This window comes from Lolium perenne, chromosome 6 (genome assembly GCF_019359855.2).
Source record: "Lolium perenne isolate Kyuss_39 chromosome 6, Kyuss_2.0, whole genome shotgun sequence".
NCBI lineage: Eukaryota > Viridiplantae > Streptophyta > Magnoliopsida > Poales > Poaceae > Lolium > Lolium perenne.
In genome coordinates, this window is record NC_067249.2 from 263,921,721 (window position 1) to 263,992,047 (window position 70,327).

The 70,327-nt window shown below is 44.6% G+C and overlaps 4 protein-coding genes and 1 pseudogene across 7 annotated transcripts; all 5 read left to right on the plus strand.

The window, feature by feature from the left end:
- Positions 1-5,900: 5,900 nt before the first annotated feature.
- LOC127305445 (uncharacterized) lies at positions 5,901-9,811 on the plus strand. 4 transcript variants are annotated; one of them, XR_007853945.2, is made up of 7 exons: positions 5,901-6,402; positions 6,781-6,848; positions 6,981-7,714; positions 8,281-8,402; positions 8,664-8,765; positions 8,954-9,002; positions 9,581-9,811. XR_007853945.2 is itself a non-coding variant. In XM_071821251.1 (6 exons), exons 1-3 carry the CDS (start codon positions 6,114-6,116, stop codon positions 7,091-7,093), a joined length of 465 nt encoding a protein of 154 aa, XP_071677352.1. In that variant the 5' UTR covers positions 5,901-6,113; the 3' UTR covers positions 7,094-7,714; positions 8,281-8,402; positions 8,664-8,765; positions 9,581-9,811. The 4 variants fall into 4 exon arrangements, 1 of the variants encoding a protein (XP_071677352.1); XR_007853946.2 differs by lacking the exon at positions 8,954-9,002 and having other exon boundaries at positions 9,523-9,811; XR_007853943.2 differs by lacking the exon at positions 8,954-9,002.
- A 24,312-nt stretch (positions 9,812-34,123) lies between these two features.
- On the plus strand, positions 34,124-34,636 carry LOC127309855 (uncharacterized). Its single transcript, XM_051340573.1, has one exon. It carries the CDS (start codon positions 34,124-34,126, stop codon positions 34,634-34,636), a length of 513 nt encoding a protein of 170 aa, XP_051196533.1.
- A 2,872-nt stretch (positions 34,637-37,508) lies between these two features.
- Positions 37,509-41,109, plus strand: LOC127305446 (putative disease resistance RPP13-like protein 1). Its single transcript, XM_051335863.2, has 3 exons — positions 37,509-37,986; positions 38,347-40,766; positions 40,847-41,109. Exons 1-2 carry the CDS (start codon positions 37,579-37,581, stop codon positions 40,756-40,758), a joined length of 2,820 nt encoding a protein of 939 aa, XP_051191823.1. The 5' UTR covers positions 37,509-37,578; the 3' UTR covers positions 40,759-40,766; positions 40,847-41,109.
- A 5,024-nt stretch (positions 41,110-46,133) lies between these two features.
- Positions 46,134-49,794, plus strand: LOC127305447 (putative disease resistance protein RGA4). The gene is made up of 3 exons (XM_071821252.1): positions 46,134-46,600; positions 46,974-49,413; positions 49,494-49,794. The coding sequence occupies exons 1-2, from the start codon at positions 46,193-46,195 to the stop codon at positions 49,380-49,382; spliced, it is 2,817 nt and encodes a 938-aa protein (XP_071677353.1). The 5' UTR covers positions 46,134-46,192; the 3' UTR covers positions 49,383-49,413; positions 49,494-49,794.
- Positions 49,795-65,893: 16,099 nt separating this feature from the next.
- LOC127309857 (disease resistance protein RGA2-like) lies at positions 65,894-68,637 on the plus strand (annotated as a pseudogene).
- Positions 68,638-70,327: the final 1,690 nt, after the last annotated feature.

Sequence of the window (70,327 nt, forward strand, 5' to 3'; positions counted from 1 at the left end):
GAGGTGGGATCGATATCTTCACGATGACGATGAGGATGTTGTGGACGAGGAGGAGGAAGATGAGAAGGAGGAGGATGATGATGATGATAAATATCTTGAGGACGAGGACGAGGACGAGAATGAGGAAGAAGACGACAACAACAACGATTTCGATGAGATAATGGAATGGGTAATGGTGGCGAAGAGATAGAGGCGGAGGAGGACGAGGAGGAAATAGAATCAGTAGCGGAAGTGGTGAACAAGGATTGCGATGTTGCGATAGAAACAAAGGAGGAAGAAGTGTATAATGTAGATGTGCCAGTGGAAGAGAAGTGGGATGAAAAGGGGAGGAAGAGAAGTAGCGTGTGACAGCCAACTTTTGTGTCTACAAAATTGATTTTGTTGAACAGAAACTTGCCAGAGTAAACAACCTCCGAGATCACACGTTGTTTACAGGTTTCAACACTTCATTGTTGCTTCCGGCGAAGGACTTCCCTACCATACGGATGACTTGAATCTTAATACTTTCTCCAAGAGATTTTCAGATCGGCGGGTTTTGAATGATAAGGGCCTTCGGCAAGCTTTTATCTTTAACATGGAAGATAGTAGTTTCACTAATATATTGCCTCCTACTTCATCAAGATTGAATTGGCCCCCACCAGTTTGGATCCAGCCATCACAATCTTGAGTTCAGAGAATAAACTATGAATCTAAGATGTGGGGTTTCATCAATTTGGAATGTTCTAAAGTTAGTCAATCAGACCTTGCTATGCGTATAGTGAAATGAAGATTTCCTATTTCCCTTCTTGCGTGTCTGCTGTTATTTTGCATAGTTAATACGTACTGTATAGTTTGGTTGTAGTTATTTATTTTATCTCTACTTATGAACAAATATTTAGGATGCATAACCTTTGATTAAGTATGTTGAGAATGATCCACAAATGTCTGATATTCTCGTGTTCTTTAGACGGGCGTGCTTCACCAATAAATGTTAGTATATATTTTCTTTGGTGATATTTCATTTACCAGAAAGTATGCAATCTTGACTCATTAACCAATATATATGATTTCGTGTGACACTTCACTATCACCTGTGATCACTAGCTAATAAAGAATGTCGTATAAAAATGAATCAAGAGGGTACAATGTTATAACAAACACAGGTCCTACTCAAACTCACATGATCAAGTGGTCAAATGGTACATAGAAGGAGTTTGATTTGTTAGCCTAAAAAAATAACAGTATATCGAAGAACAATAAAACCTTTTGCTTTAGGCAGCACAAGTTGAGTGGGGTTTGAATCATCCTAATATTATTACTTTTCATGGAAAAAAATTGTTTATGTGTGTTAGAGCATCTCTAACAGAACCTGTAAAAATGTAAACCGAAAAACTCGATTTCAGTCTTCCGAAAACATGTTTATGGGTCGCAAAACGGCTGGCGCAGCAGAGCCGTAAACTAAAACCGAAAAACGGAATATTCGAAAAATCATCATCTTCTTTACCAGAACTGTCCGGCCGCTGCCTAGATCTTCCCGCGCAGGCCGACGGCCGCGCTCCCGGCTACAGTCACGAGCTTGGGATCAGACGAGGACGGTCGCGCACGGCTCGATGAGGCGTAGGTCCAGCCGGCCCGACCAGACGCGGCTAGACACGGCCGTAATTGCTGCTGCCGCTCCGCCTTGCTCCACAGATAAAATTGATGCTAGCTTTGGATTGACTGCTCCTGCTGCTGCTCGCTGCAGTTCTTGGCCGCGCGCGTATGTGCTAGTAGCTCTTGGCCGCGCGCGATGCAGCTAGCTGCTGCTCTTGGCCGTGCGTATGCAGCCACGCTGCGCAGCCTGTCCGCCATCACACCGCGCCATAGCCTGCTGTGTAGGCCCGCCGCACGTCTTGTCTGCAGCCATGAGCTTGGTCGTGGTCGCACAATTTTAGCAAAGCAGCCAGAAATCGGTGGCCGGAGGCGATTGTACGGACGGTAGCGCTGGAGAAGCCCGTTCAGTTTTTGGCCTGCAAACCACCCTTTGGTCTGTATTAGTAGGGGTCGAGTCTAAAAAAAAAAGTTTTTCGGGCCGAACAGCGAGTTAAGTCTCTGTTCTACGCCACTTTCGGCCCGAACCCGTAAATCGGCCGGAAAAATACGGTTCCGGCGTGGTTTACGGGCTCTGTTAGAGATGCTCTTAGAATATTAGTGATATAGATCCATTAGCTAGCACTTTTGAACTTTGGAGATGTGGGAGGGCCGAATGAGCCGAATGAGCCGCGCTGGCGATCCGGGAGATCCTGGCGACCCATCGCCGGCCGCGGCGGCATCGTCTAACCCTAGCGCTGATGGCACAGAATAGGTTCTCCTTGCTGCATGCGATGCCGGAGGTGGACGCTGTGGAGGTGGATGATGTGGAGGCGGCCGGCATGGAGGCTCATGTGGTTGTTCAGGTTGCGGAGGAGGCCATTGTGGATTACCCCTCACGGCCATGCTCGCCGGAGGTGCGGCGTCCCTTTAAATCGGACGAAGAGCTCCTTGCAGAGGGGCGGACGCGGGATTTCCATCTCCGTTTTCGCGCTTCTGCGAACGTTGCTCCACTCCGGGTTCGCTGGCGCCAGGTAAGGCTGCTAATGGTTCAAGTGTATGCAGGTCGCCATCCTCATTTTCTCCGGCCATGGCGCGGAGAGCGGCTCGAGGTGGAGGGAGCTCGGCGTCGGCCTCTCCGATAGGGCTTTGCATGTCTCGCCCTCCTCGGGTCGGTAGCTGGCGAGGGCCTCTTCCACACAGCCGTGTGAGACGCCTCTGTTGGTTCTAGGGTTCTTCCTCGATGAAGCAGGCGCCACGCATTCTCCGTCATCTTCCACCGCGGCGTCCTCTCCGCTGAGCCCCGCCGCGGCTGCCTTTTCAAGTTCGCCTACAGTTACGTGGCTTGGGAGACGAGCGCCAATCCGCTCGCGGATTCTGCCGCGCTTGCGGGATTGCATGCACGCGTTGAGCCCATCAGGGAGGACGTGGACCTGGCTGTGCCGGTTGGGGTGGGCCCACTTGAGGCAGAAGCAACGTAGGTTGCCTCGTTTCCTTCGCGTCCAGCCTCCACCCCGTACCCAGCCTCCTCTCTCGCTGCCACCGAGTCCATCGTCGTAGCGATCTTCTCCGTCTTCGTCCAAGGTCTCCACTGCACCGAATTCTTCATCAAGTGTTCGTCTGCCGTCGCCGCAGCCCATACATCCTCCGCCTTGGTCCCCGGATCGCCCCTCCTACCTGTCTGTGGATGTGCCGACGGGAGGTATGATAGACCCTCGGCATAGTCATTTCATGTGACGTCATCTGGCAGGAGAAGGAAGAAAAAAATGGGCGTGCGCTACGCCGACGGTGCCCCTCGGTGTAGACATGACGCCGTTACAGGGCAGGTAGGGCACGGAAGAGCTGGGCTGTCTACTCGTGTATACTCCGAGGGTCACTGTCGGCGTAGCCAGTCATACGCCGAGGGGCTAACTGAGGCTAGGAATTCTGTGTATCCAGAGATTCTCCATCTTGGCGGAGTAGTTGCGTTGCTTCCGCAAAGATTGATGTTGGGGCGGCGCCATGCCCCTCAGGTTCCCATGTCGACGTGGCTCTTTTGCACTCGCACCAAGGAAAGCGCATTTTGCACTCGGTGATTACGATATATACCTCTTCCTCCGGGATCTCACACGATTCTTGGCATGGTGCACCGATCTTACTAGTGGAGCATTCACGCATAGCGAAAGGCTGGAGGCCATGTGTGGCATGGCGATGTGAACGCTCGCCCACCCGAGCGCACCTTGTCGTGGGTACGTGCCCGGGAGTGTAGCTGTGTCCGTATGTACAACAATGCATGGTTGCTTTGCATATAAGAAGAGCACACGCATGCAAATTGAGCGCCAACACAATCAAAACTTGAAGGGAGTTGAGAGTGTTCATCATGCCCTGGTTACTTGTACGCTTGCTCGTGCGCTGAGAGAGGGCATGAGGGCACATTGGGACTTGCCGTCGGAAGAAGAGTTTAGCTTATCTGGTAAAGAATGGATTCTGAACCTCCTCCTTCACGCCCGGGCGAGGCGACACAGAGGGATCAAGTCATTTTCCTTCTTTGGCGTGTTTGGCATTATTGGAATAATGTGATACATGGTGACGGGAAGGCATCTATTGCAGCATCGATCTCATACCTTCGTAAATATCTTGAGTCCTTCAGAGATTCCACCGGTCCAGCCCCGGATCCAAAGGGTAAAACCCCTCTGCCTATATCGCATGTGGTTTCACATGTACCGAAAACCACTGCCCTCTCCCGGTGGTCAGCACCGCTGATGGGAGAGCTCAAGGTGAACATCGATGCAGGCTGGGATGAAGGGGCAAAATCAGCTGGTTTGGGAGTGGTAATCCGAGACAGTCACGGCCAGGTAATGCAATCATCCTGGTACCATGTTCCAAGATGCTCCAATCCTGAAGAGGCGGAAGCCCTGGCATGCCTGGAGGGTCTAAAAGCCATTCAGCTACATTAATGTGAAAGGGCAGTGCTGGAGAGTGATTGTCTGCGTGTGGTGCAAGCGCTGACAGGTGACGACTGACGAGCGAAACACATCACGTTTCTGGAGTATCATCCTGGATGCTAAAGGGCTGCTGCGGGCTTTTGATCATATTTCAGTTAGAAAGGTAGCTCGAGAGAGTAATGGTGTCTCTCATAGCTTAGCGCAGTTAGGAAGAGGTGGTTCTAGAGGTTCGCTTAATGGATCTGTCCCAATGGTTATGTTGGGGGCTCTCCAAAACGATTGTAAGAACACTTTGTAATGTCGCCGCAGCAGGTTTTTTACGCACTCTTTTCCTTACCAGGATACCTAAGGGGACTGGAAGATTTTTAATGAGACGGCCTGTTTGCTAATATACGTGATTCTTACTTCAAAAGAAAAAAAAAACTTGAAGGAAAAAAAGAGGCGGGAAGAGCTAAAGTAGACGGAAGAAAAGAAAAGGAAAACCCCAGAAAGGACCTACCGTGGGCCGTAGCCCACATGCCTGGAAGTTGGAAACCAGACGCGATCTCCTCCTCTCGCCGGCGTCGGCGCCGGGAGCTCCTATACGCCGAGCTGGTCGGTGCGGGGGAACGCACCGCACACCCCCGACGTGGCTTACTGGGCCCGGCCCAACAGAAACAGGTAGGCTTTTCTTTTTTCGTTTCTTTTCTGTTTGTTAAATTTTTACTATTTGAATATTTTTGGAAAATAAAAAATTATCAAAATCTAAATACTTTAAAAATTAAAATTGAGCATCTATGCTTTGAACAATTTTAAAAGATTTTCGCTTCTTAAAAAAAAAACTTTTGAATAATTTTCAAATTGGAACAAATTTTAAATTTGAATAATTTTAAGTTTCAACAATTTTCTAATCTGAACAATTTTAAGTTTAAACTATTTTCTAATTTAAACATTTTTTAATTTGAATAATTTCCTACTTTGAACAATTTTCGATGTGAACAAATTTTAAATTTGAACAAATTTTACATTTGAACATTTTAAAATTTGAACAAATTTTAAATTTGAACATTTTAAAATTTTAATCAATTTTTGAATTTGAACAAATTTCATATTTGAACGTTTCTAAATTTGAACGGTTTTTAGATTTGAACGGTTTTCAAATTTAAACATTTTTTAATTTAATTTTTTTTCAATTTGAATAACTTTTTAAAATAAAATTTTCGAATCTAAAAAAATATAAACAAAACCGAAAACAGAAAAAAAAGAAAAGAAGACAGAAAACAGAAAAAAAAAACCAGAAAAGAAAAAAAGAAAAAGCAAAAACAAACTGCACAGGCTAAACAGACCCAAATGGGCCTGGCCCATACCCGACCAGGGGTGTGCGGTGGCCGGTAGCCACCGATCTGGTGGGTGTATAGGTTTTGCCGTCGGCGCCGCCCCGTCTCCCCCCTGCTCCTCCGCCGTTCCCTCCTCCTTCCACCCCCAGTTCCACCTGCTTCCGAGCCAGAGCAAAGACTCGACGACGCGGAGCAAAGACTCCCAGACCCAACGCACCCAACGCGATCCCCTTCTCTCGCCGGCGCCGCCCCGTATCCACCCTGCTCCGGCCCGCATCTCCTCCGGCGACGCGGCCGGCTGGCTTGCCGACGCCCGCGTGCATCAATGCGCGCGGCGTCGTCGAGCTGGCCGGACCGGCTCGCACATCTCGGCCGTGGGCATTCGGAGGAGCTCCACGCGCTGCGGCGGCGTCGCGGAGCACGGAGAGACGTCGTCCACGACGCGCTCCGAGGAACCAGTGGAGGAGGTGGCGCCCGCCGATTCCGCCGCCGCTCCTCACCAGAATCCTCCGCTGCTCAAGTGCCCGGCGGCCGGCGTCTTTGCAAGAGGCCGTGGTCGCGCAGGATCTGCAGAGGACGTATGCAGGAGGCGTCCCCCGAGCTACCGTCCAAAGGTCGTTCTTTATCTGTTCGTCCGCACTAGACCTCCATTAGCCCTGTTTAGCACTAGGCTTAATTAGAGTTCTTTTAGCATTAAGAGTCCTATTAGCGTTACGGTTAATTAGCTTAATAATCATCATTAGGCTTCCATTAGAGTCGTGTTTAGCAGCACTAGGCCTCCATTAGGCCTCACTAGCTTATCTGTGCAATTAGCAAGCATGGTTTGATTTGCTACATAAAATTGCCTTTCATTTTCAGTAGCATATTCAAAATGTATTGGAACATTTCAAACATATGTCTGGGCTTAAACAGATCAACAAGAAAAATTCTTAATACCTCGCCAGACAGATCAACAATAATGGAGTCTTATTGCTTGCACTTCTTGTTCGCAGGACGTTGCCCCGAAGCCCCACCACTGCTACCTCGCTGCCGCTGGTCAGGACCTTGTCAACACCTAAAGGTCGTTCTTTTTTGTTGCTTTGTTTGTCAGCATAGGGCCTCCATTTGCAGTACTCTCTTGATTTTGATTCACTGTCAATTTTATTATGTTGCAATGTTCACTTATAATGTTTGCTATTGATTCTTTCTTCAGCACAGGGAGGACTGGATGTGTTGCACAAGTTCCTGGAGCATTACGTCCGCCGGTCCAGCGTCTTCTTGTACTCTGTCACCGCCGTCGTCTTCAAGGTCCTGCTCTTGTTCTGATTCCTCTTGCGTGGCTTTTGAACTCATGTTCGTCTTCTCTGCAGATTTTGTTTCAGGAATAAATAGCTCCCTGTTCTTGCTTATGTGTAAATCTAATGCTGGGTGAGAAACAAACAGAATATAGTTGTGTTTTGTCTACCATGTGTAAATTTAATGCGACAAACTGCAATAATGATTTCTAGAACTTGTTATCTGTTTGCTAGTTATTGTGTGTAGCGTGAGTTTTTTTCGAAACATTGGTAGCACATGTTGACATGTTGTGGATAGTCAGTCGATGAGAGCATTTGTTAGCAGATCCTTCTATATTTAGTGTCCATGTGTATTATTGGTTAATTGATTAAACTACTAGTGTCCAGCCTCTATAAGTAAATCTGTTGCTCCTTTTTTTTAATCAGTTCGGATTATCATACATATGAATGTAATGTTCTTGTTAAAAATCCTCTACTGCAGATTTCTAATATTTTTTGTACTTCACTTTTTATGTCACCCTATCGCCATGAATATGTATTGATTTATGCTTCTGTGCATATTTGTATGTATGCGGCCCTGGAAGTGGCCACAACTTGCTGGAGATGTAGCTGCTCGCCCACATGGCAAACCGTAGCGACCTTGTGATCAAAGGTTGATTTTTTCCCTTGGTCCAGCATGAATCTGGATTATCATTTTTGTAAGCCTGTTGCCAACTTCAAATGTGTGCCATGTTCACTGGATGCTCAAGTTTTAATGGTACCAGGGCCATTTTTCTTTTGCCAACTTGAATGTTCAGTATTGTTCACCTATGCTTATTACTGGGTAGTGTTTGCTGTGTGCATCGAGTAACAATGCACCAAACAGTAGGGTTGTAGCATGTAAAGTCTCTTTCCATTTATTTGCGCACTATCATTTTACCCAAAACTGTTTATTTGTTTTGCTGTGCAATGCTTGCTTACTGTTTTCCATGAACTTGTACTTAATGGCATGAGCTCGACTATCTCTGCACCCTTTATGTCTTACACAGGGTACATGTCTAGCTAATCTTTAATTTTGAAGAATACATATCCTTTTTTCCTTTTTGAATAAGTTGATCCCAGTACATTTATCTATGCCAGCATTGGTTATTCCTTATTACGCTGTTACAGTTTAACTTCTGGCTCCCCATTAAGAGCAACTTTATTGATGAATTTTGTCGTTTTCTTAAATCTGTGAAGGTTCAGATTGATGGTGAACAGAGTGGTTAAATGACTGAATGCTCAAACGTTTGTTGAGGCTTGAAAGCTTTTATTCTAGATTAGATATTGAGGTCCTTGATCAACTTGGGAGCTATCATTTGGTATGTACGAAGCTTTACTTCATCTTATTCTTCTTCCTGTGGTACCTCCCTAGCTAGCTGTCTATCCACACATCACAAACTTGCTACCTTGACTCATGGTCTCCTGCTGCACTACATTTGCACTCTTTGAGAATATTTGCCCATCTCATCTCTCATTTGCATTTGAATGTGTCGAGAATTTCTTGTGACATACGGTCTGTTTCAAGTTGCGTGGCTTGTATTTTCGTTTTGATTCATTTGCTTTTGTTTTTGTTGATGCAGACGCAATCATGCGCAGACGCAGATGATTACATGTCCAGGAGCTTAACTCCGTGGCTACCTCGCCGCCACCGTCCAGTAGTTCATCAATATTAGCACCAAAAGGTTGGATTTCTTTCTTTGGTCGAGCTGGAATACATTGCTGCCATGTTATCCAAGAGTGTTTGTGTGGTAGGATCTGCCCTGGTTTTATCGCCGATGACCCCCATATTGGTCTGTGGTGGCTGTTTAGTTGGTAGGTTTTAACTTACTAAGATGTTGATCTATGGTCATGTGCATCTTTGGATACACAGGTTGCTGGGGTCAATTCCATTATGTAAAACAAGAAAACTATGTTGCCAAGTATGTTTTATTCTCATATGAAAAGATGTATAAATGTGTCAGCATCATTTCCTCTAGATTGCCATTATTTGTAATTTAGTCAAATATGTTGTCCCAGGCTTGTAGTATGAAGAATTTGCCCTCCAGATTGTTATATACTGCTATTTTAGTTTAAGCAGACTGAATGTTTTACTGGAGAATCATCGAGTTCTTACTCTGAGGGTCCCAGTAGTAGTTTTTTGATTGTTGTTTTTTTATTTTAAGTATCTCAAGTATAGTTATTAAATTGGAATAACCTTGTTTAGTATTTGTGACTTGTTTGTTTAGTTATGGAAGGTGTGGATGATCTTCTCAACACTAAAAATATTAGCGACGTGCATTTGATTTTGAAATCTGGTTAGTTGGGTCATTTTCGGTCAGTTTGATTGGTAGATCAATAAAGTTTTTCGTAATTCAGGCTTTGTGTCTTGGTTGAAATATTTCACTTTTATTATTATGTATATAATGCATAGAGAAACTTGATATTGTTGTCTCTTTTAAGACATGTAGGTACTACTGAAACTTACCCCTTGTAGCAGTAATAACATGGTAGATTACAGGGAGCTCGTGAAACCTGGCTTCCGAGTTATCGCCAGGAGCAAGGAGATGGTGCCATTGAGTGTGTGTATGGTCCCCAGCTGATGAGGAATTTGTGATGCTGCAATATTTTGCTTTGTAATCTTGTGATGGAGCTGATTTGTGTATTTTGCTGATCTAAGGATCGATGCGTTTGTGGTATTCATTATTATTACTCACTTTGTCTGTAAAAGCATGTCTTGACTTTGTCTAAATTTGGATGTATGTAACGTAGACACAAAATAGATAGCGTTTAGATACGTCCAAAGTTGGACAAATCTGGGGCATCCTTTTATGGATGTATATGGAGGGAAATAGTATTTGGTTTTTGATGTGCAAGTAGAGAAAATACAGCGAGGGGCATGCCAGAAGTTCGAAATGATAAATGAACGTTTCCTTGGTATTTTACGCGAGTAAGTGGCATTTTTTTGGGACGAAAAGAAAGAGAGAGAAGTTGATGGATTACGTGTTTGTTGTTTTCCTTTTTTGAACGGGCCGGTGATGCGGAGGTAGGAGCAAGAGGTAGTGTTTTTTGTTCCGAGTTAGCGCGCGCGGGTCAGCATTTAGCAATTTGTGCCAGAAGAGCCAAGGTGTCCGCGTTGATCGAGGAGCGAAAAGAAAAAGAGAGAGAAAAGACGGCCGAAACCGATCGTGGCCGCCTGTTCGCGGAGGCCATGGATCGATGGCGAGAGATTGCTGCTACGGGAAAGCGAACGGGATGCGCGCGGACCGTGATCGGAAATGCGTTTGGGGTCTGTTCCAGTGGGGCGACACAAAGTGACTGGACCGTTTGCGGAGACGTAAATCTGGCCCAAATATGCGCCTCAGATGCGTCTCTGCGGACGTCCGGAAACGTCCGCTCGCGTCTGGTGGATGTTTGGGCGGGCCCGCCTGGCAGCGACCCTGCGTCGATGCGTCTTCTCAAACGCGGCAGCCGATCGCAGTCAGAGCCGCTTCGGCGCTCTGCGCCACGTTAATGGCGACGATGCCTCGGCTGCCGAGCGGCCGCCCACCTCCGCCAACCACGTTAATGGCGACGCCACGCGTCCCGCGGCCACCGCATGCCGCCGGCCTATATAAAGGGCCCGCACGTTCTTCTTCCTCATCCACTCCTCCAAAGAAACCCTAGCCGCCACAAAGCTCGAGCGTAGCGCCGCCTAGGTGTTCCTGCGATGCAGCCAAGCCCGCGAGGAAGTCCATGGCCGGTCCTGGTGGCCGGCGAGGCGGTCGAGGCCGCGGCCCTGGGCGCCCCCGTGGCTGGGGCAGGGGCCGCCGTGGTGGAGCAGCTACAGCCCCACGCTCGCCGTCGCCTGCGCCCTCCTCGTCCTCACAGGAGGAGCGCGCCGAGTTCCTCCTCCGCATCGACGACGACCCACTCGCCATCAAGCGGCTACCGGACAAGTTCGCCGAGTTCGTCGACGGCGTCGAGCCGGCGCACTTGCAGCTACGGGAGGCCAGCTGCAACTTCTGCCGCTGGACCGTGGAGGTCCTGTTCGACGGGAAGGGCAAGATGTAACTGCACACGGGGTGGGATAAGTTCGCCCGTGACCTCGACCTCGAGCCCGGCTGCCAGCTCACCTTCCTCTACGAGGGGGACGACGAGATGATCGTCAAGGTGTTCGACGACATAGCCTGCCGCAGGCACTACCACGCCGACGACTCCGGCTCCGACACCGATAGTTAGAACGTTGAGTGTTCTTTCTTTGCAGCGAATCTGGCTACGGGCCAGACGAAACCAGTAGTCGAGGTTTCTGGATGTTCGCTTCATCGGTAGAACCAACAAGGGCACCATCTCCTCCCGCTGGATATTCCAGTTTGGGTGACTGGGTGCCCTTGAATGTTCTTTCTTGGCAGCGAACATACGGAAGTCAACACAACTGGCTTCTTTTTAAAAAAAATTATATTTGTGTCAATCATGGTTCAAACTATGTGTTAGTTTGTGTAAACCATGTTCCAAACTATGTGTTAGTTTGTGTAAAATCATGTTTCAAAATTTTATATTTGAAACTATGTTTAAATGGAGAAGAGGGAAAAAGGGAAAAAAAAATGCGTCGCCCCGCTGGAGCAGACCCCAGACGCAAACGGACGCGCGGACAAAAACGGTCATTTTTGCGTCCCAGCGCGACGCAAACGGACGCTCGCGGACATTAAAATGCGTCGCGCCGCTGGAGATGCCCTCACACGCGCGCTCATCATTGCCGCCGCGCCTCATGACAAGACATCTCCGCGTAGCTTTTCCTCATGCTGCCACCGTCGGCTGGACAGGCTTCGTCCTTCGTACCCCTAAATCCTCAAATCTGTAAAAATAACCGCTCTTTTTACAGTTTTCGGCGAGGAAAAAGCGTTGACTAGAACCCCTAAACCCCTAAATCTAAAAAAAATTAGAGGTCCAACCTCTACTCCCCATTCCAACCTGTAGAAGTGAGAGTTGGGGAGGCCAAACTGCCCCAACCCGCACTCCTCTTCCAACTCGCGCGGGACGGATTTTTCACCGGTCCAACCTCCCGCGTCCGCGCCACCGCCCGCCGCCCGCTGCCATTCCGGCCGCCCCCCCGCCTCCCCTCGACGCGCGCCGGCCGCCGCGAGCTCCCCGCCCGCGGATCTGCGCCTCCCCGCCGCCCGCCGCCTCGCGTCATCCCCGCCGCCCGCGGATCCGCGCCCGCCTCCCCGTGGCCCAAGCCGCCGTGCCCGCCTACCCGCCGCGGCCGCCCCGAGCCCGCCCTGCCGCCCCGAACCCGCCCGGTATGCCCCTTGTTGTTTATTTTTTGCTATTTTTTTCCTTTTAGCTTCATTGTTGGAAACTCATATATTAGTTTTTGTTGTATTATGTATATGGACACCGATGATACGGCGTCGTTGTCCGATGATTCCGGTTGGTCATTGATACGTCCAAAACGTATCTACTTTCCCGAACACTTTTGCTATCGTTTTGCGTCTAATTTGTGTATTTTGGATACAACTAACACGGACTAACGCTGTTTTCAGCAGAATTGCTCTGGTGTCTCGTTTTTGTGCAGAAATTCAACTTTCAGGAAACCGGAAATTGTGTCGAAGGGCCTATTTTTCCAGAAGAATCACAGAGCCAGAAGGGCAGACCTGGGGGAGGCCCAGGCCCCCCCCAGACAACAGGCCGTCGCGGCCTGGAGGGGGGGGCGCGCCGCCCTAGCGTGTGACCCCCTCGGCCAGCCTCTGACGCCCCCCTCTGGACTACTTAAGGGTTTCGACCTAAAAACGCGAGACGGGAAGTCGAAGTCGCCAGAAACCATCCAGTACGCCGCCACCGTCGCGAAACTCCGTCTCGGGACCAGAAACTCCGTTCTAGCACTCCGCCGGGACGGGGAATTGGAGGAGATCATCATCATCACCACCGACGCCTCTCCATCGACCAGCAATGTTTCCCCCATCCATGTGTGAGTAATTCCCCCGCTGTAGGCTGAAGGGGATGGTAGGGATTGGATGAGATTGGTCATGTAATAGCATAAGATTGTTAGGGTATAGTGCCTAGTGTCCGTAATTGGTACTTTGATGATATTGTTGCAACTTGTTATGCTTAATGCTTGTCACTAGGGCCCTAGTGCCATGATCTCAGATCTGAACATGTTATTGTTTCATGATGATATGCATTGTTTTATGATCTTACCTGCAAGTTGTATACACATGTCGCTGTCCGGAACCCGAGGCCCCAAAGTGACAGAAATTGGGACAACCGGAGGGGAAGACAGTGATGTGAGGATCACATGTGTTCACGGAGTGTTAATGCTTTGCTCCGGTACTCTATTAAAAGGAGTACCTTAATTTCCAGTAGATTCCCTAGAGGCCCGGCTGCCACCGGCTGGTAGGACAAAAGATGTTGTGCAAGTTTCTCATTGCGAGCACGTACGACTAAATATGGAACACATGCCTATGGATTGCTTAGTACTTGGATACCGTTTTATTACTATCTGCAAATGCCCTGCTTTGATTGTTACATGCGTTTCTCTCATCCATGCAACGCCCGTCATCCATCCCTGTGCCTACAGTATTTTAATCCTGTTGTTTACTATAATCACTACTGCTGTCTTTGTTACAATGCTGCTGTTATTTCACTACTGCTCATCGCTATAAACTGTTACTACTGATAAACTCTTGCGAGCAAGTCTATTTCCAGGTGCAGCTGAATTGACAACTCCGCTGTTAAGGCTTTCAAGTATTCTTTGTCTCCCCTTGTGTCGAATCAATAAATTGGGTTTTACTTCCCGCGAAGACTGTTGCGATCCCCTATACTTGTGGGTCATCAAGACTATTTTCTGGCGCCGTTGCCGGGGAGCATAGCTTTTTTTGGAAGTTCACTTGGATTGATATTGTTCGCTGCAAATTCTCCATCATGGGTAAATCTCGCGATCCTAAAGTCGCCATATTACCATCCACTACAAGAAAAGGTACAACTCTGAGTACCTCTGCTGCTCTTGATTCACCATCTGTGATAAGTTAACTTGTTTCACCACCACAAGCTTCACTTGCTGGTACTTCTGCTGAATCTGAAAATTCTTATAATATTGATAATGTTTCTGCTGTGCTTGATTATAGTGGTTCATTGGGATCTTTTCTAGATGCTACAATTGCTAGGTCTAGACAAATTGAAAACACTGAAACTCCTAATGAAAATACTGCTACACCTGTTAATTCACCTGAGTCCGTTGAATACTCTAGTGATGATCCTGATGAGGATTATGTGGAACTTGATGATGATTTTATTGATAAATGCCATGCTACTGCCGATGCAAGAAAAATTAAAAAGTTTCTTGCACAACATACTATTAGATATAAGCTATCTCCTGGTCCTAAATTTGCCACATCTCCTATAAGCATTAAGGATAAAGATTATGATTTTTCTCTTGATTTATCTCATATAGCTATTGTTGAGAAAACACCCTTTTGTGGTATTGAAAAAGAAAGTGCTGTAGAACACATGAATGAACTTTCTACTTTGAGTGGCTTGTTTTCTGATGATGTCAAGTTGCGTACTTATTTTGTTGCTAAATTTTTTCCTTTCTCATTGAAGGATGATGCTAAAACTTGGTATAATAGTTTGCCTCCTGGTTCTATTGATAGTCCAAGTTGTTTGCTTGATGTTTTCTTTTGGAAATACTTTCCTGCTAGTGCTCAACATATTGCTTTGGAGAAAATTTATAGCTTTGACCAGGAAGATGGAGAGAAATTGCCTGAAGCATGGGCAAGATTTTGCTCTCTTATCAGAGCTCGACCTGGACATGATCTGGAAAAGCATGATTTACTTGATATATTTTATAGTGGACTAACCGTTGAGTCTAGAGCATATTTGGATAGTTGTGTTGGTTGTGTTTTCAGGAAAAGAACTCCGGAAGAAGCTGAAAAATTATTTGCTAAAATAGGCCGGAATCATGATGATTGGACTACACCTGAACCAACTCCGACGCCGATATTGAAGAAGAGGGGTTTGATTAACTTAAATGATGAAGACATGAGGGAAGCCAAGAAATCTCTTAAGGAGAAAGGTATTAAATCCGAAGATGTGAAGAATTTACCTCCCATAGAAGATTTATGTAAGATAATTCCCCCCTTCATCCATGATTGAGGTAAACTCTCTTCAACGCTTTACTAGGGAAGATATTCCGTATTCAAAACCTCCTGCTCAATGCTTAGATGAGTTTGATAATTATATTGTTAAGAAGAAAATTTTAATATGAGGGTAGAGAATCATCTAATGGAAAATTCTCAAGCTATTAGTAATTTGCATGATATTGTGAAGAGAACCTCCAATGATGTTAAGATGCTTGTTAAACATTTTCATATGATTCAAACTCAAATTGATCAACTCACTAAAGTGCAAAATGACCTGTTAAAAAATAGTTCTAAAGAAAAACATGCTTATGAAGTAACAACTAGAGGCGGTGTTTCCACTCAGGATCCTCTATATCCTGAAGGGCATCCCAAAAGAGTTGAACAAGATTCTCAACGAATTGAACCTAGTGCTCCTTCTAAGAAAAAGAAGAAGAAACATAAAAATCTTGTAGAATCCTCTGAACCTGTTAATGATCCTAATATTATTTCTATTTCTGATACTGAAACTGAAAGTGGTAATGAACATGATAAAGATAATGATAAGAATGATGCTTCTGATAAAGAAGAAGTTGAAGATGAACCTGAAAAGCATGCTAAAAATAAAAAGTATATTAAAGAAGATTTTATTGCTAAGAACATGGTAATGAAAGGGAACCTTGGGTTCAAAAGCAAATGCCTTTTCCTGCTAAGAAACTAAAATCAAAGGAAGAAAAACACTATAATAAATTCTGCGATTGGATGAAACCTTTATTCTTGCAAATCCCTTTGACTGATGCTATTAAATTGCCTCCTTATTCAAAGTATATGAAAGATATTGTCTCTAACAAAAGGAAAATTCCTAATGAGGAGATTTCCACTATGCTTGCTAATTACTCTTTCAATGGCAAAGTTCCAAAGAAATTGGGCGACCCAGGTATACCGACTATTCCTTGTTCTATTAAGAATAATTATGTTAGAACTGCTCTATGTGATTTGGGAGCGGGTGTTAGTGTTATGCCTTTTTCTCTCTATAAGAGACTTTATTTAGACAAGTTGATACCAACTGATATATCTTTGCAAATGGCTGATAAATCTACTGCTATTCCTGTTGGTATATGTGAGGAGGTTCCTGTTCAAGTTACTTATAACTGCTTGATATTAACTGATTTTGTTGTGTTGGAAATGCCTGAAGATGACAATATGTCTATTATTCTTGGGAGACCTTTTCTTAACACCGCAGGGGCTGTTATTGATTGCAATAAAGGAAAAGTTACTTTCAATGTTGATGACAAGGAGCATACCGTTTATTTCCCCAAGAGGATTGATAAAGTATGTGGAGTTAATACCATTTCTAATGTGAGAACTATCAAAGTTGGAGCTATTGATTGTCCTATATATGAGCCTAAAGAAGGATATCAAAATATTATGATTGGATCCATATCAATACAATTCAAGGTAACATGATTGATTTGAGGTTTAATTCTTCTTATGCTATGTAAAATTTATTTGGTGGCAAGACTTGATCAACCTTGTTAACAAATACTTTTTATATGCATAGAGGAGCTAAACAACATTTCTTTCTTCCTCCACTTGTTCTACTTACTGTAGCACTTTTGTTTTGCAAAGTTATTTAGTCAATTAGAGATTTCAAAATCTTTTTCTGCCCAGTAATAATAAATTTAATACACAGAACAGGATCCATCTTCGTCGTACTACGGAGGTGCCACTTCATGGGCACCATGGGATTGAACTCCACTTAGGCCAAAAGCCTAAGCTTGGGGGGGGGGGGGGTATACCGGCATCACTCATTCTTTGCATATTATAGTTGCTGGATACTTGTTTATACTTGTTTAGCTTATTGAAGTGGTTTTCTAATAAGAGAGAGATGATATTTGGGGAAGTGCTGCCTGAAAACAGATTCTGGACTGATACCAAACAAATTCTCAAAAACAGCCAGAACGTTATTTTGCGAAGCCAATTTTTGTGCATGTTCCCCAGGTTGTTATCTAACTTTCATTAGTTGAACACTTTTCGAGCTGGGCAGTGGAAGAATTTCTTAAAAATCGATTACTGTACTGCTGTCAAGTTTGACGAATTCCTGCTGCTTTGTGTTTATGTGACTCTTCTAGTTTTCATTTTATTGTTTTTTGCTTTGTTTCTTTCCTAAAACACAAAAAGACCAAAAATATTTCTGTTGTTTCTCTTCACCATTTATTTATTTTGGTTTCTTGATTTTATTTTGCTTTATTTGCTATCGTTGGTTTGCTATAAGAAAATCCAAAAAGATTTTGCTTTGTTTGCTTGTTTCCTTTTGTTCTTGTTTCCAATTCGAAAACACCAAAAATATTTGCTGTTCTTCTTTGGTTTTGTAAAGTTCATTTTGGAGTTCAATGGTCTTAGGTGGCTGGAGCGTGGTTTTCATTTCATATTATTCAAGCTACACAAGTGAAAGGCAATAATGACGATCTACGACAATTCGACTGTGGTAAGAGGCTGGTATGAACTCTATTTGTTTTCATTTTTGTACATATACTCATCCATGTGAGCATGCTTAGTTGGTTCATGTGAGGTATATGTCATTTAAGAAATTCTAGTAGTTCATGATCTCTCATGTTTAGCTCCAGTTTATTAATATGGGTAGCATGTCATGGATGTTTGCTTGCATTGTTTTATTCATAAATAGGTATGACATTGTGGTATCCTCCTCTGAATAATTCATTCGAATCGACTTGGCACATGCTCACGCATGCATATGACTGAACAAAAGTCAATTAAGCCTCGATGATTTACTTTGCCTCAGAGTTCTTGTATCACTTTTATGCCTCCGTTAATTTATTTTGCCGCAAGCATGATTATGACAGTGACTGCTCTCTTGATTGTCGCTCCCCAGTCTATTGCTAGCCTTCACTTGTACTGAGCGGGAACGCTGCTCGTGCTTCCAAACCCTTGAAAACCAAGTTATTCCAAAGTGTCCACCATAAATACCTATGCATGGCATTTCAAACCATTCCAAGTAAATTCTCATGCGCTACCTTTAAACCTTCAAAATGATTCTCAATTTGTGTTAATGTTTTATAGCTCATGAGGAAGTATGTGGTGTTTATCTTTCGACCTTGTCATTTACTTTTGACAGACTTTCATAATAAGAGCTAGCAACGGGGTGTCCAGCCCCAACTAATAACTTCATTAATAATTCTCTTCACATGTTTTGCCCTGATTCATCAGTAAGCAACTTAATTTTGCAAATAGACACTCCTCCATGGTATGAGATTGATGGAAGGCACCCGAGGATTCGGTTAGCCATGGCTTGTGTGAGCAAAGGTTGGGGGGAGTGTCACCCATAATAAAACTAAAGTACGTGTGTAAACAAAAGAGAAGAGGGATGATCTACCTTGCTGGTAGAAATAACGTCCTTCATGGGAGCCACTCTTGGAAGTCTGGTTGGCGAGGTAGTTGGTGTACCCATTACCATTCGTTGACAACAACAAACACCTCTCAAAATAGTTTTACTCCTGTTTTAAAAATGAAAAGCTCTAGCGCATGTTAATCCCTGCTTCCCTCTGCGAAGGGTCAATCTTTTACTTTTACATTGAGTCACCATCCTTTCTTTGAGCACTTTCTTGAGAGCACAACTGTCATTCTTAGTATAATATGCTTGTCCCAAAATGTGATTGACTGTGGTATAACTTTGATGCTTTTATCTTTGACAATCTCTACTTCTAGTCTTTCCATGAACTTCAGAGGTGCCTGAGCATTTATGTTTTGATGTACAAATACGGGCAAGCGAGATACCACTTTATCATATCCTTTTATGAACATTGCAATCCTGCTGATAGACATAATTCATGATGCTTATTATTAATTTGTTGGTACCTTTCCATGATTGACATAGCTATTAGATGATCTTATTTGCATGTATCTTATTATGAATTGCCTAAGTACTTGTCCATATCATGAGAATATTTACATCATATGAGCAAATGTGTTCGTGAAAGTTCTTTTATCGCACTCAGTTGTTAACTGAATTGCTTGAGGACAAGCAATAAGCTAAGCTTGGGGGGGTTGATACGTCCAAAACGTATCTACTTTCCCGAACACTTTTGCTATTGTTTTGCCTCTAATTTGTGTATTTTGGATACAACTAACACGGAATAACGCTGTTTTCAGCAGAATTGCTCTGGTGTCTCGTTTTGGTGCAGAAATTCAACTTTCAGGAAAATCCCCGGAAATTATGTCGAAGGGCCTATTTTTCCAGAAGAATCACGGAGCCAGAAGGGCAGACCTGGGGGAGGCCCAGGCCCCCCAGACAACAGGCCGGCGCGGCCTGGAAGGGGGGCGCGCCGCCCTAGCGTGTGGCCCCCTCGGCCAGCCTCTGACGCCCCCCTCTGGACTACTTAAGGGTTTCGATCTAAAAACGCGAGACGGGAAGTTAAAGTCACCAGAAACCATCCAGTACGTCGTCACCGTCGCGAAACTCCGTCTCGGGACCAGAAACTCCGTTCTGGCACTCCGCCGGGACGGGGAATTGGAGGAGATCATCGCCATCATCACCACCGACGCCTCTCCATCGACCAGCAATGTTTCCCCCATCCATGTGTGAGTAATTCCCCCGCTGTAGGCTGAAGGGGATGGTAGGGATTGGATGAGATTGGTCATGTAATAGCATAAGATTGTTAGGGCATAGTGCCTAGTGTTGTAATTGGTACTTTGATGATATTGTTGCAACTTGTTATGCTTAATGCTTGTCACTAGGGCCTGAGTGCCATGATCTCAGATCTGAACATGTTATTGTTTCATGATGATATGCATTGTTTTATGATCTTACCTGCAAGTTGTATACACATGTCGCTGTCCGGAACCCAAGGCCCCAAAGTGATAGAAATTGGGACAACCGGAGGGGAAGGCAGTGATGTGAGGATCGCATGTGTTCACGGAGTGTTAATGCTTTGCTCCGGTACTCTATTAAAAGGAGTACCTTAATTTCCAGTAGATTCCCTAGAGGCCCGGCTGCCACCGGCTGGTAGGACAAAAGATGTTGTGCAAGTTTCTCATTGCGAGCACGTACGACTAAATATGGAACACATGCCTATGGATTGCTTAGTACTTGGATACCGTTTTATTACTATCTGCAAATGCCCCGCTTTGATTGTTACATGAGTTTCTCTCATCCATGTAACGCCCGTCATCCATCCCTGTGCCTACAGTATTTTAATTTTGCTGTTTACTATAATCACTACTGCTGTCTTTGTTACACTGCTGCTGTTATTTCACTACTGCTACTGCTATAAATTGTTACTACTGATAAACTCTTGCGAGCAAGTCTGTTTCCAGGTGCAGCTGAATTGACAACTTCGCTGTTAAGGATTTCAAGTATTCTTTGTCTCCCCTTGTGTCGAATCAATAAATTGGGTTTTACTTCCCGCGAAGACTGTTGCGATCCCCTATACTTGTGGGTCATCAGTCATCGTCGGATGATTCAGATATTGAGGAGTTGCTTCAAGACGACGATGTCGAGATGGTGAGCCTGCTCATTGACGTGCAAGAGTTTGAAGACCGCAAGAAACTGATGGATCAGAGGAGAGGGTTGATAGGTCTCAAACGTATCTATAATTTCTTATGTTCCATGCTAGTTTTATGATAATACTCACATGTTTTATATACACTTTATATCATTTTTATGCATTTTCCGGCACTAACCTATTAAAAAGATGCCGAAGCGCCAGTTCCTGTTTTCTGCTGTTTTTGGTTTCAGAAATCCTACACAGGAAATATTCTCGGAATTGGACGAAACAAAAGCCCACGGTCTTATTTTCCACGGAGTCATCCAGAACACCGAAGAGGGGCCACGAGGCGGCCACACCATAGGGGGCGCAGCCCCACCCCTGGCCGCGCCGCCATATAGGGTGGACCCCTCGGGCGTCCCCCGAATCTGCCTCTTCGCCTATATATTCTTCCAGATGCGAAAACCCTAAAGCGATCGGCCTTCCTCCACGAAAAGTTACGTAGCCGCCGCCATCGCGAAGACAAGTTTCGGGGGACCGAATCTCTGTTCCGGCACGCCGCCGGGACGGGGAATTGCCCCCGGAGTCATCTCCATCGACACCACCGCCATCTTCAGCCCCGTTGCTGTCTCCCATGATGAGGAGGGAGTAGTACTCCCCCGAGGCTGAGAGCTCTACCGGTAGCTATGTGGTTCATCTCTCTCTCCCATGGTGTGATCTTTATGTGATGATGAGCTTTGTATCACTATTAATCTATGTGCTACTCTAGTGATGTTATTAAAGTAGTCTATTCCTACTCCACGATGTAAAGAGGACAACGTGTGCATCATGTAGTACTTGGCGTAGGCTATGATTGTAATCTCTTGTGGATTATGAAGTTAACTATTACTATGATAGTATTGATGTGATCGATTCCCCCTTTCATAGCTATTGTTGACAGTGTGTATGGTATGTTAGTACTCGGTCTAAATTGCAACGATATTATCTTGGATTATGATTTGATGAGGATATCCCTATGAGTGGTGTTTGTCAAGTAGTTGATGAACTTTGAGTGGAGCTTTTGTAGCCACTACGTGATGATTAGTGATTCCAATAGGAGAGTAATTCAGAGTCGCACAAGTGAAGAGAAGTTATCTAATTGTTCAATTATGTGATCATTGTTGAGAGTATCCACTAGTGAAAGTATGATCCCTAGGCCTTGTTTCTAAGCATTGAAACACCGTTTCCAACAAGTTCTGCTACATGTTCGCTTGCTGCCATCTTTATTTCAGATTGCAATTACTACTTATAATCATCCATATTACTTGTATTTCACTATCTCTTCGCCGAACTAGTGCACCTATACATCTGACAAGTGTATTAGGTGTGTTGGGGACACAAGAGACTTCATGTATCTTAATTGCAGGGTTGCTTGAGAGGGATATCTTTGACCTCTACCTCCCTGAGTTCGATAAACCTTGGGTGATTCACTTAAGGGAAACTTGCTGTTGTTCTACAAACCTTTCTCTGTTCTTGGAGGCCCAACACTGTCTACAGGAATAGAAGCGTGCGTAGACATCAAGCTATTTTCTGGCGCCGTTGCCGGGGAGGTAAGGTAAAAGGTATTCACATCCTCCGACTACTAAGCTATTTCCTAGCATTGTTGCCGGTGTGTGAGTGCTCGAAGCTATTTTCTTTAGATTCTGCAATTATATCTTTTTGTTTCTTGTTTTTATTTCACTAGTTAGGCTTAATGGAAAACAACAAAAAAATTAGAGATCTTTATAGTATTTATCTTGAGTTAGGACATGAGGTGTTTGAAGAGAAAATTAAAAAACCTATGGAACTTTATATGCATGCTAATGACAATGTTATTAGTATGAATGCTTTGAACACCATTGTTGCTAATGCTATGGAAAATTCTAAGCTTGGGGAAGCTGATTTTGATGAGCATGATATTTTTAGTCCCCCAAGCATGGAGGAGAAAATTTACTTTGATGATACTTTACCTCCTATATATGATGATTACAACGATGACTATCATATTATCAGTCCACCTACTATTGAGGAGAAAATTAATTATGATTACAATATGCCTCCTATATATGATGATTATGGTGATGAGAATAATAATGATAGCTATTTTATTGAATTTGCTCCCAATATAATTAATAGTAATGACTATACTTATGTCGAGAGTAATAATTTTATGCATGTAGCTCATGATAAGAATGTTTCATGTGATAGTTATATTGTTGAGTTTGTTCATGATGCTACTGAAAATCTTTATGAGAGAGGACAATATGGTTGTAGGGATTTTCATGTTCTAAAACACCTCTCTTTTTGCTGAAAATTTTGAAGTTGCGCTTGTCTTGTTTTCCTATGCTTATTGCATTATGCTTACATGATTTTTTTGTTTACAAGATTCCTTTTCATAGGAAGTAGGTTAGACTTAAAAGTGTTTCTTATTTGCTTTTGATGCTCTCTTTTGCTTCAACTCTTATTTCTTGCGAGAGCATCATTAAAATTACTGAGCCCATCTTAATTGCTATAAAGAAAGCACTTCTTGGGAGATAACCCATGTTTTTATTTTGCTACTGTTTTGTTGTGGCTTGGAAGTTGTTACTACTTTAGCAACCTCTTCTTATCATGTTTATTTCGTTTTTGTGCCAAGTAGAGTCTTTGATAGAAAGTTGATACTTGATTTGGATTTCTGCGCAGAAACAGATTTCTATCTGTCACGGTTTCGCGTTTTTCTCTCTGTGGAAAATTCTTAAAATCTTGAAAAAAATCATGAGTAATCCTCAGATATGTACGCAACTTTCATTCAATTTGAGGTTTTTCATCTGAGTATGTTAAATGCCTCGAAAAAATTTGTCTTTACGGACTGTTCTGTTTTGACAGATTCTGCCTTTTATTTCGGATGGCCTCTTTTACTGTGTTTGAGTGGATTTCTTTGCTCCATTAAATTTCAGTAACCTTGGGTAATGTCCAGACGTGTTGGGAATGATTGTGTCCTTGCTGAATATGTGAATTTTTGATTATGCACTAACCCTCTAATGAGATTGTTTTGAGTTTGGTGTGAAGGAAGTTTTCAAGGATCAAGAGAGGAGGATGATATAATATGATAAAGAAGACTGAAAAGTCTAAGCTTGGGGATGCCCCCGTGGTTCATCCCTGCATATTTCAAGAAGACTCAAGCATCTAAGCTTGGGGATGCCCAAGGCATCCCCTTCTTCATCAATAACTTATCAGGTCACTGATACGTCTCAGACGTATCGATAATTTCTTATGTTCCATGCCACATTATTGATGATATCTACATGTTTTATGCATGCTTTATGTCATATTTATGCATTTTCCGGCACTAACCTATTAACAAGATGCCGAAGAGCCAGTTGATGTTTTCTGCTGTTTTTGGTTTCAGAAATCCTAGTAAGGAAATATTCTCGGAATTGGACGAAATCAACGCCCAGGGGCCTATTTTCACACGAAGCTTCCAGAAGACCGAAGGGAAGACGAAGTGGGGCCACGGGGCGCCGCCACACTAGGGCGGCGCGGCCCAAGGGGGGCCCGCGCGGCCCTAGCGTGTGGGGGCCCCGTGACGCCTCCTGACCTGCCCTTCCGCCTACATATAGTCTTCGTCGCGAAACCCCCAGTACCGAGAGCCACGATACGGAAAACCATCCAGAGCCGCCGCCATCGCGAAGCCAAGATCTGGGGGACAGGAGTCTCTGTTCCGGCACGCCGCCGGGACGGGGAAGTGCCCCCGGAAGGCTTCTCCATCGACACCGCTGCCATCTCCACCGCCATCTTCATCAACGCTGTTGTCTCCCATGAGGAGGGAGTAGTTCTCCATCGAGGCTCGGGGCTGTACCGGTAGCTATGTGGTTAATCTCTCTCCTATGTACTTCAATACAATAATCTCATGAGCTGCCTTACATGATTGAGATTCATATGATGATGCTTGTAATCTAGATGTCATTATGCTAGTCAAGTGGATTTTACTTATGTGATCTCCGGAGACTCCTTGTCCCACGTGTGTAAAGGTGACAGTGTGTGCACCGTGTGGGTCTCTTAGGCTATATTTCACAGAATACTTATTCACTGTTATGAATGGCATAGTGAAGTGCTTATTTATATCTCTTTATGATTGCAATGTGTTTTGTATCACAATTTATCTGTGTGCTACTCTAGTGATGTTATTAAAGTAGTTTATTCCTCCTGCACGGTGTAATAGTGACAGTGTGTGCATCGTGTAGTACTTGGCGTAGGCTATGATTGTGATCTCTTGTAGATTATGAAGTTAACTATTGCTATGATAGTATTGATGTGATCTGTGCCTCCTTCATAGTGTGATGGTGACAGTGTGCATGCTATGTTAGTACTTGGTTTGGTTATGTTGATCTGTCGTGCACTCTAAGGTTATTTAAATATGAATATCGAATATTGTGGAGCTTGTTAACTCCGGCATTGAGGGTTCGTGTAATCCTACACAGTTGGTAGTGTTCATCATCCAACAAGAGAGTGTAGAGTCTAGCATCTATCTATTTATTCTGTTATGTGATCAATGTTGAGAGTGTCCACTAGTGAAAGTATGATCCCTAGGCCTTGTTCCTAAATACTGCTATCGCTGCTTGTTTACTGTTCTACTGCATCTGTACTGTTTGCAATATTACCACCAACAACCACACGCCAGTCTTGGACAGCAAAGCACTTTTCTGGCACCGTTGCTACTGCTCATATACATTCATACCACTTGTATTTCACTATCTCTTCGCCGAACTAGTGCACCTATTAGGTGTGTTGGGGACACAAGAGACTTCTTGCTTTGTGATTGCAGGGTTGCATGAGAGGGATATCTTTGACCTCTTCCTCCCTGAGTTCGATAAACCTTGGGTGATTCACTTAAGGGAAACTTACTGCTGTTCTACAAACCTCTGCTCTTGGAGGCCCAACACTGTCTACAAGAATAGAAGCACCCGTAGACATCAAGCACTTTTCTGGCGCCGTTGCCGGGGAGGAAAGGTAAAAGGTACTCACACTCCGGATCTCGGCTACTAAGCTATTTTCGCCGTTGTAAGTACTCGAAGCTATTTCCTTTAGATCCTGCAATTGCATCTTTTTGTTTCTTGTTTACACTAGTTAGGCATAATGGAAAACAACAAAAATATGAGAGATCTTTATGAACTTTATCTTGAATTAGGACATGATGTGTTTGAAGAGAGAATTAAAAACCCATGGAACTTTATATGCATGCTAATGGGAATGTTATTAATATGAATGCTTTGAACACTATTGTTGCTAATGCTATGGAAAATTCTAAGCTTGGGGAGGTCGGTTTTGATGAAAATGATCTCTTTAGCCCTCCGGGTATTGAGGAGAAAGTTTATGTTGATTATGATATGCCTCCCATATATGATGATTATAATGATAGTGGTCTTTTGGTGCCGCCTACTATGGAGAGTGAATTTGATTATGATTACAATATGCCTCCTGTATTTGATGATGAGAATAATAATGATAGCTACTTTGTTGAATTTGCTCCCACTATTACTAATAAAATTGATTATGCTTATGTGGGTAGTAATAATTTTATGCATGAGACTCATGATAAGAATGCTTTATGTGATAGTTATATTGTTGAGTTTGCTCATGATGCTACTGGATATTATTATGAGAGAGGAAAATATGGTTGTAGAAATTTTCATGTTACTAAAACACCTCTCTATGTGCTGAAATTTTTGAAGCTACACTTGTTTTATCTTCCTATGCTTGTCACTTTGCTCTTCATGAACTTGTTTATTTACAAGATTCCTATGCATAGGAAGCATGTTAGACTTAAATGTGTTTTGAATTTGCTTCTTGATGCTCTCTTTTTCTTCAAATATTATTTCTTGCGAGTGCATCATTAAAACTGCTGAGCCCATCTTAATGGCTATAAAGAAAGAACTTCTTGGGAGATAACCCATGTGTTTATTTTACTACAGTAATTTTGTTTTATATTTGTGTCTTGGAAGTTGTTACTACTGTAGCAACCTCTCCTTATCTTAGTTTTGTTGCATTGTTGTGCCAAGTAAAGTCTTTGATAGTAAGGTTCATACTAGATTTGGATTACTGCGCAGAAACAGATTTCTTGCTGTAACGAATCTGGGCCTAATTCTCTGTAGGTAACTCAGAAAATTATGCCAATTTACGTGAGTGATCCTCAGATATGTACGCAAATTTCATTCAATTTGAGAATTTTCATTAGAGCAAGTCTGGTGCCTCAATAAAATTCGTCTTTACGGACTATTCTGTTTTGACAGATTCTGCCTTTTATTTCGCATTGCCTCTTTTGCTATGTGGGATGGATTTCTTTGTTCCATTGATTTCCAGTAGCTTTGAGCAATGTCCAGAAGTGTTAAGAATGATTGTGTCACCTCTGAACATGTGAGTTTTTGATTATGCACTAACCCTCTAATGAGTTTGTTTCGAGTTTGGTGTGGAGGAAGTTTTCAAGGGTCAAGAGAGGAGGATGATACAATATGATCAAGAAGATTGAAAGCTCTAAGCTTGGGGATGCCCCGGTGGTTCATCCCTGCATATTTCAAGAAGACTCAAGCATCTAAGCTTGGGGATGCCCAAGGCATCCCCTTCTTCATCGACAAATTATCAGGTTCCTTCTCTTGAAACTATATTTTTATTCGGTCACATCTTATGTACTTTACTTGGAGCGTCTGTGTGCTTTTATTTTTGTTTTGTTATTTTCATTCTGTGAATAAATTCTTGCGTGGGAGAGAGACACGCTCCGCTGGTTCATATGAACACATGTGTTCTTAGCCTTTAATTTTCATGGCGAAGGTTGAAACTGCTTCGTTAATTGTTATATGGTTGGAAACGGGAAATGCTACATGTGGTAATTGGTATGATGTCTTGAGTAATGTGATACTTGGCAATTGTTGTGCTCATGTTTAAGCTCTTGCATCATATACTTTGCACCCATTAATGAAGAAATACATAGATCTTGCTAAAATTTGGTTTGCATAATTGGTCTCTCTAAGGTCTAGATAATTTCTAGTATTGAGTTTGAACAACAAGGAAGACGGTGTAGAGTCTTATAATGTTTACAATATGTCTTTTATGTGAGTTTTGCTGCACCGGTTCATCCTTGTGTTTGTTTCAAATAACCTTGCTAGCCTAAACCTTGTATCGAGAGGTAATACTTCTCATGCATCCAAAATCCTTGAGCCAAACACTATGCCACTTGTGTCCACCATACCTACCTACTACATGGTATTTCTCCGCCATTCCAAAGTAAATTGCTTGAGTGCTACCTTTAAATTTCTATCCTTTACCTTTGCAATATATAGCTCATGGGACAAATAGCCTAAAAACTATTGCGGTATTGAATATGTACTTATGCACTTTATCTCTTATTAAGTTGCTTGTTGTGCGATAACCATGTTCCTGGGGACGCCATCAACTACTCCTTGTTGAATATCATGTGAGTTGCTATGCATGTCCGTCTTGTCTGAAGTAAGGGAGATTTACCGCTAGAATGGTTAGAGCATGCATAATGTTAGAGAAGAACATTGGGCCGCTAACTAAAGCCATGAATCATGGTGGAAGTTTCAGTTTTGGACAAATATCCTCAATCTCATATGAGAACATTAATTGTTGTTAAATGCTTATGCATTAAAGAGGAGTCCATTATCTGTTGTCTATGTTGTCCCGGTATGGATGTCTAAGTTGAGAATAATCAAAAGCGAGAAATCTAATGCGAGCTTTCTCCTTAGACCTTTGTACAGGCGGCATAGAGGTACCCCTTTGTGACACTTGGTTAAAACATATGTATTGCGATGATAATCCAGGTAATCCGAGCTAATTAGGACAAGGTGCGGGCACTATTAGTATACTATGCATGAGGCTTGCAACTTGTAGGATATAGTTTACATAACACATATGTTTTATTACTACCGTTGACAAAATTGTTTCTTGTTTTCAAAACCAAAGCTCTAGCACAAATATAGCAATCAATGCTTCCCTCTGCGAAGGGCCCTTTCTTTTACTTTTATGTTGAGTCAGTTCACCTATTTCTCTCCACCTCAAGAAGCAAACACTTGTGTGAACTGTGCATTGATTCCTACATACTTGCATATTGCACTTGTTATATTACTTTGCATTGACAAATATCCATGAGATATACATGTTATAAGTTGAAAGCAACCGCTGAAACTTAATCTTCCTTTGTGTTGCTTCAATACATTTACTTTGATTTATTGCTTTATGAGTTAACTCTTATGCAAGACTTATTGATGCTTGTCTTGAAAGTACTATTCATGAAAAGTCTTTGCTATATGATTCATTTGTTTACTCATGTCATTACCATTGTTTTGATCGCTGCATTCATTACATGTGCTTACAATAGTATGATCAAGGTTATGATGGCATGTCACTCCAGAAATTATCTTTGTTATCGTTTACCTGCTCGGGACGAGCAGAAACTAAGCTTGGGGATGCTGATACGTCTCAGACGTATCGATAATTTCTTATGTTCCATGCCACATTATTGATGATATCTACATGTTTTATGCATGCTTTATGTCATATTTATGCATTTTCCGGCACTAACCTTTTAACGAGATGCCGAAGAGCCAGTTGCTGTTTTCTGCTGTTTTTGGTTTCAAAAATCCTAGTAAGGAAATATTCTCGGAATTGGACGAAATCAACGCCCAGGGGCCTATTTTCATACGAAGCTTCCAGAAGACCGAATGGAAGACGAAGTGGGGCCACGGGGCGCCGCCACACTAGGGCGGCGCGGCCCAAGGGGGGCCCGCACGGCCCTAGCGTGTGGGGCCCCCGTGACGCCTCCTCACCTGCCCTTCCGCCTACATATAGTCTTCATCGCGAAACCCCCAGTACCGAGAGCCATGATACGGAAAACCATCCAGAGCCGCCGCCATCGCGAAGCCAAGATCTGGGGGACATGAGTCTCTGTTCCGGCACGCCGCCGAGACGGGGAAGTGCCCCCGGAAGGCTTCTCCATCGACACCGCTGCCATCTCCACCGCCATCTTCATCAACGCTGCTGTCTCCCATGAGGAGGGAGTAGTTCTCCATCGAGGCTCGGGGCTGTACCGGTAGCTATGTGGTTAATCTCTCTCCTATGTACTTCAATACAATAATCTCATGAGCTGCCTTACATGATTGAGATTCATATGATGATGCTTGTAATCTAGATGTCATTATGCTAGTCAAGTGGATTTTACTTATGTGATCTCCGGAGACTCCTTGTCCCACGTGTGTAAAGGTGACAGTGTGTGCACCGTGTGGGTCTCTTAGGCTATATTTCACAGAATACTTATTCACTGTTATGAATGGCATAGTGAAGTGCTTATTTATATCTCTTTATGATTGCAATGTGTTTTGTATCACAATTTATATGTTTGCTACTCTAGTGATGTTATTAAAATAGTTTATTCCTCCTGCACGGTGTAATGGTGACACTGTGTGCATCGTGTAGTACTTGGCGTAGGCTATGATTGTGATCTCTTGTAGATTATGAAGTTAACTATTGCTATGATAGTATTGATGTGATCTATTCCTCCTTCATAGTGTGATGGTGACAGTGTGCATGCTATGTTAGTACTTGGTTTGGTTATGTTGATCTGTCGTGCACTCTAAGGTTATTTAAATATGAATATCGAATATTGTGGAGCTTGTTAACTCCGGCATTGAGGGTTCGTGTAATCCTACACAGTTAGTGGTGTTCATCATCCAACAAGAGAGTGTAGAGTCTAGCATCTATCTATTTATTCTGTTATGTGATCAATGTTGAGAGTGTCCACTAGTGAAAGTATGATCCCTAGGCCTTGTTCCTAAATACTGCTATCGCTGCTTGTTTACTGTTCTACTGCATCTGTACTGTTTGCAATATTACCACCAACAACCACACGCCAGTCTTGGACAGCAAAGCACTTTTCTGGCACCGTTGCTACTGCTCATTTACATTCATACCACTTGTATTTCACTATCTCTTCGCCGAACTAGTGCACCTATTAGGTGTGTTGGGGACACAAGAGACTTCTTGCTTTGTGATTGCAGGGTTGCATGAGAGGGATATCTTTGACCTCTTCCTCCCTGAGTTCGTTAAACCTTGGGTGATCCACTTAAGGGAAACTTGCTGCTGTTCTACAAACCTCTGCTCTTGGAGGCCCAACACTGTCTACAAGAATAGAAGCACCCGTAGACATCAATCACCTCTAGCGAAACTATATTTTTATTCGGTCACATCTTATGTGCTTTACTTGGAGCGTCTGTGTTATTTTATTTTCGTTTTGTTATTTTCATTCTCTGAATAAATTCGGATCCTAGCAATCCTTGTGTGGGAGAGAGACACGCTCCGCTTTTTCATATGAACAACGGTGTTCTTCGTTTTACTTTTAATGTTCATGGCAAAGTTGAAAGCTGCTGCATTTATTGCTATTTGGTTGGAAACAGAAAATGCTTCATGTGGTAATTGGTATATTGTCTTGAATAATTTGATACTTGGCAATTTTTTTGGGCTCTCAAGTAGATCATGTTTAAGCTCTTGCATCATGTAGTTTAAACCTATTAGTGGAAAACTACCGTAGAGCTTGTTGAAATTTGGTTTGCATGATTGGTCTCTCTAAGGTCTAGATATTTTCTGGTAAAAGTGTTTGAACAACAAAGAAGACAGTGTAGAGTCTTATAATGCTTGCAATATGTTCTTATATGTAAGTTTTGCTGTACTGGTTCATACTTGTGTTTGCTTCAAACAACCTTGCTAGCCAAAGCCTTGTACTGAGAGGGAATGCTTCTCGTGCATCCAAAACCTTGAGCCAAAACCTATGCCATGTGTGTCCACCATAACTACCTACTATGTGGTATTTTTTTGCCATTCCAAGTAAATACTTCATGTGCTACCTTTAAACAATTCAAAAGTTATTATCTCTTATTTGTGTCAATATTTTATAGCTCATGAGGAAGTATGTGGTGTTTTATCTTTCAATCTTGTTGGGTAGACTTTCACCAATGGACTAGTGGCTTCATCCTCTTATCCAATAATTTTGCAAAAAGAGCTGGCAACGGGGTTCCCAGCCCCAATTAATTAACTTTCATTAATAATTCTCTTCACATGTTTTGCCCTAATTCATCAGTAAGCAACTTAATTTTGCAAATAGACACTCCTCCATGGTATGTGAAATGTTGGAAGGCACCCGAGGATTCGGTTAGCCATGGCTTGTGAAAGAAAAAGGTTGGGAGGAGTGTCATCCATAAATAAAACTAAAGTATATGTGTAAACAAAAGAGAAGAGGGATGATAACGTCCTTCATGGGAGCCGCTCTTTGAAAGTCTGTTTGACAAGGGGGTAGAGTGCCCACTACCATTCGTTGACAACAACAAACACCTCTCAAAACTTTACTTTTATGCTCTCTATATGATTTCAAAACTTGAAAAGCTCTAGCACATGATTTAATCCCTGCTTCCCTCTACGAAGGGCCTTTCTTTTACTTTATGTTGAGTCAGTTTACCTACTTCTTTATATCTTAGAAGCAAACACTTGTGTCAACTGTGTGCATTGATTCTTACATACTTGCTTATTTGCACTCATCATATTACTTTGTGTTGACAATTATCCATGAAATATGCATGTTGAAAGTTGAAAGCAACAACTGAAACTTAAATCTTCCTTTGTGTTGCTTCAAAACCTTCTATTAAGAATCTATTGCTTTATGAGTTAACTCTTATGCAAGACTTGTTGATGCTCGTCTTGAAAGTACTATTCATGAAAAGTCTTTGATATATGATTCAGTTGTTTAGTCATTATCTATTTGTTAACAAACTATAGACCATTGCTTTGAATCATTTCATTCATCTCATATGCTTTACAATATTATTGATCAAGATTATGATAGTAGCATGTCACTTCAGAAATTATCCTTTTTTATCGTTTACCTACTCGAGGGCGAGTAGGAACTAAGCTTGGGGATGCTTGATACGTCTCAAACGTATCTATAATTTCTTATGTTCCATGCTAGTTTTATGACAATACTCACATGTTTTATATACACTTTATATCATTTTTATGCATTTTCCGGCACTAACCTATTAACAAGATGCCGAAGCGCCAGTTCCTGTTTTCTGCTGTTTTTGGTTTCAGAAATCCTACACAGGAAATATTCTCGGAATTGGACGAAACAAAAGCCCACGGTCTTATTTTCCACGGAGTCTTCCAGAACATCGAAGAGGAGACGAAGAGGGGCCACGAGGCGGCCACACCATAGGGGGGAGGCCCCACCCCTGGCCGCGCCGACATATGGGGTGGGCCCCTCGGGCGTCCCCCGACTCTGCCTCTTCGCCTATATATTCTTTCAGATGCGAAAACCCTAAAGCGATCGGCCTTCCTCCATGAAAAGTTACGTAGCCGCCATCATCGCGAAGACAAGTTTCGGGGGACAAAATCTCTGTTCCGGCACGCCGCCGGGACGGGGAATTGCCCCCGGAGTCATCTCCATCGACACCACCGCCATCTTTATCGTTGTTGCTGTGTCCCATGATGAGGAGGGAGTAGTTCTCCCCCGAGGCTGAGGGCTCTACCGGTAGCTATGTGGTTCATCTCTCTCCCATGGTGTGATCTTTATGTGATCATGAGCTTTGTATCACTATTAATCTATGTGCTACTCTAGTGATGTTATTAAAGTAGTCTATTCCTCCCCCATGATGTAAAGAGGACAGCGTGTGCATCATGTAGTACTTGGCGTAGGCTATGATTGTAATCTCTTGTGGATTATGAAGTTAACTATTACTATGATAGTATTGTTGTGATCTATTCCCCCTTTCATAGCTATTGTTGACAGTGTGTATGCTATGTTAGTACTCGGTCTAAATTGCAACGGTATTATCTTGGATTATGATTTGATGAGGATATCCCTATGAGTGGTGTTTGTCAAGTAGTTGATGAACTTTGAGTGGAGCTTTTGTAGCCACTACGTGATGATTAGTGATTCCAATAGGAGTGTAATTCAGAGTAGCACAAGTGAAGAGAAGTTATCTAATTGTCCAATTATGTGATCATTGTTGAGAGTGTCCACTAGTGAAAGTATGATCCCTAGGCCTTGTTTCTAAGCATTGAAACACCGTTTCCAACAAGTTCTGCTACATGTTCGCTTGCTGTCATCTTTATTTCAGATTGCAATTACTACTTATAATCATCCATATTACTTGTATTTCACTATCTCTTCGCCGAACTAGTGCACCTATACATCTGACAAGTGTATTAGGTGTGTTGGGGACACAAGAGACTTCTTGTATCTTAATTGCAGGGTTGCTTGAGAGGGATATCTTTGACCTCTACCTCCCTGAGTTCGATAAACCTTGGGTGATTCACTTAAGGGAAACTTGATGCTGTTCTATAAACCTCTGCTCTTGGAGGCCCAACACTGTCTACAGGAATAGAAGCGTGCGTAGACATCAAGGGTCGAAGATGGGGCGAGTCACCATCTACCGGAACCGCGCTCTCGGCCACGAGCAATTGATGCACGACTACTTCGCGGAGGTACCGACATACCCACCACGCCTCTTCCGGACAAGGTACCGAATGCGCCGTAGTTTGTTCGTGAAGATTGTCAACGATTGTGCGGTCGCCTCAGATTACTTCAAGCGTCGTAGATCCGCCGCCGGTATCATGGGGTTTAGTGGGTACCAAAAGATATCGGCGGCAATGCGGGTGCTCGCCTATGGCATACCCGCGGACTACACTGACGAGTATCTTCGCATTGGACAAGATACAACCACGGAGTCCGTCCGTAGGTTTGCAAAATTGGTCATCCGGTTGTATGGTGATGTGTATCTTCGAGCACCCAACGAAGAAGATACAAAGAGATTGATGGAGATGAATGAAAAAAGGGGATGGCCGGGGATGCTTGGTAGTCTTGATTGCATGCATTGGACATGGAAAAATTGTCCAAAAGGCATGGCAAGGCATGTATTGCGGTAAAAGCTGTGATGCAACCATTGTGCTTGAGGCCGTGGCATCAGAGGACACATGGATTTGGCATGCATTTTTTGGTTTGCCGGGCACACTCAATGATATCAATGTGCTCAATAGGTCTCCTTTGTTTGCAAGATTAGTTTCCGGGGATGCTCCTACTTGCAACTACAAGGTCATGAACAATGAGTACTCAATGGAATACTATCTCACCGATGGCATTTATCCCGAGTGGGCAACTCTTGTGAAGTCCATCAAAGAGAAAAATGGGGTGCCATTAACAAAAAAAGAGGCTCTTTTCACCAAGGCATAAGAGGCAGCCCGCAAGGATATTGAGAGAGCTTTCGGTGTTTTGCAAGCAAGGTTTGCCATAGTTCGCGGTCCAGCTCGTTTTTGGGACAAAAAAACCTTGGAGAACATCATGAAATGTTGTGTGATTCTACACAACATGATCCTCGAGGATGAGAGAGGGTTAAACCTGCCTTGTTTCTATGACAATGTTGGTACCCATGTGCAACCGGAAAGAAACAGTTCTCGCGTACAAGCTTTTCTTGAAGCACATCGTCAGATTCAGAATGAAAAGACTCATGCCCAGCTCCGGGATGATCTAGTAGAGAACCACTGGCAGTTGGATGGCCGGCGGCAAGGCCAATGATCTACCATTGTTTTACTTTTCTATGTCCTATTTGATTCGAAATATTATTGTCATTTGCAAAAACATTGTTGTAATAACTTGAATGATTTTATTATGTGCTTGAAACTACTATTCGGTGTTGTAATAATAATTAGAATGATTATTGTTTCTTTCAAACTGTTGTTGAGATGATGAAATTTGTGATATGTCATATGACAGTTTCAAGGGTTGGGGCTAGGGCAAAGACTAGAACCTATAAGGGTTGGGTTTGAGGGTTCTAGTCTTTTCCCCAGTTTTTCAACTTCTAACCGTGCCAAAAAATGCCCATTCTCAACCCTTAAAACGGTTTGAGGGTTTGAGGGTTTAGGGGTACTACTAGTGATGCTCTAAGAGCATGTCTAACATGACCCTCAAGAACCCAACCTTCAAACCCAGTTTGAGGGTTGAGAAATTGTCGTTTTGAGGGCCGAAAATCTCTGGCGCAGATCAGTGCCCTCAAACCAACCCTCAAAACAGAAAATTCTGTTTTGAGGGTTGGTTTGAGGGCACTGATCTGCGCCCCGGCCTTCAAACCCTCAAAACTGGACAACATGTATTTCAACCAACTTTCATACAACAAACATAACAATAATCAACAACAAATGCGAAGATACTCGTCACAGTAGTCCGCGGGTATGCCATAGGCGAGCACCCGCATTGCAGCCGATATCTTCTGGTATGCACTAAATCCCATGGCACCGGCAGCATTTCTACGGCGCGTGAAATAATGCGAGTTGGCCTCACAATCTTTCACAATTCTCTCAAACAAAGTACGGCGCATGCGGTACCTTCTACGGAAGAGGCGAGGTGGGTATGTCGGTACCTCGGCAAAGTAGTCTTGCATGAGTTGCTCGTGGCCGAGTGCACGGTTCCTCTCGATGAAAATGCGCCCTATCTGCGACCCCCTCCTCTGGTCCAGCAACTTCTTGCGATCCTCAAGATCTTTCACGGCGAGAATGGCGACCATCATCTCCGTGTCATCGTCTTCTATCATCTCCTCAATGTCCGAATCGTCCGAAGACGACGAATCGGAAAAATCCGACAACTCCATCTATTGTCAAAACATCAAACAACAATTAAACAACATTAAGGAAACAAAAAAAGAAAAAAACAACTTACCAAGGCCGACGGCGGGGCGAGGTCGGGCGGAGGCGGCGGACGGCGATGCGGCGGGGAGGGACTCGGGGACGGGCTTGAGGCGGGGAGGGCAGCGGCGGGGCGGCAACGGGAGGCAGAGACGGGCCGGAGGCGGGGACGCGGGGACGGGCTCGAGGCGGGGCGGTGGACGGCGAGCTCGGGAGGCGGGGACGGGCTCGGGAGGCGGGGCGGACGGGGAGCTCCGGAGGCGGCGCGGTGGGGAGGCGGGGCGGAGGCGAGCTCGGGCGGCGTGCAGCGGGCAGAGGGGCGGAGGAGGAGGTCGGCGACGCGGCGGGGAGGCGGGCCGGCGGCGGTGGCGATCGAATCGGGCGGCCGGCGCCGGCGGATCGAGGGGCGGAGGAGGAGGGAGGAGGAGGCGGGAGGAAATTTCCTCCCCGTGCGTGCGTTGACCGTGTGAGGGCTTCGGCCTGGGAAATTGCCTGCAACCCTCACTGCTGCAGGTTGGCATCGGACTTGAGGGTTTGGCCTGCAAAATTTTTTGAGGGTTTACAGTTTTGAGGGCTCTGATCTGCGCCCGTTTTTCTACTCAGTCCTCAAAGTGGCAGTTATTTTGAGGGTTTGACCAGTTTGAGGACTCTGGTAGATATGCTCTAACATGGCAGCACAGGGAGCGCGAACGGAGGAAGATCAGATTGCCGCCTGTGTCGCCCTTGCGGATGACTAGGGGTGAGCAAACACGGTTTCACGGTTTGGCCGGTTTTAGCCTAGTTCATTTTTTTTTACACTGTGTCAGCTTTGCCCACCCATGCGAGGGCCCTTCTTTTTAGATGTCTGCAGAAAACAAATACCGGTTGCAAATAAAATTCTGATGCATGCATGTAAAAGATGGATCTGAGGAACTTAAATTGTTATTTTTGTTGCAGATCGATATATTCTGTAATATACTACATTGAAGTGCGGTTTGTCACATGGGTACAACCACCATTCGCACTGACCGAGTGACCTGTGTCCATAGACATGTTGTCAAAGTTTAATAAAACCTTTCCATGTTTTAGTGCAACTTTCCAAGTCTTCAACTCCATTAGTAGTGGTTTTGTTTGCGGTAGTTGCTTACCTTTCTTCTGCTATGTGAAACACCTCCAGCAAATCTCTAAGGACTGCCAAGAGCTTGCTGCTTTCAATGGCGGATCCAGTTACCGCTGTTGTTGCAGTAGGGTGGGGCCTGAAAGCCGTAGGATGGATCGCCTCCCCCATCATGTCTGAGATCTTCAAGAAAGGCTCCTCCTTCCTCGGCTTTGACGCAAAGGAGAAGCTCAAGGAACTTGAGCCGAAGGTTTTATTGCTGGAGCGGGTGATGGAAGCCGTGGAGGAGAGCCCTGACAGGCCTCGTTTGGAGCAGCTGTTTAAGGATCTTAAATCGGCTTTCTATGAGGCGGAAGACATCTTGGATGATGTTGAGTATCACCGTCTCGAAAAGCAGATCCAAGATGGAAAGCTGAAATCAGACGGTGATGTGCCTATACGCAAGAGGGATTGGGTGAAGAAGAAGCTCCGTTCTGCCATTCCAAGTTCCCCCTTAAAAGATCAGGTTTTTTTCTTGCCCACAGAACTTGAATGTGTTTTAATTTCTGTTAAGCCAACGACGTTCTTGTGCCATCAAGGGTCTCCGGAGTTTATGCTCTACAGGCCATATATAGTCGGTTAGGCGGACAGCTCATAGCAAACAAGTAGTTTATCTCACTGCACGGGCATAACAATTGCGATGAATAACATTTTCCAAGTCTTTGCAATATTTAGCTAGATTGTGAAAGTTATGGTCAATAGTAATTTTTTTTGTCGACAGTATGTTAATTTCTACAACTTCGTATATTTTTAAAAAAAGGGGGTATTAGTATATGAAATACACTTCATTCTTAATCAGATTAATCATTGTTGTTTGGATTTGTAGGAGAGTGGCATGTCAAGACATCAATTGAAAAGTAGCTTTGAAAAGATAGAAAAGGTTATAAATGATGCATGCGAAATTTTGGAACGGCTGAACTTGCGTCCCGTAACTGATTATAATTGGAGACAAGTGGTTCCTCCCAATTCCCGTAGTGCAGTCACTACTGCAGCTCCTCCGCTAAAAGTAATTGGTCGAGATGAGGATCGTGACAAGATCATAGCAATGCTTCATGACAAGGAATCCAATGGTCACGAAAGCACCAACATTGGTGTATGTTATTCTGTAATTGGCATTCATGGCATCGCTGGGTCTGGGAAATCAACTCTTGCACAGTATATTTGTGACCGTGAGAAGAAAGACAAGGAAGAGGAGAAGGTTGGCCATTTTGACCTGGTAATATGGATTCATGTTTCTCAGAAGTTTGATTTGCAAGCCATTTTCACAGAGGTGCTTGAGGGGGCTACAGGGAGGCCATCCTCTGAATTCAAGAACCGTAACACTCTAAGAGAGAATCTGGTGAAGGAACTGCGTGGAAAACTGATTTTATTGGTACTAGATGATGTCTGGTATAATATTCGGGATGCAGGGCACCATGGCGAACTAGAACAGGTCCTTTCTCCGCTGGAGGTTGCGAAGACTGGAACCAAGATACTGGTGACTAGTCGAAGCAAAGATGCATTGGTAGCTCTGGGTGCTGTGGGAGAGAGATGTATTCCAATATCTGATCTGACTGATGATGTCTTTGTTCAAATGTTCATGCATTATGCACTTCGAGGTGCAGTGGTACCTGGGCATGATGGAATAGATCTCCAAATGCTTGGGGTTGAGATTGCAAAAAAGCTGAACAGATCGCCTCTGGCAGCCAGAACAGTGGGTGCACAGCTATGCCTAAGACCGAATGTAGAGTTTTGGAGAAGAACTAGAGATCGAGATCTTTTAAATGAGACAATGGGAGCTTTGTGGTGGAGCTACCAGCATCTTGATGAGCAGGTCAGGCGATGCTTTGCTTACTGTAGTATTTACCCCAGAAGACGTCGTTTCAAACGCCATGAGTTAGTACAGTTGTGGATGGCTGAAGGGTTTATAAAGACAACCAATGCTGAAGAAGAACCGGATGGTGTTGGTCAGGATTACTTTGATGAATTACTGTCAGCCTCATTTCTGCAGCTAGGGGAGAGACGACTGGAACATGGATGTGAAGTTGATTACTTCACTGTTCATGACCTGCTGCGTGATTTAGCAGAGGAGGCCGCCATTGGAGATTGCTTCAAACTCGAGGAAGGTTTCAGAGGAGAAGTTCCTCCAGATGTTCGTCATATATTTGTGGGGAGTTGTGATAGAAAGATGCTTACTGAGAAAATATTTCAATTGCAGAATTTGCGCACACTTATCATGGATTATCCCTTGCATATTGAATTAAGTGATGAAAAATTCTTGGAGAGCATGTTCACGAGGTTACAGAACTTGCGTGTGCTGGTTTTACGTTTCAATGGACTACTTGGTGGTCGTACCTTCTCACTCCCGGCATCTATTGGACTGTTAAAGCATCTACGGTATTTCTATTTTGATATGCACGTACAAATGAAGCTTATTTTACCAGACAGTATTACCAAGCTTTACCACATTCAGCAGCTAGATGTTTTAGGAGCCAGTCATATGGATTTTTCCGGAGCTAAACATATGAGTCACCTCATCAACTTGCGGCGTGTAAGCTCTGGTTTAGATTTTCCAAATATTGGTAGGCTTAAATGGCTCCAAATATTATATGGCTTCACTGTCAAGAATAAACTTGGATACGAGATACGACAATTGAAGCGACTAAACAAGCTTCAAGGCAAGCTGTGTATCATGGGTCTTGAGAACGTTAGAGGCAAGGAAGAGGCTACTGAAGCCAGTGTTGCACAGAAGGAACGGGTGATAGAACTTGCATTTGTCTGGGGCGATAGGAGTTGCAGCCCAGAGGTTGAAGCGGAGGTGCTTGAGGGTCTTTGTCCGTCGAAGTATCTTCAGAGACTCGAAATTATAAATTACCATGGTTCGACGTACCCAAATTGGATGGTGAGTAAGGAGAACGGTGGCCCAGGGCATTTGCGTAATCTATGGCTCCTCAACTGTAGCCGCCTGGAACCTGCTCCAGAACTTTTTGAGGTCTTTGTTCATCTTCGTTGGTTTAGGCTTTGGGACAGCAATTGGGACGCCTTGCCACATAACATGGAGCAGCTGACGTTGCTCCAGGTACTAGACATCAATGGTTGCCCGAACATTCTTTTGCTTCCAGCATTACCCCAATCACTTGAGAGGTTTTGTCTGAAGGGCTGCAACGAGGAGTTCACAAGATCGTGCGAAACAACTGGTGACCCAAACTGGCAAAAGATTCAACACATTCCCAAAAAAACCATTAGGTTGCAGCAATAGATTGGAAGGTATGTATGCGCAAATCTTTTAAGAGGTTACTTAGGAGCCGTTACAATTCATCCTTACGTTCTTTTGTCAATTTTTATAGTACACGTCAGATAAATGCTGAAGAGTGAGGACGGGAACCGAAGAAGCTGTCTCACAGTCTAATCCGTCAGCCTTCCTGTCAATCCACATGCTTGACTGTACTGCGTTTTCTGGGTTTAAATTTCTTTGTTCTGTACGGTGGAATGATGAACTGTTAACTTCTTTATTTCCCCCGCAAAGAAAAACTTCTTTATTTACTGTTGGTTTGTAATAACATGGAAGGATGGACACTGAATTTATGTATGTCCTCTGGTTTGTAATCTTGTGAGAATATTTGCTTCATTTGATTAATTTCGGTTTAATTTCAGTTGGTGTTTCGTAAGAGCGCACCTCAATATATTTCTTCATCTCCAGGAGTAAGCCGCTCGGTTCAAACAAATGTCAGGTTCAGGGCACTTTCTTCATCTCCATGAGTAATTTTCATGTGCTTGGGTCAGTACGCACTAATAAGCACTCTCTCAGTTTTTTTTAATTAACTCAAATGCAGTATAAATTTGTACTAAATCCGAGTTAATTAAAAGAGACCGGACACATCTTTTGCAAAACAAGCTGAACAATAAGTACGAAGATATGCATGAAAAGTTACCGGTGCAGATGCGCTTAAGAGCATCTCCAGCCGCGTCCCCCAAATCGCGTCGGATTGAGCGTTTGGGAGTCGTTTTTTATTTGTGCCGCGTTTTGGATGTCGTTTCCCAGTGGTGTCCCAAACAGAAATTTAGAATTTGTAAATTTAATTGAAAACAGTCGAATTTATTCAAACTTGTTACATATTACATGGATTTAAACGAAATTCGATGAAATTTAAACCTAAACCTAATCCAGTAGTACTTGCGTCCTTCAGTGTGCCGCTAGGCCCAGCTTCGTCGTCATTGGTGAGATCGACGAGCGGCATCCCCTCGTCGCGGATGGACATGGCGATGGCCGCGTCGACGTTGCCCCTCCAAGTGTCCTTGTCATTCATGGAGGCCATGAATGCCGCGTGCAACCTTGGGCAGTCCTCGGGATCGTCGCTGCTGGCGATGAGGAGCTGCCACCACTCGTACTCCGGTATCTGTGCGGCCTTCACTGCATCATCGCCGTCCTGCTGCCCCTTCACCTCCGGCTTCGGAACGATGAGGGCGCCGCCGGCATGCCTCAGCTGCTGCCGCGCCGGCTCACCGATGGTGATGCTGCTGCCGCGCCTCCGAAGCGCGGGCGGCATCATGTACTCGGGCTCCTCCTTCACCTCACACTTCGGCACGGTGTATTGTTATGTGACGACATGATCGACGCACCTGCCCTGGCCCCCGTGCCACCCATGCACACTGGGCCGCGTCCGCCCGTTGGAACACGCCGGTCTGCTGGACCGCCCCCAGCCTCCCCTGCGCCTGCTGCCTCGATGCCCCGGACGCCGGCCTTCTCGGCCGGCTACTCGTCGGCCCTCGCGTCAGCCCCCTCAGCCTGCTCCTCGCCGGACAACACGTCGGCCTCCTCGGACCGCTCGACCGCCTCTCAGGCCTAGCAAACGTCGGACCACGCTTCTGCGCCCTTCTGCGACGACATCGATGACGCGGCCTCTAGCTCCGCGTCTCCCTCGTCGAGATCACCTACAACACCTTCTCCTTTGCTGTCCCCACCACCTGCCCACCAGATGATCGCCCATCGTCAGGCTGGCAAGGTCATCGGTCCACGCCTGCGCCTCAACTTCCACGTTGCTCCGGTCGCCGCACCATCACCAGTACCTAAGTCTTTTTGGGGTGCTCTCAAAGACCTGAACTGGCTGGCGGCTATGACTATTGAGTATGGCGCCCTCCTCGCATACGACACGTGGGATCTTGTGCGTCCTCCTGCCAACGCCAACTTCGTCTCCGGCGAGTTCAAACCGGAAGGTAGCCTCAATCCCTACAAAGCACGCTGGGTGTGGCGTGGTTTCTCCCAAGAGGAGGACATCGACTTCGATGAGACCTTTACCCGATGGTTAAACCAGATACCATCCGGGTTATCCTATCCGTCGCTCTCTCCTCCAACTGGAAGATTCGCCAGCTTGATGTCAAGAACGCATTCCTCCATGGATGTTTCGACGAGGTGGTCTTCTACCACCAACCCACTGGCTTCGTCGAGTCCGCTCGTCCTGACCATGTGTGCCGCCTCAACCGCGCCTTCTACGGTCTGAAGCAAGACCCTCGCATGTGGGATCATAGCTTCGCAACCTTCATCACCACTCTCGGCTTCACTTGCTCGAGGTCTGATACCTTGCTCTTCATTCTCCATGGTACACTCGGCATGACTTACTTGCACCTCTACGTCGTCGACATCATCCTCACGGCTTCTACATTGACCTTACTCGAGCAAGTCATCACCGCCCTCATCACCGAGTTCGCCATGACTGACTTGGGCGAGGTTCATCACTTCCTCGGCCTTGCCATCCGATGTGACTCTCAGTGGATGTTACTCTCTCAGACTCAGTACGCTCTTGAGATACTCGAGTGTGATGGCATCAGCTCCTGCCACTCTGCATCGACTCCCGTGCACACTTCACCCAAGCTCGCTACTTAGGTTGGCCCTCCTGTCGCTGATCCTTCGGAGTACCGGAGTCTTGGTGGTGCCCTCCAGTATTTGACGTTCACTCGCTTATGCCATGTAACAGATATGCCTCCACATGCACGACCCGCGTGATCAACACTTATTGTTAATAAAACGAGCGCTTTGATATGGACTGCAGCTCACTCCTCCATCCACGGTTCACCTCGTCGCCTATACGGATGCCAAATGGGCAAGCTTTCCAGACACTCGTTGCTCCACTTCCGGCTAACACAGGGAGCGCGAACGGAGGAAGATCAGATTGCCGCCCGTGTCGCCCTTGCGGATGAGTCCTAGGGGTGGGCAAACACGGTTTCACGGTTTGGCCGGTTTTAGCCTAGTTCGTTTTTTTTACGTACACTGTCTCAGTTTTGTTGCCCACCCATGCGCGAGAGGGCCTGTTAGAGATATATTAGGTAGTATTAGATGTCACGGGATTTGTATAGGATTTGTCATTCATCTCCTGCCTTATCTCTAGGAGAGCTTCTTAGTCTCCAAGTCTTGTACCCTATATATACTCGCCCATGAGGCGCAATACAACATCCAACATATTTCGCATATCTCTCTCCCTCTCTATCGTTCAACATGGTATCAGAGCGGCACGCTCCTTGACCTAGCCGCCGCAAAACTTCCGCGCCGCGCCGCCCCCGGGGAGGTCGATCTCCATGATCTACCCGGGGGCCGCGCAATCCGTATGAGGGTTCGTTCGCCGATCTGTTGATCCGCTGCCCTCGAGTCCTTTTTTTTCCAATCTGTAGATTGGTTTTCTTTTTGCTCCGCCGGTCGCTCGACCGGCGCTTTCTTTTTGGTTTTACCGATCATAGATCGGATCACTCTCCTCGCACACCACCTCGCATGCGGCTACATCGCCCGGGACATCACCGACAACGTCGCGAACGACTCCAATCTGCGGCACGTCGTCCACGCCATGGCGCGTACAGCGCCGCCGTCAGTCTGATCAACCGACCGCGCGCACGTCTCCGCCAAGCACGTCCCCAAGCACGCGCCTACCACCGATCGAGCTACGGGCTGCCGCTGCGTCGCCCCGTCGGGCCGCAGCGCCGCCGCCTTTGGTCCACGCTGCTAGCCAACGACGCGCCTTCTGAGGCACGTACGTCGCTGGTGGCGTCCCGCCGCTGCACCGACTCGCGCCCTGCAGCTAAGCCGGCCCCTCAGGCCGTGGCGTCGCCGCACGCGGTCGCCTTCGCCATCCCCCGCGCGTCGATGTCTGAGGCCACCACAGCGCCGCCCCTTCGGCGCGGGTCGCCTCCATCCGCGCATGGTCTTCGTCACGCCGCTGGGTCTTCCTCGCCTACTTCGTGTACCGCCGCCACGCCCCCACCCCAGGTCGCCGCTGGGCTAGCCAACCACTTCAGGTCGCGCTGAGCTCGCCGACCACCGCAACGCCCGTCTAGGCGTCCAGCATGACCACCCCTGGTCACCGCTGGGTTCGCCGCCTTCTACGTCTTCGTACACTACAACTTCGCCGCCAGCGTCCTCGCCTCTTCCCCGACTACGTCACCTGCTACTCTACTCCGACACCCGTCGTCGAGACTCGCCTCTTCCCCGACTACACCACCTGCTCCTCTTCTCCGGCACCCGTCGTCGAGACCTCCTCTACTAGTCTACTCCGACATGGCGCGCACTTTGTAATGTTCCCTACCCTCGCATGCCCGGTACTGGCAACACCGGAAGTGCCTTCGTCCCCGAGACGTTCCCGAGTCTGGCAAACTCGCGCCGGACGTCTCGTCTTCATCGGCTTCGACAACGTCTTCTTCGGCATCGCATGTACGACTGCCTCGACCGCGTCACCGACTTCTTCTAATGTACTCGGTTCTGGCAAAACCGAAGTATGCCTTCGTCCCCGACGTGCGCCTGGTTCTGGCAAAACTAGGGCCGCACCTCGTCCTCGACGGCTCGGACTGCATCGACTTCGGCATCGACAACCTCCACGACTGCCTCGACGCGTCTCCGTCACTCTCCTCGCGCACTACGCGCTTGCGGCTACATCGACACCGGCACCCGCCCACGACATCGACCACGGCAATCCCTCGCGCGGCTCCCTCGACCAAGGTTGCAGCACCCACGCTCTCGGCTACCTCGACATCGGCACAAAGGGCTACCACCTCGCCTGCGCCTCACCAGCTTCTTCTCCAGTCTGACCGTCCGCGACGCTACTCTTGTTCGCGTCGCTACCGCTACGACTGCGGGGGGGTGTTAGAGATATATTAGGTAGTATTAGATGTCACGGGATTTGTATAGGATTTGTCATTCATCTCCTGCCTTATCTCTAGGAGAGCTTCTTAGCCTCCAAGTCTTGTACCCTATATATACTCGCCCATGAGGCGCAATACAACATCCAACATATTCCGCATATCTCTCTCCCTCTCTATCGTTCAACAGGGCCCTTCTTTTTAGATGTCTGCAGAAAACAAATACCGGTTGCAATAAAATTCTGATACATGCATGTAAAAGATGGATCTGATCGAGGAACTTAAATTGTTAGTTTTGTTGCAGATCGATATATTCTGTAATATACTACTACATTGAAGTGCGGTTCGTCACATGGGTACAACCACAATTCACACTGACCGAGTGACCTGTGCCCATAGACATGTTGTCAAAGTTTAATAAAACCTCTCCATATGTTACTGCAACTTTCCAAGTCTTCAACTCAATTAGTAGTAGTTTTGTTTGCGGTATAGTTGCTTAATTACCTTTCTTCTCCTACACTATGTGAAACACCTCCAGCAAATCTCTAAGAACTGCCAAGAGCTTGCAGCTTTCAATGGCGGATCCAATAACTGCTGCTGTTGCAGTAGGGTGGGGCCTGAAAGCCGCAGGATGGATCGCCTCGCCCATCATGTCTGAGATTTTCAAGAAAGGCTCCTCCTTCCTCGGCTTTGACGCATCGAAGAAGCTGGAGGAACTTGAGCCCAAGGTTTTATTGCTGGAGCGGGTGATGGAAGCCGTCGAGGAGAGCCCTGACAGGCCTCGTTTGGAGCAGCTGTTTAAGGATCTTAAGACGGCGTTCTATGAGGCGGAAGACATCTTGGATGATGTTGAGTATCACCGTCTTAAAAAGCAGATCCAAGATGGAAAGCTGAAGTCAGACGGTGATGTGCCTATACGCAAGAGGGATTGGGTGAAGAAGAAGCTCCGTTCTGCCATTCCAAGTTCCCCCTTAAAAGATCAGGTTTTTTTCTTGCCCACAAAACTTGAATGTGTTTTAATTTCTGTTAAGCCAACAACGTTCTTGTGCCATCAAGGTTCTCTGGAATTTATGCTCTACAGACCATATAGCCAGTTAGGCGGACAGCTCGTAGCAAACAAGATTTTTATCTCACTGCAGGGCATAACAATTGTCATGAATAACATTTTCCACGTATTTGCAATATTTAGTTAACTTGTGAAAGTTATGGTCAATATTGTTATTTTTTTGAGAAAATATTGTTTTTTGTTGACAGTGTGTCAATTTCTAGAACTTCGTGTATTTCTAAAAAAAGGGTATAGTATATAAAATATACTTCATTCTTAATCATATTAATTGTTGTTGTTTGGATTTGTAGGAGAGTGGCATGTCAAAAAGTCAATTGAAAAATAACTTTGACAAGATAGAAAAGGTTATAAATGATGCATGCGAAATTTTGGAACGGCTGAACTTGCCTCCCGTAACTGATTATAATTGGAGACAAGTGGTTCCTCCCAATTCCCGTAGTGCAGTCACTACTGCAGCTCCTCCGCTGAAAGTAATTGGTCGAGATGAGGATCGTGACAAGATCATAGCAATGCTTCATGACAAGGAATGCGATGGTCACGAAAGCACCAACATTGGTTTATGTTATTCTGTAATTGGCATTCATGGCATCGCTGGGTCTGGGAAATCAACTCTTGCACAGTATATTTGTGACCGTGAGAAGAAAGACAAGGAAGAGGAGAAGGTTGGCCATTTTGACCTGGTAATATGGATTCATGTTTCTCAGAAGTTTGATTTGCAAGCCATTTTCACAGAGGTGCTTGAGGGGGCTACAGGGAGGCCATCCTCTGAATTCAAGAACCGTAACACTCTAAGAGAGAATCTGGTGAAGGAACTGCGTGGAAAACTGATTTTATTGGTACTAGATGATGTCTGGTATAATATTCGGGATGCAGGGCACCATGGCGAACTAGAACAGGTCCTTTCTCCGCTGGAGGTTGCGAAGACTGGAACCAAGATACTGGTGACTAGTCGAAGCAAAGATGCATTGGTAGCTATGGGTGCTGTGGGAGAGAGATGTATTCCAATATCTGATCTGAATTATGATGTCTTTCTTCAAATGTTCATGCACTATGCACTTCGAGTTGCAGTGGTACCTGGGCATGATGGAATAAAACTCCAAATGCTTGGGGATGAGATTGCAAAAAAGCTGAACAGATCGCCTCTGGCAGCCAGAACAGTGGGTGCACAGCTATGCCTAAGACCGAATGTAGAGTTTTGGAGAAGAACTAGAGATCGAGATCTTTTAAACGAGACAATGGGAGCTTTGTGGTGGAGCTACCAGCATCTTGATGAGCAGGTCAGGCGATGCTTTGCTTACTGTAGCATTTACCCCAGAAGACGTCGTTTGAAACGTAATGATTTAGTTCAGTTGTGGATGGCTGAAGGGTTTATAAAGACAACCAATGCTGAAGAGGAACCGGATGGTGTTGGTCAGGATTACTTTGATGAATTACTGTCAGCCTCATTTCTGCAGCTAGCGGAGAGAAAAATGGAACATGGATGTGAGGTTGATTACTTCACTGTTCATGACCTGCTGCGTGATTTAGCAGATGAGGCCGCCATTGGAGATTGCTTCAAAATCGAGGAAGGTTTCATAGAAGTTCCTCCAGATGTTCGTCATATATTTGTGGGGAGTTGTGATAGAAAGATGATTACTGAGCAAATATTTCCATTGCAGAATTTGCGCACACTTATCATGGATCATCCCTTGCAGATTGAATTAAGTGATGAAAAATTATTGGAGAGCATGTTCACGAGGTTACAGAACTTGCGTGTGCTGGTTTTACGTCTCAATGGACTACTTGTTGGTGGTATCTTCTCACTCCCGGCATCTATTGGACTGCTAAAGCATCTACGGTATTTTTATATTGAGATGGATATAAAAATGAAGCTTATTTTACCAGACAGTATTACCAAGCTTTACCACATTCAGCTGCTACATGTTTTTGGACCCAAACGTACAAATTTTTCCAGAGCTGAACATGCGAGTCAGCTCATCAACTTGCGGCATGTAAGCAGAAGGGTAGATTTTCCAAATATTGGTAGGCTTAAATGGCTCAAAATATTAGAAGGCTTCTCTGTCAAGAATAAACTGGGATACGAGATACGACAATTGAAGCAACTAAACAAGCTTGAAGGCAGCCTGATTATCACGGGTCTTGAGAACGTTAGAGGCAAGGAAGAGGCTACTGAAGCCAGTGTTGCACAAAAGGAACGGGTGACAGAACTTGCATTTTCCTGGGACAACGATAGAATTTGCAGTCCAGAGGTTGAAGCGGAGGTGCTTGAGGGTCTTTGTCCGTCGAAGTATCTTGAGAGACTCGAAATTAGAAATTACCAAGGTTCGACGTACCCAAATTGGATGGTGAGTAAGCACAACGGTGGCCCAGAGCATTTGCGTAATCTATGGCTCGACAACTGTAGCCGTCTGGAACCTGCTCCTGAAGTTTTTGAGGTCTTTGTTCATCTTCGTTGGTTTAGGCTTTGGCACAGCAATTGGGATGCCTTGCCAGATAACATTGAGCAGCTGACGTTGCTCCAGTTACTAGACATCACTCGTTGCCCGAACATTCGTTTGCTTCCAGCATTACCCCAGTCCCTTGAAAAGTTTCATCTGCGGGCTAGCAACGAGGAGTTCACAAGGTCCTGCTTAACAACTGGTGATCCAAACTGGCAAAAGATTCAACACATTCCAATGAAAACCATTAGGCGTGATTAAGAGTCTTCCAGTTGCAGCAATAGGTTGGAAGGTACATACACGCAAATCTTTTAAGAGGTTAATTAAGAGCCGTTACAATTCATTCTTACGTTCTTTCGTCAATTTTTGTAGTACACGTCAGATAAATATATGCTGAAGAGTAAGGACGGGAACCGAAGAAGCTGTCTCACAGTCTAATCCGTCAGCCTTCCTGTCAATCCACATGCTTGACTGTACTGCGTTTCCTGGGTTTAAATTGCTTTGTTCTGTACGGTGGAATGATGAACTGTTAACTTCTTTATTTCCCCCCGCAAAAAAAGAAAAACTTATTTATTTACTGTTGGTTTGTAATAAAATTTATGTATGTCCTCTGGTTTGTAATCTTGTGAGAATATTTGCTTCAATTGATTAATTTCAGTTTAATTGCCATTTATGTCTGGGTATATATGCAGTTAGTGTTTCGTAAGAGCACACCTCAATATGTTTCTTCATCTCCAGGAGTAATCCTCTCGGTTCAAACAAATGTCAGGTTTAGGGAAGTTTCTCTCCGGTTATTTTTAATTGATTCAATCAATTAAAAGAGACTGGACACATCTTTTGCAAAACAAGCTGAACAATGAGCACGGAGACATGCATGAAAAGGTACCGGTGGAGATGCACTTAAGGTGCCTGCGCAAGAACTGGGAGAGCTAGCTAGTTTGGTTGCACCGTCTTTTTGTTGCTTCAGCCTGTATTTCATCCCAATTGCTTAAAAGCGCAGCTGCGTTCTTTGAACAGATCGGGCGCACTCTAATCCTCTCCCGACCCACCGCACACTCGCTTCCTCAAATCTCGCCGTCCTCCCCCACCCATTTCCACTGGCACCCCACGCCCACCCTCTAATTTTTCCCGCAGCGCAGACGCCGGCGCCCCTCCGCCGCGTGCCGCCAGGAGCTTCCCAACTCAAGCTCGCGTCGCCGGGAGGAGCGAACCTGAATACGGGGCGGAGTACGCGGAAATCGTGTGTCCAAAGCCCGCCTCGGCGGCCGCGTCCTCCTCGTACTCCAGAACTGCTGCTGGCTCACTCTTCGTCTATGGCGGATTAGTGGACGGATTGGTAGAGAGCGAGCGTCAGCAGGGCGTCTTGAAGGGGGTAGCTCGATGTGGATCGTGGCTTCAGCCTTCTCCAGCATGCCGATCCACCCTTTGGAGTCAAATATTGTTGGCTGATCTCATGCTTCACGTGCTGTTGTAAAGCAAAGACCTGGGCCATACTAGGGTAGCCAAGTTTATTCTCACGGCATGTTCAATGACTAGCCCGATAGCGCAAATTTTGGTGCTCGATGAAAGCATTTGGCAATTTTAGCGCCTGATCGAGCAATTTTGATTCTCAACAGTACAACTTTAATGAAGGGCGATTCTACACAGTGCTCAGGCACCGGATAGTCTACCACGGTGCCCCCAATGTCTCAACAGAATATTTCCCGAAATATAAAGTGGGCCTAGAAGTTGATAGTGACATGTAACCGAAAATAGAATGTCTTCCGAAGTAATAAATAAAATAGTTGTGGTCCTCCTTTCTCATCTTGTGTGCATGCAACGACACAGCCAGGTGTACTCGTGTTCTGTAAAATGAAGAATTATCCAGAACAAAAAAATGATGTAACTTTGTCTAGTTCTTGGAAAATTCCTCGAAAACAACTCATATTAGCTAGTTTGTGATTTCAATTGGAGATGTAAAAAAGGCAACGGTGGATGTAGAAACTTGAAAAAAGTTACATCTACATAAACCAAATTGGAAGCACAAAACATACTAGTGTTTCACAACCTTGATCCGTTCAAGATTTTAGATGTAGAAAAAGGATAAAATTACATTCAGATGCACAAAAACTTGTAGTACTAGTATTTACACGTTGATCAATTCAACACTTTGGATGTAGAAAAAGGATAAAATATACATCCAGAAGCAAAACTTTCACTTAAAACTGGAGAAAACTACAGCCCTGACTTTTGAGTGAGCATTTGGTGCACATGAGCACCAGTGCTCTCAGTTTTTTAAATATTAAAAAAATTATATATCTATATTTCAAAAAATCATCACATTTATTCTATGAATACATATATATGTTCCCAATACTCGTGAGAAGTTTTGGTAGAAGCTGCATTGTATTTTGAGCTACAGGAAAAAAAAAACAAATTTGTAGCTATGTATAGGGACTTATATTTGTCAAAAATTTGTCTCTTTTATATAGCTTAAAATATAACATATTTTTCTCCGAAATTTCTACCGTATCTTCGGAAGGTTTATATGTATGTAGGTATTTAATTTCAATTTTTTTGAAATTCAAATAATATGATTTTATAGCACCAGGAGCACTGGTGCTCATGTGCTAAAGACACTTTTCACTGACTTTTCATCATTCTGCATGTATAAAAAAGACCTGAAGTACATCTAGCTAGTTCCAAAAATTATAGCTAGAACTGGGTAAAAACTGCTTCAGTTACATCCTTGATGTACACGGAGATCTGAACACGTGCGAGTCTCTCTGTGTTCATGGTGTAGCTCGAGAAATACCCATTCCCTCTGGGAAAAAAATTCAGATCAGATCAAGGGGAGTGGGACGGACTCCTTTCAGAACAAGTGGCAGGTGATCCCTAGAGGGAGTAGGCATAGGCTTTGCTGAGGTACTCACCGGCGCGAGGCGCCGCGCGCCATTGACGTTGAATCACTGCCACCGGGTCGCGCCGTGGCCGTTGAATCACCGCCACCGCGCCTCCCGCATGATATGCCGCCAACGTGCCACCCTCCCGAGGTGCCGCCCCCATGTCGCGTCGTCCAATCACCTCCACTGCATCGCGCCCGTCCCCGTTGAATCACCACCACCGCTCCACCCGCCCGATGCACCTGCACCATGCCACCTGCCCAAGGCGCCACCACTGCCCTCCGTCGCCTCACTGCTCGATGTGGCTGCCGGTCGTCGCCTCCGACGAAGAGATTGTGTACACGAAGAGAGCGGAGGGGTTCGAGGAAGGAGGAGCGATGGGGAATTTGACTGGGCTCACGAGCGGTCTCTATCTCCTGGGCGTGGTTAATTTCTTGTCGGACATGGTAGGTGGGAGGTAGACGTACGTGAGTCATCCGATCGAAATCGGACGGTACAGCTCGGGAGCACCGCCTAAGACTAGATGGTGCCCAGGCAAGAATTAGAATTCGGGTTTAATGACTTAGAAAAGAATTTTGGTGCTAGCATAGCAACTCTGATGCCCGACATAACAACCTTGGTTCCCGGCAGTGTAAATCTAGTGTACAACTTTGTAGCCGACAAATGATGGGCAATCTATCAATGTTTATCATCTTTTCCTGCATTCACCTTTTTTCCAATCCCTTTCTTCCCCAAAGAGCAATCCATCTCTGAAAACGATTTACACATACCAACAGAGCAACTTTGGGCGCAATTTTAATTTTTGAGAGAGCAATTTTGGTGCATGATAACACAAAACTGGTGCGTGGCACAATTTTGGTGTTCTAAAGAGCAACTTTGGCTCGTCAGAATAATTTTTTTGACCGCCGGCCCAATTTCGGTGCCTAACAGTGCAACTCTAGTACCGGACTATTGGGTTCCGATGCAGAAAACAAAACAAAAAAAATCCTATGATGGATATACATAGCCAAGATCTATTCTATAGAGATGCAAATTAACGGAGGAGATCAGTGTTCATACCCTTAAAGACCGAAATGTTTAACGTGCACAATGAACTTTGCAAATGAAGTTGTACATCGACGCCGACCTCGGGGTCGAGAAGAAGTCCAACGATGAAGCTCTCCAAGTGTCGCCCCTTCGCAGTTCTACAGACATACGGTGTATAGACGTCCTCCGAAACCAGTTATTTATATTTATTTATTTAATTCAACCAATTAAATAATAAACATATATGCAAGTGTCGGAACCATTCTCCAACCCCGAAACTTTCATCTTTTCCTACGTTCTGCACATTGTGTGCCTCCTGCCCGAGCAACTTGGTGACAAACTATTCACTTTTTATACCATGCACAACAACTTTGGATCCCAGCGGAGCAACTTTGGGCGTAATTTTGGTTTTCGAGATAGCAACTTTGGTGTCTGACAACACAAACTGGTGCCTTGTGGTACAACTTTAGTGTCCTAAAGAGCAAATTTGGCCCATCAGAATAATTTTGTTAACCGCCGACGCAATTCTGGTGCCCAAAAGAGCAAATTTTTGTGCCTAACGGTGCAATTTTGGTACCGAACTGTTGGGTTCCGATGCAGAAAACAAAACTAAAAAATCCTACGACGGATATACATAGCCAAGTTCAATTCTACGGAGATACAAAGTAACGGAGGAGATCGGTGTTCATACCCTTGAAGACCGAAAAGTCTAACGTTCACAATGAACATTTTCCGATGAAGTTGTACGTCGATGCCGACCTTGGGGTCGAGAAGAAGTCCAATGATGAAGCGCTCCAAGTGTCGCTGGCCATCAGAAGCAGCTCCTTTCAGATTTTTCTTCTTATTTTTATTGCTACCAGATGGTTGTTGCTGTGAAGGTATCTGGCTAGCGCAGCTGCCCTGGCTATTTGGTTGTGGCAGAGCGGGAGCAACACCTTGAGGCATCATCATCATAGGGTTGAAACCAGGCGGGGGAAGTTGCTGGTTACCAAAGAACTGCGGCCATTGCGCCAGTTGCATGTTCCACATGTTGGGATTCATCATCGGGTACATACCTTGACCATTCCCCCCCCCCCCCCCCCCCACCCCCCCAATCTGCTGCATCATAGGTTGCGGAAACTCCGTCTTGACTGGGACCAGATCAGGAGCACTGCCGAGGGAGATTGCCGCCGCGCTCGATCCTGCCGCTGTCGTTGGAGGGACACGACCACCACCAGCCCCACGCCCACCAACAGCACCCCCAGCTCTCCCCACACGTCGACCACCACCCGCCATCTTGACGATCTCCCTTTTACAGGCACTAATAGAGATACTCTAAGGTTGTGGCTATTTGTCCAAAGAGAAAGAAGTTTATCTCACCTGTTTGGATGCATTTTGAGGGACTGGAAATAGGGGAGAAATGGAAAGCTCGATATGTTCATTGTTCCAAGAAACGTCCAGCAGAAACAAAAAATTGCAATCGTCATCTCTATAATCATATGAGAAGTTGTTTACCAGAAGATGAGGTATTGTCTTATCTACATACAAATAATGACAAATCAACTTCTCAGCAATGTTCAAAATGTATGTAGCGGGCAGCACTATGATTGAGGAGTGATTGCATCACTCCATATATGGAAGAAGACTGAGATGCTGATCCGTTGCCGCTGAAATAATACATTATTGAGCAGCGATTGCATCATTTCATATCTATAATATCTAAATTGGAGCAACCCACTAAAAGTAGTTCTCTCAACATACAAGCCATCCACATCATCAAGCTTCTCTGGCTAATCCTAGCCTACCATCTGTCATCAAATCTGCCACCTCACCCATCCACGTCACCAGGATACCACTGTAATTATGTCCCATAAGTAAAAAAAATAAGCCACGGTTAAAATCCCACTAATCCTCTTCCTCTTCCAGTAGCGTACCTTCCACTCACAACCATTCAATTCTAATGTCTACCATCCATTTATGTTGTCGAGATCCCGCACAAGCAATCCCACTAAATTCACCATACAAAATTTTCCGGTACGTACACGCTATGCCAAATGAAAAGAAAAGTAACTCTTTAATGTGTCTCTCTCCATTCTTCCATGATCTCTTCTCTATGCGCAGGGGGGTGAACTGCTTTGGTAGCTTTCCACTCAACTTAGCAAGTACCGTGACTATTCATCTGCTTCCTCTCCTATAAATATGGCATCTCTCTTAGCGAATAAACCAGACGGGAGACAGCCATCTGTTTGCTATCTCTCTTTCTTGCAGAAGACAACCAAAATCCGATTCATCTCCGGCGCCGATCGATCTGGCCCGTCGTGTCCCCTTTCTATTCTACTTAGTACTTGCAGCCGGTGGACATTATCCAAAAGCAGCAGATCAATCGATGTGGGCAGCTGTGCGCTTGCACTTGACTGCGGTGGCGACAATTTGTGGACGACCAGATCGCCTTCATGTGCATGGGGGATATCGGTTAGGTCGTCATCCAAGCAATACATGCCCCAATCTTTGATCTGTTACATAATTTCGATTGGATTTGTGGCTAATTTTTTTTATGCTGGATGAGCTACATAACATGGTGGAGGACATGTTGTTTTTAGGACATGGCATCTTCTTACGCAGATTTTGAATTGGTTGTATCCGTGTATGGCTGATTGTGGGGCAAGGTGCAGATTTAATTATCTACCCGATTTGGCCTTCTTTGTTGTTTGCAGTTCTTCAACCTCTCTCTGGCTCTACTAATGTAAGGATTCTCCTCAAAAGAAAAAAATGTAAGGATTGTCCTCAAAACAAACAAAAAAATGTAAGGATTGTCCTCTATTTTAGTTAACTTTTTTTTGCTTCACGCTTCGTTGCTTATTTCTATGAATGCATGCAAGATTCATTCCATTTGTTGTCTTCAATTAAAATTTTAAACCACTATATTTTTTATCCGTGAGACTGATATATTCTTTTGCACATATTATATGTTTTTGCCTCCAACCAAATATGTTTCTTCCAATCATTTTCTGCCGCAGTGAAGCATATTTTTGGGAAAAGGAGTTTATTAATTTAATAATATCATGTGACTTTTTCTGGAATGATGCGAAAAGTGTGGTTGTTGAGATGGGAATATAAGCTTATACAAACCTGCTGCACAAGGATTGGTTTTTTTGACAGGTGGAGTATACACGGCCCCATAATTAATCAGTCTGATGGTTTCAAGTGTAAGCGAGCTTTTTCCAGGCAATAACCACTGTAATATTTCAGTAATTTTTCTAAATACAAGACTTTGTTTTCAGCAATTGTACAAAAAAAATTATCGTTCAATTATTGCACTAATTATTTCAATTATTTTTAAACACTTGCAATATTTTTACTACATGAATACACAACAGAGACTGGTAGGATGCTTACTTTTGTTAGAAAACACAGCAGTATGTGTTGTGCCCAAAATTTTGGAACATTTGCTCTTAATAAAGTTGTATCCTACTAAGAATTAAGTTTTATTGTTTTAACTCCTTTTTCTCAGTGAAGTGTTTGTTGCCAATTCCGCAGCAACGCGCGGGGTATCATCTAGTATGGAATAAGATTGAGATGCTGATCCGTTGCCGCTGAAAATAATCAATTATTTTTCTCCTATTCCATAGGCTCAAAGTTATTTTTCATGCAATTCTGTGATTCTATCGTGCCCTCATGTAAATTCGGTGTCAAAATTTTCACTCCATTAGTATTATGTGTGTGATGCCAGGACTCACACTTATTAAATTATTGTTAATGTGTTTGGAGTTCATAGCATTTTTTTTCTCATCGATGCTTGGTGCTGGCCATTTTCTTTGTAAGTTTGCTAATGCATTTGCGTGCCAACATTTACTTTTCTTCAAAAAAGCTGCCATATGCATGTCTGTACCTATAGCTGACTACTTGCTGCTCTTCTTATTAAATTAGGCCTTGTTCGGTTACATGGGGGTGAATTCCCCGGTGGATTGAGTCGCTCGAGGAATTGGGTGATCCCGCACCAGCCACCCATACCCCCACTGATCCCTTTCACAAAATCTTCCTACTTTTTCTGCCATTCGGTTAATCCCTGCTGAAGCTCCGCTTGTACGGTTGGTTTCACAGGAAAAAGTAGACACTGCACACTAGGCATGAATTAATGTTGTGCTTTTCGATAAATTCATCAAATTACACTTCTATTTTTCTTAAAATACTGTAAATTCGAACACGTCATCATCACACACACGCCCGTGTACTATACAATTGCATGTTCTGTTCAAACACGGAACATGGTACTACTGCTGGCCCCACCTCACCGCTGCTCAGCCGTCCCGTCCCGCCCCGCCATCGACAGCAGGAGGTCAAGATCCTCATCGCCTCCAACCTGCTGCTCGCAACTCAGGCGATCTTCCTCACCGCCTCCTGAACATGATCATCATCGCCTCCTGAACGTGATCTTGCTGATCGGCATCTTCATCGTCTCCTGATTGAGATGCTCATTGCCTCCTGCAGACATGCTTAACGGAGCCTCACAACCTGGAGATCCTCTTGCGCAGTCAATAGTGAATGAAAATTTGAACTGAATCTTGTGCCATTGAAAGAAAAATGTGCTTCATCATTTGAAGTGAACATGACATTATCTTCAGCTGCCATTGACAGAAAAAATTGTTTGATCAGTTTCTACATGGAAATTTCATCTGCTATTGGTAAACAACAGTAGTAAGTATACTGTGTAATAGAAATGCTAGCCATTATACACAAACATTGACATAAAAACGGAAAAAGTCCCTAGCTTGCTAACTGTTATAATCGAGATGTACAATAAACGAAGAACGAAAAGTAAAACACTGCAGAGGACACGAGATTTTAACGTGGAAAACCCTTGCAACACACAAGGGAAAAACCACGGGCGCCAGCCAGCAAAACTTCACTATTTCGGTGGTGTTTACAAACGCCGTGGGTGTACAATGATGCGATGAAACCCTAGCGGCGGCTTACAGGGAAAATATATAGACGGTGGCAACGATCCGTACGCTTCGGCCCAAGCCTCCGGCGACGGGCCTCGCTCCGCTCGTCAGAAGTTAGCCACCCTTTAGTATATGAATTTGGATCACAATATAACAAACTCCACCTTGAGACAAATTCCTTGTAGCATGAAACTTCAACAATCACCTGAATCAACAAAGAAAACACTTGTTGGCGCCAATAGCCACTTGGGCTAAACAGTTATACCAACCAAGCTTGAGCAAAGCTCAAACTTGGACACAGGAACAGGCTTAGTCATCATATCAGCAGGATTATCATGAGTACTTATCTTGCATACCTTCACTTTACCTTTTGCAACCACATCTCTGATTGCGTGGTACTTAATATCAATGTACTTTGTCCTCTCATGGAACATCTGATCTTTTGTAAGATAAATAGCACTTTGACTGTCACTGAACAACTTAATGCAAGAATTATCTCCACAAAGCTCAGCATATAAACCTTTCAGCCAAACAGCATCTTTACCTGCCTCAGCAATAGCCATGTACTCAGCCTCAGTAGTAGATTGTGCAACAGCATCCTGCAAAGTAGCCTTCCAGCTAACAGCACATCCACCAACAGTAAACACATAACCTGTGAGGGACCTTCTCTTATCCAAATCGCCGATAATCTGAATCCACATATCCGGCGAGCCCCTCACCAATCCTGCCAAACCTCAAGCAAGCTTTTGATGTGCCGCGAAGGTACCTGAAAATCCACTGAACAGCTTTCCAATGTTCTTTACCAGGATTAGCCATGTATCGACTGACCAAACTCATAGCATATGACAGATCAGGACGAGAACAAACCATGGCATACATCAAGGAACCAACAGCACTAGAATAGGGAACTCGAGACATGTACTCAATATCATCTTCAGAGCTAGGACATTGCAAAGCTGACAACTTGAAATGAGAAGCAATAGGAGTAGAAACTAACTTTGCATCATGCATATTAAAACGATGAAGAACTTTCTCAATGTACTTTTCCTGACTAAGAAACAACAAACTAGATTTTCTGTCCCTTTTAATTTCCATGCCTAGTATTTTCTTAGCAGGACCAAGATCCTTCATCTCAAACTCACTACTTAATTGATTCTTTAAAATAGTGATCTCTTTCATGCTCTTGGCAGTAATCAACATATCATCAACATATAGCAGCAAATAAATAGGTGATCCATTAACAAACTTGATATACACACAGCTATCATACTGAGATCTCTCAAAACCATGTGTAAGCATAAATGAATCAAACCTTTTATACCACTGTCGTGGTGACTGTTTCAGACCATAAAGGGACCTCTTTAATTTGCAAACAAGATCCTCCTTACCAGGCACAACATAACCTTCAGGTTGGTCCATATATATCTCCTCCTCCAACTCACCATGCAGAAAAGCTGTCTTTACATCTAGCTGCTCAAGCTCAAGATCATGCATAGCAACAATACCAAAGAAAGCACGAATAGAACTATGCTTCACAACCGGGGAGAATACATCATTATAATCAACACCTGGAATTTGACTGAAACCTTTTGCTACTAACCTTGCCTTAAACCGTGGAGGCTCATTAGGAGACAAACCTTCCTTTCTTTTAAATATCCACTTACAGCGGACAGCCTTCTTTTGTTTAGGCAAGTGCACAACATCCCATGTGCCATTCTTCTCAAGCGATTGCATCTCTTCTTGCATCGCACCTACCCACTTCTCTTTATCAACCGAAGCAATGGCTTCAGTATATGTCGCTGGTTCAATATCATGATCCACCTGTTCAGCACAACTCAAAGCATAATGAACAATATCACATTCTTGAATTAATCGGGTAGGAGGTGTAATATTTCTCTTAGAGTGGTCAGCAGCAATAGACCGTCCTTGTCGCTGAACAAGAGGTGGTGAAGGTGGAACATCATTATCATCATTGTTGGTTTCAGGAACCACATTTTCATTCTCCTTTGCGTGCTCCACCTGCACGCCAATTCTGTGCTGCTCATCATCAGAAACATCAGGAGAATCAATAGTATCAGAAATATCAGTAGACGGACTATCATTAAACATAACCGCCTCATTAAAAACGACATTCCTGCTCAACACAATTTTCTTAGTTTCAGGATTCCATAATCTATATGCCTTAACTCCTGAACCATAACCAAGGAAGATGCACTTAACAGCCCTTGGCTCCAACTTTCCATTATCAACATGAGCGTAAGCAGTGCAACCAAAAACTCTCAAATCTGAATAATCAGCAGGCGAACCAGACCATACCTCAATTGGAGTTTTCTTATTAAGTGGAACAGAAGGTGACCTGTTGATGAGATAACATGCGGTGGAGGCTGGTTCAGCCCAAAAACCTCTATGCATCTTTGCATTAGACAACATGCAGCGAGCCCTCGAAATAATGGTCCTGTTCATGCGTTCAGCCACGCCATTCTGTTGAGGGGTGTACGGAATGGTATGATGTCTTACCATCCCATCATTGCTGCAAAACTCATCAAATTCATTTGAACAAAATTCCATACCATTGTCAGTACGGAGTATCTTAACCTTCTTTTCAGTTTGTGTTTCGACCATAACTTTCCACTTCTTAAAAGCATTAAAAACATCAGATTTATGTTTCAGGAAATATGGCCACACTTTACTTGAGTAATCATCAATAATAGTAAGCATGTAATTAGCACCACCATTAGAAGTTCTACGGGACGGACCCCAAACATCAGCGTGTACATAATCTAAAATGCCTTTGGTGGTATGAACGGAAGCATTAAATTTTACTCTTTTATGCTTACCAAAGATGCAGTGCTCACAGAACTCAAGCTTACCAAAATCGCAGCCATCAATTAGCTCTCTCTTTGCCAATTCTGCCATGCCAAGCTCACTCATATGTCCAAGACGCTTATGCCAAAGGTTAGTCTTACTAGACTCATCAGAACTAACAGCAGCAGCAATACCAGGCAAAGTGCTACCTCTAAGGACATATAATTTCGCAGAATTCATATCACCAATCATAATAATGAGAGAACCCGATGATACCTTCAAAAGTTTGTTCCCACCTTTGTACTTGTACCCGTCACAATCAAGGGTACTCAAAGAGATCAAATTCCTCGCCATGGAGGGTATGTGTTTCACTCCTGTCAACGTGCGTGTCATCCCATCATGGGTCTTGATCTGAACAGAACCAATGCCAACAATGCTGCACTGGTTGTCATTCCCCACACGCACAAAATCTCCACTCTGCACAGACTCATAAGAACTGAACCAATCTTTGTTACAGCAAATATGAAACGAACATGCAGTATCAAGAATCCATTCATCATCACGTGAAACACATGCAGCCAAGACAGCTAAGCAATCTCCATCAGAACTATCACTACCAGCAACAACAGCAGCCTCACCCTTACCGGTGACAACGGCAGCCTTACCATTACCATCATTATTTTTCGGTTGGTAAGTTCCGTTCCTTTTCTCCTTGTTCTGCGGCTTCCAACAATCATCAATATTGTGGCTAGATTTCTTACAATACCTGCAGAACTTGTCACGTCCTTTGGACTTTGAGCGACCTCTATCGCCCTTGCTCTTATCTCTGTTGTTGTGGTAGTAGTTATCTCGCTGCTCAGGCCTGCCACGGACCTCTAATGCCTCCGCCTTGGAGGACGAACTTTCAGCCTGCACCATAGATTTCATTTTCTCCTTTTGTTGGAGAGCATCATAAACTTCCGCGAGAGTTAGTTTGTCGCGGCTCAATAATATGGTGTCACGAAAATTACTGAAAGAATTAGGCAGCGAGCATAAAAGAAGAAGACCTAAATCCTCATCCTCATACTTAACTTCTATAGACTGCAAATCAGAAACAATCTCTTTCCAGGAAGATAGGTGATTCATTACCAAACCTCCCTCTTGCAACTTATGCGAGAAAAGCTTCATCTTCACGTGCAAGCTGCCCGTGAGATCCTTGGACAAACAGATCTCCTCTAGTTTGACCCATAACTCGGCGGTGGTTTTCTCCTGCAGCACTTCCTGCAGAAGATTATTGGACAGATGGAGTTGAATCAACGATAAAGCCTTACGGTCTTTCCGCTTCTCCGCATCGGTCCAGGTATCCTTCGCTTTTTCGCCGAAAGTATCGATCGCTTCATCCAGATCTGAAGATTGGGCGAGAATCACCCTCATCTTCACTTGCCACAAAGCAAATCTCGTGGTGTAGTCCAGCTGCGGTAGATCGAACTTCAGTGACGACATCTCGAAAACCCTAGATCCAAAGAACACGGGCTCTGATACCACTTGTTAAAATCGAGATGCACAATAAACGAAGAACGAAAAGTAAAACACTGCAGAGGACACGAGATTTTAACTTGAAAAACCCTTGCAACACACAAGGGAAAAACCACGGGCGCCAGCCAGCAAAACTTCACTATTTCGGTGGTGTTTACAAACGCCGTGGGTGTACAATGATGCGATGAAACCCTAGCGGCGGCTTACAGGGAAAATATATAGACGGTGGCAACGATCCGTACGCTTCGGCCCAAGCCTCCGGCGACGGGCCTCGCTCCGCTCGTCAGAAGTTAGCCACCCTTTAGTATATGAATTTGGATCACAATATAACACTAACAAGATAGTTATAATATCAGCAATAGGCCTGTATGTAACGTGGCAGATACTGATCCTACACGTTCTTGAAAAAATGCCACGTAAAATAAGGTTAGAGGCAAACAAGGTCACCCACTCATACTTGTACAAAACAATCACTACAATCGAAGAGGAGGAGAGCACTGGCTATAGCGGCCTTCTACTCCACAAGCAAGTCGTTTTCAAGTTACAGGGTTGCATTTGTTTCCGTTAACATAGACATAAACTACAAATGTACAACGCCGGAGGGCTAACTACAAGTCGACTTGGTGAAATATAGAACAGAACAAAGCTCACAACCCAACACAGAGATCAATGAAAAACCAAGAATATGAAAACAAATAATCGAGTTGTGTACATGACCTCTCTCTGATGAAGAAGTGAACCAAATATGTAGTTGCATCACATCACAAAGACACAATGACACAAGAGTATTTTGGTGAGGTGTTTAACATCCCCGTTTTTCTCTTTCCCTGTTATTTATACTCCTGTTACAGAACGACAAAAGACGAGATCCTAGAAACTAGGACACAAAATGGTAGTGGACAGTGCCATCCCAAAGTCCCCTGTCGCTCCTATTCTGACACCTTGATTTGTTCTCTCGTGCCATCCTACGACATGGTCAAAGGATTGACCTGACCTAGTCTTCTACAACTAAACTGAATCCAAGGCGTGAACAAGCTCACAGCAAGTTCACTTATTTGCAAAAATAAAACAACACTCTAAACTAGCACTAGACAGTACAACAGGTTTATCTGATGAAACTGAATATTCCCAACAAAATAAATGTGCATTACGTTCAGTTTCCAAATCAGAAACAAACACCAGCATGCGCTCTTCTACAAATGGTAAAACTGAGATACAATCAACTAGCAGCTCGATTGCACTATAACCAGAACTAAAACATTTTTCTTTTTATTTTCTAGAAAAGAGCAATTGCATGTGTCTTCAGCTAGTTTGTTGAACAGAAATAAATTTGCAGTTAACTTATTTATTTGTAAAGCTCGAGGATTTAGTTAGCCACAACTTACTAGGCGTAGCAACCTTTATATGCAAAACCTCACAAAGCAGCTACGCATCAGACTTGGAGCTAGCCAAAAGCACAAGAAACTTGGTCAACCACATGCATGAGACTGATGGCCTGTCCCAGAAAATCAGCTAGAACGGACTATTATAATTCCTAATATCCATGTAGTTTTCCTCCCTTTCCAATCGATGGATACAACCAAGCCCATGGAAAGAAACACTCCACGGAGAGGAAACAAACAGCTACATAGTACCAATCGATGGATGCAGCCAAGGCCATGGAAACAAGCACTCCATGGAACAAAGATCTGGCACTACCAAGCATGCTAAGAACCCTAGAAATTGTTACCAAACATGCCAAGCCCTAGGAATTGTGGGCGGCGGCGGAGGAGGAAGAGTATCTGCGTACCAGTGCGAAGCAGCCGGAGATGGAGAGGGTGCCGGAGATGACGTCTCAGGGCATCGCTGGGCACTGACGGAATTGGGGTCTCCGGGTTTACCTTGCGCCGCTCGGTTGGTCGCTTTGCCGCCGGATGGAGAGGGGAGAGGGAGGGAGAAGCACGCCCTGATCTGCTCAACTGGCTACGCGCTGCCGTCCGTCAGCCCGCGCCGCCGGCCCTTGCAGATCGCCGGAGAGAGATAGATCAGGGCGAGAGAGACGATAAAGTTGTACCGATTCGGGGATGTGTTCCACGAGCTGAGGGTCGTGTGTTTATTTCCCGGCGAAATGGAGGGGATTGGACGGAAATAAGGTGGGGTGGAATACCGAAAGGGTTTAACCGAACACGTCATACAAGAGTGCGGGGATTAAACCCCGGCGAGTCAGCTCCCTGCCAATCCACGCGGATTTCGACCCAATCCCAGCCGGGTTGGGACGAAACGAACAAGGCCTTAGGGATGAGCAACCCGTGGGTCTGCTATAGCCGGTGGGAGATTCCTACTCCCACAGAACCGTTGACATTCCCGAGCGGGGGCAGAACCGTTGAGATTCGTTCTCCTACTTGTCATACGGGCGACTTGGTCCAGCGATCGGAACTGGGTCGTATAGGATTTCCTTCCCCGAGCGGGGGCAGAACCGTTGACATTGCTAGTACATTGCTTCCTTTTCTCGCACACGCTACCTCGTTCATGGCCCTCGCCGGATATCGCGTCTGAGGAGCTCTTGCTCCGTGAGACGGTGACCCTGTCTGCAGCTCCCCATTGCCGCCGGCCCGTAGCTTGTCGTCACCGCTGTTCGCGTCTCCTCCTCGTCTCACACTATATGTGCCGTTGGGAGTCCTTACAGGTGAGCCTCCTCTGTTTCGAGTGATCCACTCTGAAATCCCCAACTCCAACCTGAGCTATTTGAGGTTGCTCTCTGTAGATGTACTTTTAACCGGTAATCTTCCATGGGTTTTACTCTACCTGGAATATTTGTCTTACTCTTACCTTTCTTCTGCTATGTGAAACAGCTCCAGCAAATCTCTAAGAACTGCCAAGAGCTTGCTGCTTTCAATGGCGGATCCAGTAACCGCTGCTGTTGCAGTAGGGTGGGGCCTGCAAGCCGTAGGATGGATCGCCTCACCCATCATGTCCGAGATTTTCAAGAAAGGCTCCTCCTTCCTCGACTTTGACGCATCGGAGAAGCTGAAGGAACTTGAGCCGAAGGTTTTATTGCTGCAGCGGGTGATTGAAGCCGTCGATAATAGCCCTGACAGGCCTCGTTTGGAGCAGCTGTTTAAGGATCTTAAGACGGCGTTCTATGAGGCGGAAGACATCTTGGATGATGTTGAGTATCATCGTCTTAAAAATCAGATCCAAGCAGACGGTGATGTGCCTATACGCAAGAGGGATTTTATGAAGAAGCTCTGCTGTGGCATTCCAAGTTCCTCCTCAAAAGATCAGGTTTTTTTCTTTCCCACAGAACTTGAATGTGTTTTAATTTCTGTTAAGCCAACAACGTTCTTGTGCCATCAAGGGTCTCTGGAATTTATGCTCTACAGACCATATAGCCGGTTAGGCGGACAGCTTGTAGCAAAAGAGATTTTTATCTCACTGCAGGGCATAACAATTGTCATGAATAACATTTTCCACGTCTTCGCAATATTTAGTTAGCTTGTGAAAGTTATGGTCAATATTGGTTTTTGTTGACAGTGTGTCAATTTCTAGAACTTCGTATATTTCTTTAAAAAAGGGGTATAGTATATAAAATACACTTCATTCTTAATCATATTAATCGTTGTTGTTTGGATTTATAGGAGATTGGCATGTCAAGATGTCAATTGAAAAATAGCTTTGAGAAGATAGAAAAGGTTATAAATGATGCATGTGAAATTTTGGAACGTCTGAACTTGCCTCCGGTAACTGATTATAATTGGAGACAATTGGTTGCTGCCAATTCACGTAGTGCAGTCACTACTGCAACTCCTCCGCTGGAAGTAATTGGTCGAGATGAGGATCGTGACAAGATCATAGCAATGCTTCACGACATGGAATCCGATGGTCATGAAAGCACCAACATTGTTGTATGTTATTCTGTAATTGGCATTCATGGCATCGCTGGGTCTGGGAAATCAACTCTTGCACAGTATATTTGTGACCGTGAGAAGAATGATGGCCATTTTGACCTGATAATATGGATTCATGTTTCTCAGCAGTTTGATTTGCATGCCATTTTCACAGAGGTGCTTGAGGGGGCTACAGGGAAGCAATTCTCTGAATTCAAGAACCGTAACACTCTAAGAGAGACTGTGGTGAAGGAACTGCGTGGAAAACGTATTTTATTGGTACTAGATGATGTTTGGTATAATATTCGGGATGCAGGTCACCAGGGCGAACTAGAACAGGTACTTTCTCTGCTAAAGGTTGCGAAGACTGGAAGCAAGATATTGGTGACTAGTCGAAGCAAAGATGCATTGGTAGCTCTGGGTGCTGTGGGAGAGAGATGTATTCCAATATCTGATCTGAATGATGATGTCTTTCTTCAAATGTTCATGCATTATGCACTTCGAGCTTCGAGGTGCAGTGGTATCTGGGCATGACGGAATAAAACTCCAAATGCTTGGAGATGAGATTGCAAAAAAGCTGAACAGATCACCTCTGGCAGCCAGAACAGTGGGTGCACAGCTATGGAATAACACGGATGTCGAGTTTTGGAGAAGAACTAAAGACCGAGATCTTTTAAATAAGACAATGGGAGCTTTGTGGTGGAGCTACCAGCAACTTGATGAGCAGGTCAGGCGATGCTTTGCTTACTGCAGTATTTACCCCAGAAGACGTCGTTTGAAACGTAATGAGTTAGTTCAGTTGTGGATGGCTGAAGGGTTTATAAAGACAACCAATGCTGAAGAGGAACCGGATGGTGTTGGTCAGGATTACTTTGATGAATTACTGTCAGCCTCATTTCTGCAGCTAGCGGAGAGAAAAATGGAATATGGATGTGACGTTGATTACTTCACTGTTCATGACCTGCTGCGTGATTTAGCAGAGGAGGCCGCAATTGGAGATTGCTTCAAAATCGAGGAAGGTTTCAGAGGAGAAGTTCCTCCAGATGTTCGCCATATATTTGTCAGTAGTTGCGATAGAAAGATGCTTACTGAGAAAATATTTCAATTGCAGAATTTGCGCACACTTATCATGGATTATTCCTTGCAGATTGAATTAAGTGATGAAAAATTCTTGGAGAGCATGTTCACGAGGTTACAGAACTTGCGTGTGCTGGTTTTACGTTTCAATGGACATCTTGGTGGTCGTATCTTCTCACTCCCGGCATCTATTGGACTGTTAAAGCATCTGCGGTATTTTGATTTTGATTTGAGTTTTGGAATGAAGCTTATTTTACCATACAGTATTACCAAGCTTTACCACATTCAGCTGCTAGATGTTTTGGGAGCCAAAGGTATGGATTTTATCGGAGCTAAACATATGAGTCACCTCATCAACTTGCGGCGTGTAAGCTCAGGGTTCGATATTCCAAATATTGGTAGGCTTAAATGGCTCCAAATTTTAGAAGGCTTTATTGTCAAGAATAAAGTGGGATACGAGATACGACAATTGAAGCAACTAAACAAGCTTAAAGGTGAGCTGGCTATCATGTGTCTTGAGAATGTCAGAGGCAAGGAAGAGGCTATTGAAGCCAATGTTGCACACAAGGAACGGGTGACACAACTTGAATTTATCTGGAACGATAGCAGTTGCAGCCCAGAGGTTGAAGCGGAGGTGCTTGAGGGTCTTTGTCCGTCGAAGTATCTTGAGAGACTCCGAATTAACAATTACCAAGGTTCGACGTACCCAAATTGGATGGTGAGTAAGGAGAACGGTGGCCCAGAGCATTTGCGTAATCTATGGCTCTACAACTGTAGCCGTCTGGAACCTGCTCCTGAACTTTTTGAGGTCTTTGTTCATCTTCGTTGGTTTAGGCTTTGGCACAGCAATTGGGACGCCTTGCCAGATAACATGGAGCAGCTGACGTCACTCCTGTTACTAGACATCAGTTTTTGCCCGAACATTCGTTTGCTTCCAGCATTACCCCAGTCCCTTGAGCACTTTAATCTAGTGGCCTGCAACGAGGAGTTCAGAAGGTCCTGCGAAACAACCGGTGATCCAAACTGGCACAAGATACAACATATTCCAAAGAAAAACATCGGATAAGAGTCTTCCAGTTGCAGCAATAGGTTGGAAGGTACATATGCGCAAATCTTTTAAGAGGTTAATTAAGAGCCGTTACAATTCATACTTACGTTCTTTCGTCAATTTTTATAGTACACGTCAGATAAATGCTGAAGAGTGAGGACGGGAACCGAAGAAGCTGTCTCACAGTCTAATCCGTCAGCCTTCCTGTCAATCGATATGCTTGACTGTACTGCGTTTGCTGGGTTTAAATTTTTTTGTTCTGCACGGTGGATGATAAACTGTTAACTTCTTTATTTATTTACTGTTGGTTTGTAATAACGTGGAAGGATGGACACTGAATTTATGTGTGTGCTCTGGTTTGTAATCTTTTGAGAATATTTGCTTAATTTGATTAATTTCGGTTTAATTGCCATTTATGTCTGGGTATGCAGTTGGTGTTTCGTAAGAGCACACCTCAATATGTTTCTTCATGTCCAGGAGTAAGCCTCTCGGTTCAAACAAATGTCAGGTTCAGGGAAGTTTATTCATCTTCAGAAGTGATTTCCATACGCACTAATAAGTACTCTCTCATCGGTCCCTTTTAATTGATTTAAATGTACTACAAAATTATACTAAATTTGAGTCAATTAAAAGAGAGTGGACGCATCTTTTGCAAAACAAGCTGAACAATGAGCACGGAGACATGCATGAAAAGGTAGTTTGGTTGCACCGTCCTTTTGTTGCGTCAGTCTATATTTCATCCCAATTGCTTAAAAGCGCAGCTGCGCTCTTTGGACAGATCGAGCGCACCCTTCCGCGACCGCCGGTTCGAAGCTCGAACCTTTATCCGTGATGTAATCCTCTAATTTCTCCCGCAGCGCAGACGCTGGCGCCCCTCCGCCGCACCAACTCAAGCTCGCGTCACCGGGAGGAGCGAACCTGCATACGGGGCGGAGTAGGCGGAAATCGTGTGTCCAGAGCCCGCCTCGGCGGCCGCGTCCTCCTCGTTGCTGCTGGCTCACTCTTCGTCTATGGCGGATTAGTGGACGGATTGGTAGAGAGCGAGCGTCAGCAGGGCGTCCGCCATGGGTGGTCTTGACGGGGGCAGGCGGCGGGATTCGCGTGCTGCATTTGGTGGCTCGATGTGAATTGCCGATCCAACCTTTGGGATTTTATTTTGACCAGTCAAATATTGTTGGCTGATCTGATGCTTCACGTGCTGTTGTAAAGCAAAGACCTGGGCCATACTAGCGTAGCGAAGTTTATTCTCACGGCATGTAGACTAGCCTGATAGCGCAAATTTGGTGCTCGGTGACACAACTTTAATGCGTGATGAAATAAGTTTATGTCTCATAAAGCAATTTTGGTGCATGATTGAGCAATTTTGATTCTCAACAGTACGACTTTAATGTATTACAAAACAATTTTGGTGCTAACATAGCAACTCTGATGCCCGACATAACAACCTTGGTTCCCGGCAGTGTAAATCTGGTGTACCGTGTACAACTCTGTAGCAGACAAATGATGGGCAATCTGTCAATGTTTTTAATCTTTTCCTGCATTCAGTTTTTTTTTCCAATCCCTTTCTTCCTCAAAGAGCAATCCATCTCTAGAAACAAAAAAAGAAACGGAGCCGGCCAATAAAAAAAAACTTGACAAACGATTCACTTTTTTACCATGCACAACAACTTTGGATCCCAACAGAGCAACTTTGGACGTAATTTTGGTTTTTGAGAGAGCAACATTGGTGCCTGGTAACACAAAATTGGTGCCTTGTGGCTCAATATTGGTGTCCTAAAGAGCAACTTTGGCCAATCAGAATAATTTTGTTGACGCCGACCCAACTTTGGTGCCTACAAGAGCAATTTCGGTGCCTAAGAGTGCAATTCTGGTACCGAACTGTTGGCTTCCGATGGAGAAAACAAGGGGATCGATGTTCATGTCCTTGAAGATCGAAAAGTGTAACGTTCACAATGAACGTTTGTCGATGAAGTTGTACGTCGACGCCGACCTCGGGGTCAAGAAGAAGTCCAACGATGAAGCGTTCCAAGTGTCGCGCCTACGCAGTTCTACACCCGTACAGTGT

Excerpts from the sequence above, each read along its gene's own strand:
- LOC127305447 (XM_071821252.1), top strand. The coding sequence starts at position 46,193 with ATGGCGGATCCAATAACTGCTGCTGTTGCAGTAGGGTGGGGCCTGAAA. Across the intron at positions 46,601-46,973 it reads GTTCCCCCTTAAAAGATCAG|GAGAGTGGCATGTCAAAAAG; the intron begins GTTTTTTTCTTG and ends TTGGATTTGTAG.
- LOC127305446 (XM_051335863.2), top strand. The coding sequence starts at position 37,579 with ATGGCGGATCCAGTTACCGCTGTTGTTGCAGTAGGGTGGGGCCTGAAA. Across the intron at positions 37,987-38,346 it reads GTTCCCCCTTAAAAGATCAG|GAGAGTGGCATGTCAAGACA; the intron begins GTTTTTTTCTTG and ends TTGGATTTGTAG.
- LOC127309855 (XM_051340573.1), top strand. The coding sequence starts at position 34,124 with ATGGGGCGAGTCACCATCTACCGGAACCGCGCTCTCGGCCACGAGCAA.
- LOC127305445 (XM_071821251.1), top strand. The coding sequence starts at position 6,114 with ATGCGCGCGGCGTCGTCGAGCTGGCCGGACCGGCTCGCACATCTCGGC. Across the intron at positions 6,403-6,780 it reads CCCCGAGCTACCGTCCAAAG|GACGTTGCCCCGAAGCCCCA; the intron begins GTCGTTCTTTAT and ends TCTTGTTCGCAG. Across the intron at positions 6,849-6,985 it reads GACCTTGTCAACACCTAAAG|GGAGGACTGGATGTGTTGCA; the intron begins GTCGTTCTTTTT and ends TCTTCAGCACAG.